This window comes from Oncorhynchus kisutch, linkage group LG16 (assembly GCF_002021735.2).
Source record: "Oncorhynchus kisutch isolate 150728-3 linkage group LG16, Okis_V2, whole genome shotgun sequence".
Classification (NCBI taxonomy): Eukaryota; Metazoa; Chordata; class Actinopteri; order Salmoniformes; family Salmonidae; genus Oncorhynchus; species Oncorhynchus kisutch.
In genome coordinates, this window is record NC_034189.2 from 46,966,162 (window position 1) to 47,027,793 (window position 61,632).

General features: G+C 45.9%; 1 protein-coding gene across 1 annotated transcript; it reads left to right on the forward strand.

Annotated features, from left to right (window-relative positions):
- Nucleotides 1-15,821: 15,821 nt before the first annotated feature.
- LOC109882300 (fibronectin type III domain-containing protein 3B-like) lies at nucleotides 15,822-59,283 on the forward strand. The gene is made up of 7 exons (XM_031792663.1): nucleotides 15,822-15,960; nucleotides 16,905-16,980; nucleotides 41,839-41,915; nucleotides 43,869-44,097; nucleotides 48,255-48,423; nucleotides 49,569-49,711; nucleotides 58,829-59,283. Exons 1-7 carry the CDS (start codon nucleotides 15,847-15,849, stop codon nucleotides 59,125-59,127), a joined length of 1,107 nt encoding a protein of 368 aa, XP_031648523.1. The 5' UTR covers nucleotides 15,822-15,846; the 3' UTR covers nucleotides 59,128-59,283.
- Nucleotides 59,284-61,632: the final 2,349 nt, after the last annotated feature.

Genomic DNA, 61,632 nt, shown 5'->3' on the forward strand with positions numbered 1-61,632 from the left:
CTAATGTTCCCTAAGCCCATTACTATGTTTGATATTGTATAGGCCTAATGTTCCCTAAGCCCATTATTATGTTTGATATTGTATAGGCCTAATGTTCCCTAAGCCCATTACTATGTTTGATATTGTATAGGCCTAATGTTCCCTAAGCCCATTACTATGTTTGATATTGTATAGGCCTAATGTTCCCTAAGCCCATTACTATGTTTGATATTGTATAGGCCTAATGTTCCCTAAGCCCATTACTATGTTTGATATTGTATAGGCCTAATGTTCCCTAAGCCCATTACTATGTTTGATATTGTATAGGCCTAATGTTCCCTAAGCCCATTATTATGTTTGATATTGTATAGGCCTAATGTTCCCTAAGCCCATTACTATGTTTGATATTGTATAGGCCTAATGTTCCCTAAGCCCATTACTATGTTTGATATTGTATAGGCCTAATGTTCCCTAAGCCCATTACTATGTTTGATATTGTATAGGACTGATTTGTTCTTTTGATTGTTGTATATCACATTGTGATTTCGTTATTTTCTCCTGGTTTCCTACGGGATGACTTTAGAGTGGATGCTGAGGGGAGAACGTCTCGGTCGAGGCCAACGCTGGGGACTCCCAGCCTGTGTGGTTGTGACAATTCGATGTAAATACGCTGACCCCAAGCTACATTGGATTCCAGGAAGTAGAGGAGGCTCACGACATAGTATACAAATAAATGTTTTAAAGAAATAACATAAGTTTTTTAAATAAAGACTTTAAACACATAATAAACTATAAAGATATTGTAAAACATATAATTAAGCAATAAGGAACGTGGGGGTGTGTGCTATTTGGCCAATATACCACAGATAAGGGCTGTTCTTATGCGAGATGCAACGCGGAGTGCCTGGATACAGCCCTTAGCTGTGGTGTATTGTCCATATACCACAAACCCCAGAGGTGCCTTATTGCTATAATAAACTGGCTACCAACGTAATTAGAGCAGTAAAAATAAATGTTTTGTCATACCGTGATATACGTTCTGATATACCACGGCTTTCAGCCAATCAGAATTCAGGGCTCTAAACACCCAGTTTATAAAACACCACAATTACTGTCACTCAGCATTAGTTATGCTCTGTTCGTAAGCAAGCTACCATGGACAGTGGTGTAGAGACAGTAACAGGTGGGAGAAGTCCTGTTTCCATCTCCACAATCGACTCATGCAGGCTGTTCTAGATCAACACATACCAATATTGTTACAGCCACTTGTGTGCAGCAGGTAGGATACAGAAATTCCTGAGAAACATTGACCAGCCTGGCCTCCCAAAGCCTGGACCCTGGGACAACTGTACCTGGTGACTGACTGCCGACAACATGTCTTGGTCTTGGGTGTGGATACCTTCTACAAACGAGGACAACAGACCATGGTCATTGTAAAACGTGTGAAAAGCAATGTTCTTTCTGCTGTTCATATTCTTCAAATCATTCTATCCAACTCGGCTTGTCTCTGCCACATCCCCAAACGCCTCCCCAGCCCCTCTCCCCAGTCCCTCTCCCCAGCCCCTCTCTCGCTAGACTGTAGTACATCTTGCTGGATGTCTGGCTGCTCCACAAAGTACTCTGCTTGGCTGTAGAAGCCCTAGCAGTAGCTTCTAGGGAAATGGTTCTGCTTCAGAGTTTCATTTGTGGGGGGCACATGGGCGTTCAGACTGAACCTGAGGGAAACAAATACACACAGATATATGCTTTTATCTAGAGGTGTCTAGTACTCTGTCAGATACCTGTGCGTGTGTGTGTCTGTGTGACGGTTTTGTTCCAGTGAAGCATTGACAGTTATTAAGTCCTCCATTAACAAAACCTACCACTTGCATGGACTGGATTGGTGATACGCAGACCTCGACGAGGCTATGGGGGTCTGGAGACAGGAGGGAATGCAGAGGGAAAGGAGACGGGGTGGGTGGCTGCTCAGATGACGGGGACATCCAAACCTAGTTTAGGAAAGGGGTGGAGAGACGGTTATGTGGTTTTCACAGACACACTTCAGGACAGGCAGGTAGCATGAATGTTAGCCACCTCTCACACTTCTTGACATCAGCCAAGCATAGAGAAGTTCCAGCACCCACCCACACACATTCAGAAGGTTGGAGCAGAGGGCACCTGGGGGAGACAGGGTTTACCTGGATATTGTCTGAGTCGACTGCTGTGTGGGAGGGCTGGTGGAGAGGAGGAGTGGACGGAATACCATCAAATGACAATTACTGTCTACCTAGTGTGGAGTAACGGTACAGTCTACTGTCTACCTAGTGTGGAGTAACAGTACAGTCTACTGTCTACCTAGTGTGGAGTAACAGTACAGTCTACTGTCTACCTAGTGTGGAGTAACGGTACCATCTACTGTCTACCTAGTGTGGAGTAACGGTACAGTCTACTGTCTACCTAGTGTGGAGTAACGGTACAGTCTACTGTCTACCTAGTGTGGAGTAACGGTACAGTCTACTGTCTACCTAGTGTGGAGTAACGGTACCGTCTACTGTCTACCTAGTGTGGAGTAACGGTACAGTCTACTGTCTACCTAGTGTGGAGTAACGGTACAGTCTACTGTCTACCTAGTGTGGAGTAACGGTACAGTCTACTGTCTACCTAGTGTGGAGTAACGGTACAGTCTAATGTCTACCTAGTGTGGAGTAACAGTACAGTCTAATGTCTACCTAGTGTGGAGTAACAGTACAGTCTACTGTCTACCTAGTGTGGAGTAACAGTACAGTCTACTGTCTACCTAGTGTGGAGTAACAGTACAGTCTACTGTCTACCTAGTGTGGAGTAACAGTACAGTCTACTGTCTACCTAGTGTGGAGTAACAGTACAGTCTACTGTCTACCTAGTGTGGAGTAACAGTACAGTCTACTGTCTACCTAGTGTGGAGTAACAGTACAGTCTACTGTCTACCTAGTGTGGAGTAACAGTACAGTCTACTGTCTACCTAGTGTGGAGTAACAGTACAGTCTACTGTCTACCTAGTGTGGAGTAACGGTACAGTCTACTGTCTACCTAGTGTGGAGTAACGTTATGGAAAAGGGAATTTCATCACAAAGCCACATAAAAACCAAACAGTCAGTAGGACAGGATGACATTACAGTTAGAGTACCAAACAAAAAACTTGCGAATGGCAAACAAATAGGGTCCTAAATGACTTGTAGTGACTAACGTTAGCAACAGGTGTTAGCCACCTAACTAGCTAGCTAGCATCCTAACTTACCTCAAATGGCTGGAGCTTTGTCCCCCATGGAAAGACAGTGGGAACAGAACACTGTTTCAAACAGTCCCCATTGTAGTCAGTGGCCACAAAATGATCACTGCACACTGATAACCACAACAGGTGCAGGTGCTGTATCAACACCATACTCTGTTGGACTGTTGGACTGTTGGACGGCCTGTAGCCATGCCTGACACACATCTCTTCTGCTTTCACGAGCAGGAAAGAAGTGAAAATGTGCTGTTTGTCTGATCTGACAGGGGAATTATTGCACCTCATTTTGGCCAGACAGGTTTCCCCGTTCGTCTGTGCCAATACTGCTACCAACAACGGGTTAGTTAGAAACATCTCTGCTACTACTACTAGCTAACATCTCTTTGTTTACTAGCTGTTGTCCTGACTTCCTTTCTCGAGGACCAATAGTGAGACGCTCCTTCGTCCTGCCTCCTGTAATTATCCATTTTACAACCAGGAAGGAGAGTATCAACCAGATGACAGATGATATAGAAAACCTTGCGCCAGCACCAAGTAGGTCGTTGCTGTGTTAGACCTGTTACATCAAAGATACTTTTATTTGGCAAATCAGTGTCGAGTCATCAATCGCTGCTTAAATAACGAGAAATACCCATTGTTTTTATGCATTTTAGGTGATTTCGGGAAATGTAGCATTTTTATGTAAAAATACAGAAATCTAAATACGTAAACATTGGACCTAAAAACAGCCTGGGTTGATGAAAAATGGCCAGGCAAGTGTTATAAAGGGCCCAGAGGTGTTTTGGGGTGAACTTCCCCTTTAACCCTCAGGGTTTAGAGTGAAGAGAGAAGCTGTGGTCGAGTACCGTGTATGTCTAAGCCAGGATAGGGGCTGAGTATGTGTGTGTTGGGGGGGGGGGGCTGGGGTTTGTTGTCTGTATTTGAGGGCGTGAGCTGCCATTGCATAGGTCAAGGTGTCTGTGTCTGCCTGTCTGTGTCTGCCCGTATGTGTCTGCCCGTCTGTGTCTGCCTGTCTGTGTCTGCCCGTCTGTGTCTGCCCGTCTGTGTCTGCCCGTCTGTGTCTGCCTGTCTGTGTCTGCATGTCTGTGTCTGCCTGTCTGTGTCTGCCTGTCTGTGTGTGTGTTTTGCTTCTGACGAGGAGGAAGTAGCAGTGTTTGCTTAAACAAAGCACGCTCAACCATGTGGGATGATTTAGCGGGAACAAGTCCACCCCAACCCCCCCACCCCCGCTCTCTCCTTCTCTCCCTCTCTCTTTCCATTTTTCTCCCTCTTCTTTTCTCTCTCTGTCCCTTCCTCTTTCACTCCCTGATGATAGGAAAGGGGGAGGAAAAGGGAGAGGGGAAGAGAGGACAGAAAAGAGAGAATAATGTTTTGGAGGTGAGTGGGGAAGAGGGAGGGTAAGGAGGAGGGAGGGAGGGATGCAAGGATGGAAGGAGCGAGGGAAGGAGGGTGGGAGATGTGAACAGAGCAATGTTTTTGTTTCCTGTTTGCCATCGAAGAGGGCGGGGCTTGGCAACGCAAGCTAGCTTAGACATCATGCTAACCTTGACCTCTAACCCCAACCCTTAGCCCCTGACCCTAACTGTTTGTCAGACCCCTTATGATCATTGACCCCACATCATTACAAATAAATGTAATTAAATCATGTCAAGGTTCCGTCTGCTGTGTTGTGGTGTGGTGCTGTGTTGTGTATGTGCACTTGGACTAAGTGCATTTCCATATGATGGAGTGTGCATGAGCCTGTGGCCTGTGTGTGTTTTATATTCACCCCTGGTCTCAGTAAGGGTAGGTCTGTCTGAGCTCCTGAGATCCAGGGTGTATAGGGGGCTCACATAGAGCTCTCCCCAGGATCAGTGCCTCAATTTGGGCTACATATGGCTCTGGCTGAGCCTCTGGCTCTGGAGCTGAGGGATTGGAAGAGGAATGAAGAACTAGATGAGGAGGAAAATAAGATGAGGAAGGGGATGAAAAGGAAAAGGCCTGGGTGTGTGGCTGCAAAAAATCAACACAAGGCATTTTGGGAAGGAGAGATCTGATTGGTCGAACCCGTTTACATTAAAACCAGTAGATAGTTATAGCTCTGCTGTCATCCATGTATTCCTGTGGAAAACTCCCGATGGCGCATGAAGCCGGAACTATTTGAATTTGAAGTGTGTCATTATTGATGAATGGGGCTGAATGGCACCAAAAAATCTCTAGGGATCATGGTGAAAGTGGATGTAACTAGCAAAGGATCATAGTCGATGTAGTCGTTTTCATCCTACCTGAGAGAGTCATCCCAGGGCTGCTGGGTGCACGTGCAAAGAGCATGATTGGTTGGTGTCAGCACGTGGGCCTGTGTGAGGACAGATGTAGCAGTCAGCATGGATCACTACCTAATTAAATATCTCCATTGGTAGTGAACTTTAAAATAATTCACAGTGGGGATTGAACTTGGTCATAATAAACACATTTTAGAGGCCAAAGCTGGCGTCGGGGAGAAAAAATAGTTTGACCGTCCAGGCGAACGTAATTTACATAGTCTTTCTAGGGCTGCTAGGTTGCTACGCGGTAGCCGACCAGAAGAGCTCGTGACTTCCTGCTCCAGCCTGGACACTGGGGGCCTGGTCATACCTAGTTTGTTGATACGACAATGTGATAGTAGTTTGTGTTTTTTAATGTATGTTGTGTGTGTTTTAATGTATGTTGTGTGTGTTTGAATGTATGTTGTGTGTGTTTTAATGTATGTTGTGTGTGTTTTAATGTATGTTGTGTGTGTTTGAATGTATGTTGTGTGTGTTTTAATGTATGTTGTGTGTGTTTGAATGTATGTTGTGTGTGTTTGAATGTATGTTGTGTGTGTTTTAATGTATGTTGTGTGTGTTTGAATGTATGTTGTGTGTGTTTGAATGTATGTTGTGTGTGTTTTAATGTATGTTGTGTGTGTTTGCACGCTGTAGTCTCCTGCAATGTTTTGATGCAGGAACGGAGTGGCGCTGTAGCTGCAAATTGTCTCTCTCTTTCTCTCCCTGGGCTGGCCTTAGCGTTAGCAGCTACGTGGCAGTAGCTGTGTGTGGCTGGGCAGGGGGCCAGGAGGCAGTAAACCCACAGCAGAGGTCCTGACGGCCCACACACACACACACACACACACACACACACACACACACACACACACACACACACACACACACACACACACCCAGCCAGCCAGCCAGCTGCAAAAGGAGGTGGGAGGGAGTGCTCACTGGGAGACACACATCTGCTCAGCCTATGGACTAATAATATAATGCTAACACTGCTACTTGATTATGCTAGTGTGTGTGTAATGAAAATGGTTAGACTTAGGCTAATACAGTCTTGTGGCACACAGGGTTCCAAACCCAGTAGGTCACTCTCCTCCCTTCTCCTCTCCTCGTCTCTCCCGAGGTGTGTGTGTGAGGGAGTTGTCCTTGTCTGGCGGTGTGAGTGTTATCTTAGTCCAGGCCGGTGTGTGTGTGTTATATAACTCAGTCTGGCCATGGGAATACACTGCTGTTTCACTTCTCTTCCTCCTCGTTCTAACTCTGTCACAGCCTATCAGAGAGCAGAGGCCTATTTCAGCCAATCAAAATCCTAGTGTCAGAGTTGTCTCTGCTCTGTGTTTGTTTCAGAGAAGGAGTCAAAGTAGAGAGAGGAGTGGAGATAGAAGAGAGAGAGAGACCGTGAGAGGAGAGAAAGAAAGAATAGATAATGGAAGGGAAGTAATTAGGAGAGATGGAAAGAGGAGTGAAGTAATTAGGAGAGATGGAAAGAGGAGTGAAGTAAATAGGAGAGATGGAAAGAGGAGTGAAGTAAATAGGAGAGATGGAAAGAGGAGTGAAGGAAATAGGAGAGATGGAAAGAGGAGTGAAGGAAATAGGAGAGATGGAAAGAGGAGTGAAGGAAATAGGAGCGATGATAGAAAGAAAAGGAGAGAGAGAAGTGCTGATCCTGTCGTTTCCTTGGCCAGGTACTGACACGTCTGAAGTCAGCGCCCTCTGAACCACACACACACACACACCCGTCTACTGAATCATCTACAGAATGACTGGTATTCACAGGGAGTAGGAGAAAGATGGGAGAGAGAGAAAGCGAGCCTGTTTCCTCTCTAGGTTTCTTCCTAGGTTCCTGCCTTCTATGGAGATGTACCTGGATTGGTCTTGGGCTGGGTGGAATACCGTATTTTACTGTATACTGGTATTGATGTCCAGACCATTTTTTTTTTTTACTTTACCCTCTGCAACAGTATTTCAATTTTTTGGTTTGTTACATGTGATACACCACTGCGCCGTGTGTCATGTCTGTTTTTATAGTTTACTCTGCTACTTGAGTCGTTTATCTCCCTAGGCATGGGCGGTATACCGTATATACAGTATAATGTATACCGGGGTATTTGGAAATAGCCACGGGATGGTTTTTCAATACTGTTGAACGTTTGACTTTTAAAAAAAAATACATTTTTGAATATTTGTAGCTACTTTTGAAGTAAATACCTGCAGTCAACTTGTGCAATATGTTAGGAGATAAAGAACATGGAGTTCTTCATTTCACCTGTCACATCATTTTCCATTATGAAGCTTACCGGTCATCCCAGTCACGTGGAGTTTGTTTACAAGCACACAACCACCAGAGACCAGAGCCTTGTGAGTCGCTCACTGTTGTACAGCGCGCGCCAGGTGATCTAGTGACTGTAAGGAATTCACAACTAAATGTAGACATCTTCTAACTGTTAAGTTAACTGTTTAAAAATGTGCCAAATGCTCTGCAGCTGTGCGTTTGGTTTGCTAATTTAGTAGCTAGCTAAGTGGTTAGCTTCTGCTAAAATCAAGCTTTGTTTAGTAACAGCAGAGAATCCCCTGTTGGATGAAGACTTGCTGTCTAATAGTTGTTTTCTGGGTACAGCAAACTATGAGCAGCATTTTTTTACGACAAGAAAAACTTTGAGCTTGGATGTCTGTACTGAAAATAGTTTAGGTCAGAGACTGTACACAATGTTCGCAGTGCTTGTTAGCATTGATTACAAAGGCTCAGTGGGGTTTGAAAATATCTCCCCTTGTGTTCAGTGACGGTATTACTGAATATCCCGGTATTACAATCTGGATAACTCCCAAGCCTATCTCTCATCAAGCCGCATCCCCTGTCACTCAAGGAGCGCGGTTGTTGTTGCTCGACCACGCAGTGTTGCCAGTTTAGTGACTTTGTCGCTATATTTAGCGAGTTTTCAGACCCCTCCAGTGATTTTTATTGGTAAAAGAGACAGATTCAGCTACTTTTCAGGCTGCCTTTGGGAGCTTTGCCACAGATAGTTTCTATGCTTTTGATTACATTTAGCGACTTTGCCCACTAGGTTCTGTCGCACACTAGAGTGGGAAAAGCTGTCCGAGTCACAGCAAGGCAGAGAAGCACACAGGGAGGGGGTGAAAACGCTATGTCGGGAACCCCAGCTGTGCCACAGCAAGGCAAATTGGTGCTGTGACGTCGTCACGCCAACGGCAAAAACGTCATCTAGCGACAAAACAAGGAGCCAATAGCGATTCTCACTGAGAAATAGTCGGCAACACTGTGAACGCGAGTCCACTTGCCGTTCGCTCTTCAGTCTGCATGGTCAATGTAGCAACAAGATGTTGATGACAACAGTGCTTGCTTTCCACTTTGCCTCCTAATTTCTGGCCAGTATCATGCAGCCCTACATGGCAGTGTGGAAATGACCTCAAATGAGTGCTGGAAATCAGAAATTGCTGAAAATGTTTGTGTTTTGGGTTGAAGTTTGATTAAGCAATCAGAATGGAGAAATCACTTAGAATGTGTTGACACCCTAACGTCACTCACTGCTTACTATTCAAAAACAATACTGTCAAATACCGCCATACTGTAAACAATTAGAAAGATATTATGATATGTAGTACTGTCTGTTTATACAACTTCCTACAGTTGTAATGTGTGTGTGCGTGCCTGCGCGCGTGTCCTATTTCCTTCCTCAGGTGTTAAATCAAGGCTCTCTCAGAAAGCCTACCCCCAAGGCCTCAGCTCTCTCAGTGTACATAGGGACCTGTTTAAACGTGTGTGTGTGTGTCTCTGTGTGTCTCTGTGTGTCTCTGTGTGTGTTTGTGTGTGTGTGTGTGTGTGGAGGCATTCCACCCCACCCGTGCTGAGTTCCTCTCTGTGGATGACATATCATTACTGCAATTACAGGGCAGAATAACTACAACTACGAACACGCACGCACATACCCACACACACACAGCCTTTCCCTCTTTCTTGTAGGTATAGAGACAGCATACTCTGTTTTGAGCGAGTATGTGCACACACACACACACACACTGCACATGTGGCAGAGTCCTGTCGCCTATAAAGAGCCTCTCTGTCTCTGAGTGTGTGTTCTCCCCAAAGTTAACATTCTTACCCCGTTCTCTCTCCCCTCCCCCTCCTCATATCTCCTGTACCCACTCTCTCACAAAGGTACTCCTATGTGTGTGTGTGTGTTCTCCTGGTCTGAATATCTTATTTTAGGGCCAGAACAGTTGAATGGGACAGTTTCCCACCATGTGTAGAGTAGTAGTAACCATTACACTGCACAATACACTCTTTCAAGCTGTTTCCCTAAAACCTGCATGATAGTTATCCTCTAGAGGAGGAAAGGAAAGGCTGCAAGACGTCACCCGTTGTTTTTAAGTGATGATTTCCTAGCCACCGTGCTTCTACACCTGCGTTGCTTGCTGTTTGGGGTTGTAGGCTGGGTTTCTGTACAGCACGCTGTGACATCTGCTGATGTAAAAAGGGCTTCATAAATACATTTGATTGATTGATTGATTGATTGTGCGTTTCTCTAGCTATTGATCTGTAGTTGGCTGAAGTGTTGTTGTCATTGATAATGTCTGGAGCCTGGAGTTTTCCCTGAGCAGGTCATATGGTGTGAGGGATGAGAGGAACGTTTCAGTTGCTAGTGTTATGGTCTAGGAAAAACTCCAGGCCCTAGTGATGTCATCTCACCCCGTCGGCTAGCATTTGGCTCCTTGCTCTACTGTAAACACGCGCACACACACACACACACACACACACACACACACACACACACACACACCGGAGGAAACAGCTAGCAGTATGCATACCTGCATGTAGAGCTCATGTCTCCCTTTTTTCAATCCTTCATTCCTTCTTTCACTTCGAGTAGCACTGCAGTTGTTCCTTTCCCCTTCTCTTTCTCCCTCTCGCTCTCTCAATTCAATTCAAGGGGAAACATATGGCATAGGAAACAAGTGAAATAGATAATAAACAAAAGTGAATGAAACAATACAGATGAAACGATATAAAGATTACACTCACAAAAGTTCTCTCTCTCTCTCCCTCTCTGTCATGTGAGGGAGACTTGATGTGGGTCAGACAGTCTGTTAGGTGGATGAGAAGCCTCGGGTCAGGAGTGACAAGCTGACGTGTGTGTGTGTGTGATGACTGTGACATGCTGAGGCCAGGTTCTGAATGACTATGTTCTCTTTATCTGTGGGGAAGTGTGTGGGTGTATGACACCTTGGTGTCTCGTGTTTAATGTTGTATTAGAGAGGTGCTCTTACACAGGACTCTCTGTCTAACAGCAGACACACACACACACACACACACACACTCCAGACAAGTGGATAATTGTATTCCTGTGGAATTTTTCAATCAGACTTTTTATCCCCTCTGGAAATCAATACCGTCCCTTATACAGTACACTAGGAAAGGAATGATGTGCATGTGTGTTTCCGTGTGTGTGGGTTTCCATGTGTATGTGTGTGTGTTTCCGTGTGTGTGAGTGTTTACGTATGTGTGTGTGTGAAACGCTGCATCAGAATAGGGTCATCAGTTCTGTCTAATTCAGCCACATTACTTTTGCAGACAGTGCACCATCTCTCCTTACATCTCGCCTCCTCTCACTCCCTTTGTTTCTCTCTGTTCCTCTTTCTCTCCTGTGGTGTGTGTGTGTGTGTGTGTGTGTGTGTTAGGCCAGGGCGATATATCCAATTAATTTGAATGTATGTTTTTGCATATATTCCAAATAGTTTTTATGTCCGCATGTCTCCTTCGCTCCTTCTGTGCTGTGTGGGCCTTCCCATTTACACCATAGATCTGTATATAATGACCAGATGCTCATGTCTCCCTGACAATGGGAGTCGTTGTTCCAAAGTTGTGAAGGCAGGCGATAAGCTTAGGTCCAAAATATGCCCATAGACACGAATTGGGCTTATTTTGGACAGAGTTTGGCGAAAGTGAAACGTCTCGCTTCGCCTCTTGCTCTTTGTTTACACACACCAAGCCAATCCCCCCCTGCCACTCACAACAACAAAGATGATGAGAGATGACTTTTTCCTCTCTGACAAGTGGTTTCAACTCGCTCATATGGACACGGAAACGCACAGGGAAGTTATTTTACTGTGCTAGAGGAGAAGTTAACTTTCTACCGATACCCTTGTCATATCTCAACTCCTCAAACTGGGTGAAGAGCAGACGCTACTAAACGGGAGTATCAATGAACACTGATTCTGGAAAATGTACGCACAGTTTGTCGCGCGTGGCATTGCAGTACCAGGTTCCGCTAGCAGCGGTTTAGCCAAAGAGAAACACTAGCTGTCTAGTCTGTGTTTTATAAATGTGCAATACGCATTAAACACAATTATATAAGGAATTGGCAACTCGTTCTTATTCTGAGAAGTAAGGTTGGCCACTTGATTTCAACATCTGAACAAAGTGGACTGGCTAGCATGCTGGTCAAACAGTTGGAGATGGACAGAAGGGTGTGTTCACAACGATTCAACTGTTACTTCTTCCTTGTTAGCTAGAAAATACATCCAAGTTGGCTAAACTTGAAATATAAAGATTAGCTGGCTACTAACTAGCACAAGGGCTTGTGCTTGAGAGATTGTTGATGAGACCTGTGTTCCTTTTCTATAATACCTGTTACAAGAAGGTAGTCGTTATTAGTGAACAGGCATTTCCATAGTCAGACTTGAAAGCCAGTGATTATTGCAGCAAAAATAGCAGATGAAACTATTTTGATAATAAGTAATGACATTATTAGTGGGTCTTATGGTTGTGGAAAGCTCCCGATGCGCTGCACCAGCAACGGAACGACACCGGCCTCGGGACGACCACAGGGACAACCACAGGGATGACCACAGGGACGTGGTGCATCGGAACGACACTGGCCTTGTGGACGACCACAGGGACGACCACAGGGACGTGGTGCATCGGAACGACACTGGCCTTGGGGACGACCACAGGAACGACCACAGGGACGTGGTGCATCGGAACGACACTGTCCTCGGGGACGACCACAGGGACGTGAAGCATCGGAACGACACTGGCCTCGGGGACGACCACAGGGACATGGTGCATCGGAATGACACCGGTCTCAGGGACGACCACAGGGACGTGGTGCATCGGAACGACACTGGCCTCGGGGACGACCACAGGGACGTGGTGCATCGGAACGACACTGGCCTCGGGGACGACCACAGGGACGTGGTGCATCGGAACGACACTGGCCTCGGGGACGACCACAGGACAACCACAGGGACATGGTGCATCGGAACGACACTGGCCTCGGGGACGACCACAGGGACATGGTGCATCGGAATGACACCGGCCTCAGGGACGACCTCAGGGACGTGGTGCATCGGAACGACACTGGCCTCGGGGACGACCACAGGGACGTGGTGCATCAGAATGACACCGGCCTCAGGGACGACCACAGGGACGTTGCGACAGCGTCAGACAGGCCATTCCTGCTGTCTCCATTTAGGGTTCGGTTATTCTGTCACGTTGTATAAGGATCGGAGACAGGTGCAGGAATATGTAATAGGGGTTTTATTACTTCACCCAAAATACAACATGCCATGAAAAGGCACGGGGACGAAGCCCAAAACAAACATATATATAAAATACACAGGGATGTAACCCAAACAAAAGAGCGAGTTTAAACCTCTGATAAATACAGGGGAAGAGAACCGCAATAACAGTACACAGGACGAGACCCATAATAACACTACACAGGACGAGACCCATAATAACAACACACAGGACGAGACCCATAATAACACTACACAGGACGAGACCCATAATAACAACACACAGGACGAGACCAGTAATAACAACACACAGGACGAGACCAGTAATAACAACACACAGGACGAGACCAGTAATAACAATACACAGGACGAGACCCATAATAACAACACACAGGACGAGACCAGTAATAACAACACACAGGACGAGACCAGTAATAACAATACACAGGACGAGACCCATAATAACAACACACAGGACGAGACCAGTAATAACAACACACAGGACGAGACCAGTAATAACAATACACAGGACGAGACCAGTAATAACAATACACAGGACGAGACCAGTAATAACAATACACAGGACGAGACCAGTAATAACACTACACAGGACGAAACCCATAATAACAACACACAGGACGAGACCAGTAATAACAATACACAGGACGAGACCAGTAATAACAATACACAGGACGAGACCAGTAATAACAATACACAGGACGAGACCCATAATAACAACACACAGGACGAGACCAGTAATAACAATACACAGGACGAGACCCGTAATAACAATACACAGGACGAGACCCGTAATAACAACACACAGGACGAGACCAGTAATAACAATACACAGGACGAGACCAGTAATAACAATACACAGGACGAGACCCATAATAACAACACACAGGACGAGACCAGTAATAACAATACACAGGACGAGACCCGTAATAACAATACACAGGACGAGACCCGTAATAACGATACACAGGACGAGACCCGTAATAACGATACACAGGACGAGACCAGTAATAACACTACACAGGACGAGACCAGTAATAACAATACACAGGACGAGACCAGTAATAACACTACACAGGACGAGACCAGTAATAACAATACACAGGACGAGACCAGTAATAACAATACACAGGACGAGACCAGTAATAACAATACACAGGACGAGACCAGTAATAACAATACACAGGACGAGACCCGTAATAACGATACACAGGACGAGACCAGTAATAACAATACACAGGACGAGACCAGTAATAACAATACACAGGACGAGACCAGTAATAACAATACACAGGACGAGACCAGTAATAACAATACACAGGACGAGACCAGTAATAACAATACACAGGACGAGACCAGTAATAACAATACACAGGACGAGACCAGTAATAACAATACACAGGACGAGACCCGTAATAACAATACACAGGACGAGACCAGTAATAACAATACACAGGACGAGACCAGTAATAACAATACACAGGACGAGACCAGTAATAACACTACACAGGACGAGACCAGTAATAACACTACACAGGACGAGACCAGTAATAACACTACACAGGACGAGACCAGTAATAACACTACACAGGACGAGACCAGTAATAACACTACACAGGACGAGACCAGTAATAACACTACACAGGACGAGACCAGTAATAACACTACACAGGACGAGACCAGTAATAACACTACACAGGACGAGACCAGTAATAACACTACACAGGACGAGACCAGTAATAACACTACACAGGACGAGACCAGTAATAACACTACACAGGACGAGACCAGTAATAACACTACACAGGACGAGACCAGTAATAACACTACACAGGACGAGACCAGTAATAACACTACACAGGACGAGACCAGTAATAACACTACACAGGACGAGACCAGTAATAACACTACACAGGACGAGACCAGTAATAACACTACACAGGACGAGACCAGTAATAACACTACACAGAGCACGAAAACCGAAACTACAAAACACAAGCCCTGAATTAATTTGATTATTGCTGACTGTTTAAATGCAGTGTATTTCACCATTAATTGTACAGCAAAGCTTATTTAGAGAAAACATTTAAAAAAAATAGATATGTAAATCGTGATTTGCCCATAAATGTGAAAACATTGAGATAGGATTTTTAGGCCAGCCCTAGGGTGTCTGTCTTTGTGTTTGTGTGTGTGTCTGTGTGTGCGTGTGTGTCTGTGTCAACAGCAGCATTGCTCCTATAGTCATTAGTCAACAGCTCTTTAGTAGTGATATCACTCAGCAGCCCCCAGTTACAACACCTACCTCACCTGCCTCCAGAGAGTGGTGTGTGTGGTGGTGGTGGGGGGGGGGGGGGGGGGGGCTGTAGTGTAGTGCTGAAGTGGTTCTGTGTGTGTGTGATCTCATGGGACAGTTTGTGATGTACAGTTTGTTTCAATGAACATTGAGGCCATAGGCCTTTGATCTCTCTCTCTCTGTCTGTACCAGTCTGTATGTCTACTCTATGTCATTTATGTAGTAACGTAGAATTTAACTCTCTCTCTCTGTAGGCCAGACCAGTCTGTATGTCTACTCTATGTCATTTATGTAGTAACGTAGAATTTAACTCTCTCTCTCTGTAGGCCAGACCAGTCTGTATGTCTACTCTGTCATTTATGTAGTAATGTAGTATTGAACTCTCTCTCTCTCTCTCTCTCTCTCTTTCCTCCCTTCAATGTCTCGCTCTCTCTTGCTTGGTCTCTCTCACTCTCTCTAAAGGTAGGCCAGGCCAGTGTGTGTATCCATGAATGTACGTCACTATGATGATGACCGACCAGCTGATGGACTTAGCTCCGCCTCCGCGGCTGAACGGGGAGCTGCCGCTGATGCAACACATGGTTAATGGAGACGCAGCGCAACAGGTTGGTAACACACACACACACACAATGTACAAACGCCAAACGCAGTTCGGCTAGTGTGAAGGAGGTGTCCCGTTCAAGCCCTTCCCTGAGGCAAATCCTTAAGGAGCGTTTTCATTGCAACACCCAATAAAGAAGGTTCCTACTAGAGTTTATAGATGACTGTCAGACAGGCTGGTCAGATGACTATCTGCAGAAGACCCAGACAAAGAGACGGGCTGTGTGTGTGTGTGTTGTCTACCTGTAGAGGAAAAAGCCCTGAGATAACAATTGAAGACATAACACGTGAACATACTGTTTGTTCGTGGATGTAGTGCTGTATCACTACATCGTGTCTCTATGTGATGAGGCTCTCCTCTGTAAACCTGGGCCGCCCGCTAGTACGCGCCATGGTTCCCATAGCAACAGCAGCAGCAGACAATGCAGGAAGTGTGTGTGTCCGTTTGCATGTGAGAGGAAAGGGAGAGAGCAGCTTAACGTCGCTATGGGAAGACGCAGATTGAACAGGAGTGGATATGAACGGGCTGGGAAGAAGACACACCTGTAGCACGTGTAGTGTGTGTTTGCGTGGTTTGTGTGTGTGGTGTGTTTGCAGGGTTTGTGTGTGTGTGTGTGTGTGGTGTGTTTGCGGGGTTTGTGTGTGTGTGGTGTGTATGAATGTGCCATGGCAGGACATGTGTTCCATGTCTACAGCCACAGTCTCAGCAACCTCCACATGGACACCATGACGGTAAGATGCTTCACACTCAAACAGCCCGCAAATATATGCAGTGGTCTTCAGTGTTTGAGGCCTGGGGGCTGTCAGTGAGTGTGTGTGTGTGTGTGTCCTGACTGAGTGTGAGTAACGTCTTTGTTTCCTTCTCATGTATGTCTGTGATCGTTGTGTTGTGTCTGAACCGGTCTGTTATCGTTGTGTTTTGTCTGATCTGTCTCTCTGGTCTCGGCAGGTGATCCTGGTACAGGTGAATCCAGGGGAGACCTTCACCATCAGAGCAGAGGACGGCTCACTGCAATGCATCCAGGGTAGGTCGCACGCTTATGACATCACAACCCTAAGCCCCAGTTACACCTGTCTCGTTTTGATGACCTCATCCCTGTTCTCTGTTGACATCGCAACACTGTGCTTAGCTAGATGTGTGTGTGTGATATTCGATGGCTTGTGTTGTACTTTAAACATACTGGTATATAACAAGCTACTATAGACCAGGGGGATTCCTGTAACTTCAAGGGTGTGTCTCACTCTGATGACATCACAACAGAGTGAGATGTAAACCCCCCTCCCTGAATAGGGCCTTTGTCTTTCTCTCTCTTTCTCTTCTTTCCCCCACCCCCCACCTCTCTCTCTCTGATGAAGGGTCTCTTTCAGACAGTACAGTCTTGGCTCAGACAGCCCCGCTCCCCTACCCCCTCTATGTTATTCTAGCTAATTACCCCAACCCTCATCCTCCACCCAGTGTGTAATTCAATTAGGTCTCAGAGCTTTTGTCAGATGCCAAAGAGACAGACAGACACCCAGACAGACAGGCAGGCAGGGAGAAGATGTGTTTGTACTGCCAGAGTCTCTGAGTGGGTAGGATAGGTTTCCAGCCCAGTGTCGGGTACAGGTTGGGCCAGACAGCGTACGGGTTAAGGCACCTGCAGACCAGGTTCTGTTTGCTCCTAGCAGAACTTGGCTCGGCGAAAGCCAACGTCTGCGGTTGCATACTCCATTAATAACCTTATACTGCAGTGGGCTGAATCAGGGTCACAGAGGGTTTCTTGTTAGTCTTAAACAAATCTATTATAAAACAAGTATTCACCTTCACACACATGGTTGCAGACACCTGCACCATGTCAGATATAGAGTTGAAATGTATTTCATTTTGAGTTTGCATCCCAATATTACACTTCATATACATCACAGAAGACTGAAATATACTACATGACCAAAAGTATGTGGACACCTGCTGGTCAAACATCTCATTCCAAAATCATGGGCATTAATATGGAGTTGGCCCACCCTTTGCTGCTATAACAGCCTCCATTCATCTGGGAAAGCTTTCCACTAGATGTTGGAACATTGCTGCGGGGACTTCCATTCAGCCACAAGAGCATTAGTGGTATCGGGTACCGATGTTGGGCGATTAGGCCTGGCTTGCAGTCGGCATTCCAGTTCATCCCTAAAGTGAGGTCAGGGCTCTGTGTACGCCTGTCAAGTTCTTCCACAACTACCGATCTCGACAAACCATTTCTGTATGGACCTCGCTTTGTGCACAGGGGCATTGTCATACTGAAACAGGAAAAGGCCTTCCCCAAACGGTTTCCATAAAGTTGGAAGCACAGAATAGTCTAGAATGTCATTGTATGTTGTAGTGTTAAATTGTCCCTTCACTGGAACTAAGGGGCACAGCCCGAACCATGAAAAACAGCCCTAGACCATTATTCCTCCTCCACCAAACTTTACAGTTGGCACTATGCTTTACAGTTGGCACTTTACAGTTGACACTACTTTGGGCAGTTAGCATTCTGCTGGCATCTGCCAAACCCAGATTTGTCCGTTTGACTGCCAGGTGGTGAAGCGTGATTCATCGCTCCAGAGAACGCGTTTCCACTGCACCAGAGTCCAATGGCGGCGAGCTTTACACCACTCCAGCCGAGCAACCAAGGACAGATGATTTTTACGCGCTACGCACTTCAGCACTCGGCGGTCCCGTTCTGTGAGCTTGTGTGGCCTACCACTTTGCGGCTGAGCCGTTGTTGCTCCTAGACGTTTCCACTTTACAATAACAGCACTTGACCGGGGCAGCTCTAGCAGGGTAGACATTTGACGAACTGACTTGTTGGAAAAGTGGCATCCTATGACGGTGCCACGTTGAAAGTCACTGAGTTCTTCAGTAAGGCCATTCTACTGCCGATGTTTGTCTATGGAGATTGCATGGGTAGGCTCAATTTTATACACCTGTTAGCAACGGGTGTGGCTGAAATAGCAAAATCCACTCATTTGAAGGGTTGTCCACATATTTTTGTATATATAGTGTATAACATATATATAGAGTATAACAAAACCATTTGACATAGAGACACATTTATATATATTTTTTAAAATATAATTTGGATTAATTGTGAAATGATGAAAAATATTAATAACATTCCAACCATGAGGTCACTAGATGATGATTTGGTCACAAAATACATTTGCTTGAAAAACGTGAAAAAATTTGTCAATACTGTTGTTTGTCCCTCTCGAGACACTGTTGCAACAACATAGCCAGTAACACTTCCTCAAAATAGTCCAAATTAATCTTAAGATAAATCAAGAAATATGCAATACATTTTTGTGTTTTTACAGAGGTCTCAGTCGTGCAATTATTATAAAAATATTTTTTACCCCTTGTTCGTGGTATCCCATTGGTAGTTAGTCGTGTCCCAGCGCTGCAACTCCCGTACGGACTCAGGAGAGGCGAAGGTCGAGAGCCGTGTGAACTCCGAAACACAACCCAACCATGCCGCACTGATTCTTGAGACAATGCCCACTTAACCCGGAAACCAGCCGCACCAATGTGTCGGAGGAAACACCGTACAACTGGCGACTGTGTCAGTGTGCACTGCGCCCGGCCCGCCACCGGGGTTGCTAGTGCGCGATGGGACAAGGACATCCCTGCCTGCCAAACCCTCCCCTAATCCGGACGACGCTGGGCCAATTGTGCGCCTCCCCATGGGTCTCCTGGTCGTGGCCAGCTGCGACAGAGCCTGGACTCAAACCCAGAATTTCTAGTGGCACAGCTAGCACTGCGATGCAGTGCCTTAGACCACTGCGCCACTCGGGAGGCCCCAGTCATGCAATTTTACACCTAAGACATTTGGTGCAATTCAAGTGATCAAAATGTGCATGAAAACTATTCGTCTCACGTTGAATGACAACAAACACTTCATAGAAAAATCCATTCTATAGTTCCCATCTCTACCGTTGACCAATCACAGACGAAGGGGTGTAGACTTCAGCTACTGAACTTTGACTTGCCCCGAGAGAGAAAGAACAGCGGGGGGAAACAAACTACTGCCGAACACAAGAAGGAATAACAACTTTGGACTAGATAGCATGCGACAGGCTTTAGGGTTAGACAGTGTGTCTGTGTGTATAAGGGGTGTTATTTTGCACACTCAGGTTGAGGAAGCAGACAGGAGAGGTCCTTGGAACAGACCCCCCACTACGACCACACACACACACAGACACACGCTCAGGTCACTGGGTTTATTGAGAGTTGGGGTGAAGCAGTGTGTTTGAAGACCTTTTGAGCTGTTCTTTATAGAGTGTGATTACTGAGACCTCAGAGCAGTGCGTGTGTGTGTGTGTATGTGTGTGTGTGTGTGTGTGTGTGTGTGTGTGTGTGTGTGTGTGTGTGTGTTTGTGTGTGCGCATTACAGAGACTGGAGTTTTATATAAAGTAACCTCTGTTTGACTGGAGTACTGTGGTATACACACTGCTCTGACTGCACTCGCTCTGTCTAGGGTTCAATACCGGTGGCCGGTATCCCCGGACTTCCCAACCAAGCTCCTTCCCATATTCCCGATAAAGATAACGAAGGGTCCCGTGGACCAATAATATAAAAATGTTATGCCCCTGGTTTTTGATGCCACTAGTTTTTGATCCACTTAATTATTTTTCCCTTACCTTCTCTCCCTCTCTCCCCTCTCGCTCTCTCCCCTCTCGCTCTCTCCCCTCTCGCTCTCTCCCCTCTCACTCTCTCCCCTCTCACTCTCTCCCCTCTCACTCTCTCCCCTCTCCCTCTCCCTCTCCCTCTCTCTCCCTCTCTCTCTCTCCCCTCTCCCTCTCCCTCTCTCCCCTCTCAGTCTCTCACCTCTCCCTTTCTCCCCTCTCAGTCTCTCCCCTCTCCCTCTCTCCCCTCTCACCCTCTCCCTCTCTCCCCTCTCACCCTCTCCCTCTCTCCCCTCTCCCTCTCTCCCCTCTCACCTCTCCCTCTCTCCCCTCTCCCTCTCTCCCCTCTCACTCTCTTCCCTCTCCCCCCTCTCAGTCTCTCCCCTCTGTCTCTCCCCTCTCACTCTATCCCCTCTCACTCTTTCCCCTCTCACTCTCTCCCCTCTCCCTCTCTCCCCTCTCCCTCTCTCCCCTCTCCCTCTCTCCCTCCCTGAACGTTCCCACACTCACATCAAAGGCAGTGACTATAGAGTGTGTGTGAAAGCACCATGCTCTGGAATGTGTGTGTGTTTGTGTGTGTGTGTGTGTGTGCTTTTGCCACAGCCATCCTAAAGCTGGCAGGATAATAGATTTATGTGTGGGACATCTGTATGGGTAATGTGGGTAATGTAGTTTAAATTATTTCCTGAGTAGAGTGGCTGTTGCAGTGTGGGTAATGCAGTTTAAAATATTTCCTGTGCAGAGCGCCTGTTGCAGTGTGTTTATAGTTTAATGTATTTCCTGAGCTGGCTGTTGTGGCCCCTTCCACTGGCCCCATTGATGTGGTCTCTTTTCCAGTTGTGTGAGTGTGTGCCATCTGCTCAAAGTCAAGAAACTCTTTGATTCTCTCTCACCGACACGTGAGACCTTTCCCATATCTCTTTCTCTTTCTAGCTTTTCTATCTTCTCTCTCTTTCTCTAAGCCAGTTGTATGTAACATATAGTATGTTGTACTGTATTTACCCTGTGTGCAAAACTAGTTGCAGTCAATGAGTCAGGTTGTATTCTGGTTGCAGAAGGACATTTTGTCCACATCTTTTTAGCAACCAGAAAAATACATATTTATCTGATTTAAATGACCAGATATGTTAAAGATGACATCATAGTCATGATGTTGTCATGTTGTATTTACCTGGTTTAGTTGTAATCTGGTTCAATGCCAACGTCTCATCCAGGAAACAAATTTACACCCAGGGAGCATGGTGGGCTTAGTGTTGGGTGGGCTCAGTGTTGGGTGGGCTTAGTGTTGGGTAGGCTCAGTGTTGGGTGGGCTTAGTGTTGGGTGGGCTTAGTGTTGGGTGGGCTTAGTGTTGGGTAGGCTCAGTGTTGGGTAGGCTCAGTGTTGGGTAGGCTTAGTGTTGGGTAGGCTCAGTGTTGGGTGGGCTTAGTGTTGGGTAGGCTCAGTGTTGGGTAGGCTTAGTGTTGGGTAGGCTTAGTGTTGGGTGGGCTTAGTGTTGGGTGGGCTTAGTGTTGGGTAGGCTCAGTGTTGGGTAGGCTCAGTGTTGGGTAGGCTCAGTGTTGGGTGGGCTTAGTGTTGGGTAGGCTCAGTGTTGGGTGGGCTTAGTGTTGGGTAGGCTCAGTGTTGGGTAGGCTTAGTGTTGGGTGGGCTTAGTGTTGGGTGGGCTTAGTGTTGGGTAGGCTCAGTGTTGGGTAGGCTCAGTGTTGGGTAGGCTCAGTGTTGGGTGGGCTTAGTGTTGGGTGGGCTTAGTGTTGGGTGGGCTCAGTGTTGGGTGGGCTCAGTGTTGGGTAGGCTCAGTGTTGGGTAGGCTCAGTGTTGGGTGGGCTCAGTGTTGGGTAGGCTTAGTGTTGGGTAGGCTCAGTGTTGGGTGGGCTCAGTGTTGGGTGGGCTCAGTGCTGGGTGGGCTTAGTGTTGGTTGGGCTCAGTGTTGGTGGGCTTAGTTTTGGGTGGGCTCAGTGTTGGGTGGGCTCAGTGTTGGGTGGGCTCAGTGTTGGGTGGGCTCAGTGTTGGGTGGGCTCAGTGTTGGGTGGGCTCAGTGTTGGGTAGGCTCAGTGTTGGGTGGGCTTAGTGTTGGGTGGGCTCAGTGTTGGGTGGGCTCAGTGTTGGGTAGGCTTAGTGTTGGGTGAGCTTAGTGCTGGGTAGGCTCAGTGTTGGGTGGGCTCAGTGTTGGGTGGGCTCAGTGTTGGGTGGGCTCAGTGTTGGGTAGGCTCAGTGTTGGGTGGGCTCAGTGTTGGGTGGGCTTAGTGTTGGGTGGGCTCAGTGTTGGGTAGGCTCAGTGTTGGGTGGGCTTAGTTTTGGGTGGGCTCAGTGTTGTGTGGGCTTAGTGTTGGGTGGGCTTAGTGTTGGGTGGGCTCAGTGTTGGGTGGGCTTAGTGTTGGGTGGGCTTAGTTTTGGGTAGGCTCAGTGTTGGGTGGGCTTAGTTTTGCGTAGGCTTAGTGTTGGGTGGGCTCAGTGTTGGGTGGGCTCAGTGTTGGGTGGGCTCAGTGTTGGATGGGCTCAGTGTTTGGTAGGCTCAGTGTTGGGTAAGCTCAGTGTTGGGTGGGCTCAGTGTTGGGTGGGCTTAGTTTTGGGTAGGCTCAGTGTTGGATGGGCTCAGTTTTGGGTGGGCTTAGTGTTGGGGGGCTCAGTGTTTGGTAAGCTCAGTGTTGGGTAGGCTCAGTGTTGGGTAGTCTCAGTGTTGGGTGGGCTTAGTTTTGGGTAGGCTTAGTGTTGGTTGGGCTCAGTGTTGGGTGGGCTCAGTGTTGGGTGGGCTCAGTGTTGGGTAGGCTTAGTGTTGGGTGGGCTTAGTATTCGGTTGGGCATAGTGTTGGGTGGGCTCAGTGTTGGGTGGCCTTAGTTTTGGGTGGGCTTAGTGTGCAAGTGTGTGTATGTGTGTGTGTGTGTGTGTGCGTGTGTGTGGGTGTGTGTGCGCGTGTGTGGGTGTGTGTGTGTAGTGCTTTGGGTTCCACTAGGTTTTCCACTTTGGGAAAGCTGTCACCATGAGAATGAAAACCTCTCCAGGTGGTGTGTGGTATTTGGGCCCACAGGGCATGTTGTCTGAGTTAGTGTGGTTCTGTTTACATGATGTTTGGAGACAACTAAATCATGAGAAAACAAAAAGATAATTACTTGACACATTGGAAAGAATGAACAAAAAACAGAACAAACTAGAATGCTATTTGGCCCTACACAGAGAGTACACAGCGGCAGAATACCTGACCACTGTGACTGACCCAAACTTAAGGAAAGCTTTGACTATGTACAGACTCAGTGAGCATAGCCTTGCTATTGAGAAAGGCTGCCGTAGGCAGACCTGTCTCTCAAGAGAAGACAGGCTATGTGCACACTGCCCACAAAATGAGGTGGAAACTGAGCTTCACTTCCTAACCTCCTGTCCAACGTATGACCATATTAGAGACACATATTTCCCTCAGAATGCACAGATCCTCAAAGAATTTGAAAACAAACCCAATTTTGATAAACTCCCATATCTACTGGGTGAAATTCCACAGTGTGCCATCACAGCAGCAAGATGTATGACCTTTTGCCACAAGAAAAGGTCAACCAGTGAAGAACAAACACCATTGTAAATACAACCCATATTTATGCTTATTTTTTTTTCCAGTTTGTGCTTTAACAATTTGTACATCGTTGCAACACGGTATATAGACATAATATGACATTTGTAATGTCTTTATTCTTTTGGAACGTCTGTGAGTAATGTTTACTGTTCATTTTATTGTTTATTTCACTTTTGTGTATTATCTACCTCACTTGCTTTGGCAATGTTAACATATGGTTCCCATGCCAATAAAGACCTTGAATTGAATTGGAGAGAGAGAGAGAGAGGAGAGACCACATTCGGGGTGAACCCACTTCCTCTCTCGCTGACCCCTGCCTGTACAGTTGGTTTGGTCTGCCAGTTCACTGAAGCCTGAAACTCTACGGACCACTTCAGGCAAAATGGGGGGGGGGGGGGGGGGGAAACAAACCTTTGCTCTATCTGTGTGTGTGTTTGCTACTGAGAGAGTGCTTTTCCAGATTTGGAATTCTTGGCTTCCTAGAAGCTCAGGGATCAACCGGAGCAGTCCTCCCTCCTTCCCTCTCTTCTCGCTCTCGTTTTCTTTCTCTCTTCCTCCATCCCTCTATCTGTCTGTCTGACAACTCCATCCCTCTATCTGTCTGTCTGACAACTTCATCCCTCTTTCCTTCTCTTCTCTCTGTCTCTTGCTGTCCCACTCTCTCATCCTATCTGGTCTGCTTTTCCATTCAACGTCAGCTACTTGTTCTTCTTTGTCTTCTCTTTCGTTCCTTCTTTCTGGCTTGTATTTGTATCAGTTCCAGGGGAAAGCCCTTTTCCTTCCACTCAGCTGTGATAGGCTCAGAGATGAAAGAGACAACTGTGATAGGCTCAGAGATGAAAGAGACAACTGTGATAGGCTCAGAGATGAGAGACAACTGTGATAGGCTCAGAGATGAAAGAGGCAGCTGTGATAGGCTCAGAGATGAAAGAGGCAGCTGTGATAGGCTCAGAGATGAAAGGGGCAGCTGTGATAGGCTCAGAGATGAAAGAGGCAGCTGTGATAGGTTCAGAGATGAAAGAGACAACTGTGATAGGCTTAGAGATGAAAGAGACAGGAAGTCTGGGGCGGGCGGGGGCTTAGCCTTGGGGAGCGAGGGGTGAGAGGAGAGACTGGAAAGAAAAGGAGAGGAAGAGAGGGACCAAGAATTGTGTGTGTGATATAGAGATAGATAGAACATGGGTCAATGCAATGTAATGTCTTGCATTTTCTCTCCTTCCCTTTTCCATGTCCCTACTTTTTGTCTGATAAGCCAAAAGCCCCAGGACAGCAAACACACACACACACACACACACACACACACACACACACACACACACACACACACACACACACACAGGAATGTTGAGTGGGGAAAGTCCCTGCTAATTTAGAATTTCCAGTATTCTTTCCACTGACATTCTAAAGAACCCTCCCTCCTTCTCCCCTTCCCTTGGTCTCTCTCTCTTTCTACGTCTGTCTCGCTCTCAGTCTCTCTATCTCTCTCCCTCCCTCTCTCCTCTCTCTGTCTGTCTGTCCTGTCTGTCTGTCTGTCTGTCTGTCTGTCTGTCTGTCTGTCTGTCTGTTGTCTGTCTGTCTTGTCTGTCTGTCTGTCTGTTTCTCTGTTTCTCTGTGATGGACACAAACACCCTGCTGTTCAGACCGTGACTCACACATCAGGAAATTTCCCAGATGAAAAATGTGGAGAGAGTGAGAGGGGAGAGAGAGAGAGAGAGAGAGAGAGAGAGAGGAGAGAGAGAGAGAGAGAGAGAGAGAGGAGAGAGAGAGAGAGAGAGAGAGAGAGAGAGAGAGAGAGAGAGAGAGAGAGAGGAGAGAGAGAGAGAGAAGAGAGAAGAGGAGAGAGAGGAGAGACGAGAGAGAGAGAGAGAGAGAGAGAGAGAGAGAGAGAGAGAGAGAGAGAGAGAGAAGAGAGAGAGAGAGAGAGAGAGAAGAGAGAGAGAGAGAGAGAGAGAGAGAGAGAGAGGAGGAAGGGAGAGAGTGAGTGAGAGGGGAAGGGAGAGGGGGAAGGGAGAGAGAGGTGAGAGGAGGAAGGGAGAGGGGGAAGGAGGGGTGGAGAGGGAGGGAGGGAGAGAGTGAGAGGAGGAAGGGATGGAGAGTGAGAGGAGGAAGGGAGGGAGAGAGGGAGAGAGAGAGAGAGGAGGAAGGGAGACAGTGAGGGGTGAGAGGGAGGGAGGGAGGAGAGAGTGAGAGGAGGAAGGGATGGAGAGAGAGAGAGTGAGAGGAGGAAGGGATGGAGAGGAGAGAGAGTGAGAGGAGGAAGGGAGGGAGGGAGGAAGAGTCTGCTAACATCTATGGAAGAGAGAGAGGGAAAGTTCCTAATGACGTTTATTGAACACCAACTCATTTCTTCACTGAAGGATTTCAGGAGAGACGGGGCTTAAGTTTTAGGGAGAGGGAGAGGGAGAGAGGAGAAAGTGGGACAGAAAGAGAGACGGGGCTTAAGTTTTAGGGAGAGGGAGAGGGAGAGAGGAGAAAGTGGGACAGAAAGAGAGACGGGGCTTAAGTTTTAGGGAGAGGGAGAGGGAGAGTGGAGAAAGTGGGACAATAAGAGAGACGGGGCTTAAGTTTTAGGGAGAGGGAGATGGAGAGAGGAGAAAGTGGGACAGAAAGAGAGACGGGGCTTAAGTTTTAGGGAGAGGGAGAGGGAGAGAGGAGAAAGTGGGACAGAAAGAGAGACAGGGCTTAAGTTTTAGGGAGAGGGAGAGGGAGAGAGGAGAAAGTGGGACAGAAAGAGAGATGGGCCTTAAGTTTTAGGGAGAGGGAGAGAGGAGAAAGTGGGACAGAAAGAGAGACGGGGCTTAAGTTTTAGGGAGAGGGAGAGAGGAGAAAGTGAGACAGAAAGAGAGACGGGGCTTAAGTTTTAGGGAGAGGGAGAGGGAGAGAGGAGAAAGTGGGACAGAAAGAGAGACGGGGCTTAAGTTTTAGGGAGAGGGAGAGAGGAGAAAGTGGGACAGAAAGAGAGACGGGGCTTAAGTTTTAGGGAGAGGGAGAGAGGAGAAAGTGGGACAGAAAGAGAGACGGGGCTTAGGTTTTAGGGAGAGGGAGAGGGAGAGAGGAGAAAGTGGGACAGAAAGAGAGACGGGGCTTAAGTTTTAGGGAGAGGGAGATGGAGAGAGGAGAAAGTGGGACAGAAAGAGAGACTGGGCTTAAGTTTTAGGGAGAGGGAGAGGGAGAGAGGAGAAAGTGGGACAGAAAGAGAGACGGGGCTTAAGTTTTAGGGAGAGGGAGAGAGGAGAAAGTGGGACAGAAAGAGAGACGGAGGGAGGATGGGAGGAGAGCAGGAAATCGTTATGAGACTCCCAGTCTGTTTACACACCAACAGCTGTTGCACCTCTTCACTCTCTTGCTGTGTGTGTGTGTGTGTGTATTCATACATTGGGAATAGTGAGTCATCAGGATCCCGGTTATTAGATCGAGACGGCTTCCCTTCCTCCCTACCCCCCCTCCACCTTTATTCCTCTCCCTCTCCCCAAACTTAAGCCCTGTTCCCCTCCTCTCTCTCTCTCACTCTCACTCTCACTCTCACTCTCTCCTCTCTCTCTCACTCTCACTCTGTCTCTCTCTCACTCTCACTCTGTCTCACTCTCTCCTCTCTCTCTCACTCTCACTCTCACTCTCTCCTCTCTCACTCTCACTCTCTCCTCTCTCTCTCTCTTCTCTCTCTCTCACTCTCACTCTCACTCTCTTCTCTCTCTCACTCTCACTCTCACTCTCTTCTCTCTCTCCCTCCTCTTCTACATCTCCAGTTCATATTCACCACCATATTTCCAGATGTTCAGAGGAAATCAGTTTAGGAAACGTGTGTGTGTGTCACAGGAGGCTGCTGATGGGAGGACGGCTCACAATGGAATGGCATCGAACACGTGGATGCATGGACATGTATTTGATACCATTCCACTCCAGCCATTACCACAGGCCCATCCTCCCCAATTAAGGTGCCACCAACCTCCTGTGGTGTGAGTGTTATGGTATTGGTAATTTAGCCTTGCTCCAGACATGACGTTAGCTTGGTTGGATCACAATCAGCAGCAGAACTAGGCCACCCCAGCAAACACAGCCCTGGGAGAGGAGAAGGCAGTCAGGAAGTCTGGCTAAGCTAATGCTAGGCTATTTCTATGCATGCTTTGCTAATGCTAGGCTAAGGGTAGGCTAATGCTACGTTAACAAGAGGAGAGGAGATGACTGAAGAGATTACTCTGTATCATAATAGATATCATAACAGTAACACAGCCTGGTACAGATGTTTGTGAGGAGTGTTGCTCCTCTAACTGCGCTGGTGGAATCGAGAGAAACAGAGGTTCTGTGTTTGGACCTGAACACACACAACTCTCTCTCTCTCTCTCTTTCAATTCAATTCAAGGGGCTTTATTGGCATGGGAAACATGTGTTAACATTGCCAAGGCAAGTGAGGTAGGTAATATACAAAAGTGAAATAAACAATCAAAATGAACAGTTAACATTACACATACAGAAGTTTCAAAACAATAAAGACATTACAAATGCCATATTATCTGTCTCTGTCTCTGTCTCTGTCTCTGTCTCTGTCTCTGTCTCTCTCTCTCTCTCTCTCTCTCTGTCTCTCTCTCTGTCTGTCTGTCTGTCTCTCTGTGTCTGTCTGTCTGTCTCTCTCTGTCACTTTCTTTAGAGCCGAAGTCTGTAATTATTCAGCTGACTGCTGACTTGCTCTGTAATGTCAATCATAAATTATGATGCTGCGTTTGTAGTGGAAGTACTTTGTATGTACCTCCTGCTTCACTGATCCTCACTGCCCTCATTCATCATGGCTACCAAACTTGTGACTGTGTGTGGCATCAGATTTGGCTCGACCACCCCAGACTGTCTGCTCTCTGCTATTTCAGATGTACTGTCTACCACAGTTCCTGCATCGTCTCTCTCTGTTTCTCTGTTCTCTTTTTATCATTCTCTCTCTCTCATTCTGTCTATCTCTCACTGTAAAACTTCACTCCCATCCTGCACATTGTTCCTGTAATTTACTTCGTTGTTGGGAACTGTTAAAGTGTGTGCTGGACTTAATGTTGTGTGTGTGTTGGGCTTCAGGCAGAGTAAACTGTAGTGGGATTGTCTGTTCTCAGAGCTCTGGAGAGATACCATTACCTCTGTAACACACACACACACACACCCTGATAAACACATACATAATGCCCAGGTAGTGCCACATTTACTGACCCGAACACACACACACACACACACACACACACACACACACACACACACACACACACACACACACACACACACACACACACACACACACACACACACACACACACAAACTAGATATCCCATCAGAGCCCCTAGAAGCAGCTGCCGGATCTGGACGGTTTGTGTGTGTGTGTGTATGTTCATGGGTTTGTGTGTGTGTGTATGTTCATGGGTTTGTGTGTGTGTGTGTGTGTGTATGTTCATGGGTTTGTGTGTGTGTGTGTTAAGGTTGGGGGGGTATACCGTATATACCGTCATTTTTTTACATGATTTTCCAAAACTGTCAAGCCCATTTTTTTTATTTTTATAATCAATTCGAATATTATAACTTTTTAAATACCTGCAGTCAACTTGTGCACTAGATAATAGATCAAGTAGATCACATTTCGCCTGTTATTTTTCATTAGGAAGCTTACCCAAACTAGTTTCCCAAAAGCCAGTCACACGTGTTTGTTTACAAAGAAGCACAATGAGGTGAGTCACTCCTGAGGTGATGAAGTTACACTTGCATGAAATTAATATTTGCCAGATATCTATTAAGTTAACTATCTAATATGTACCAAACATATCTCAGAGTACAGATGGGCTAGTTTACTAGTTTACTTTAACGTTGGCTTGCAAGATCAATTGTCTTGGCAACAGCAGCCAATCCGCTCCTGAATTAAGATTCCTGCTGCAAACTGCGTTTTGAGATACTTGCATTTTTATTTATTTTTTCCTTTATTTAACTAGGCAAGTCAGTTAAGAACAAATTCTTATTTGTTCAGCTCGGGGATTCGATCTAGCAACCTTTACAGTTACTGGCCCAACTCTCTAACCACTAGGCTACCTGCCGCCCCATAACGTCATGTGCTGGGTTTTCTGTCTTTAGTAAATGTTTGCATGCGCTTGTTAGCATTTACCTAGCATCCGCTATGGGAGTTATTTTGTACTTGTTAGCATTTACCTAGCATCCACTATGGGAGTTCCTTTGTACTTGTTAGCATTTACCTAGCATCCGCTATGGGAGTTCCTTTGTACTTGTTAGCATTTACCTAGCATCCGCTATGGGAGTTCCTTTGTACTTGTTAGCATTTACCTCGCATCCGCTATGGGAGTTCCTTTGTACTTGTTAGCATTTACCTAGCATCCGCTATGGGAGTTCCTTTGTACTTGTTAGCATTTTGCGAGCATTCTGGTAACTGACATTTTTGGGGCTTTTTTTATGTTTGTAAAAGAAATATCACCTCTTGTGTGCACTGCCGGTTATATCATATATCCCGGGATGGAAATCTGGGTACCACCCAACCGTAGTGTGTATGTGTGTGTAGGATTTCCATCTGTGCCTGGCTGTATGTAGGTCATCTTACAAACAGACTCCTTTCATAGCACACACAAACACATACATACACATACATACACACAAACAAACACATACACACAAACACATATACATATTCACACACACACTCTCTTTCCCAGGAGGGTCTGTGCTTCCTCTCAATATGGTAACCACATGTGTGATAGTGAGAGAGGGGGGGAGAGCAGCGAAAGGGACTAAGATGGGAGAAACACATAGAGAGAGTGGGAGACAGGGAGGGGGAGAGAGAGAGAGTGAGGGAGAATGGGAGACAGGGAGGGGGAGAGAGAGAGAGTGAGGGAGAATGGGAGACAGGGAGGGGGAGAGAGAGAGAGGGAGGGAGAATGGGAGACAGGGAGGGGGAGAGAGAGAGTGAGGGAGAATGGGAGACAGGGAGGGGGAGAGAGAGAGAGTGAGGGAGAATGGGAGACAGGGAGGGGGAGAGAGAGAGAGAGGGAGGGAGAATGGGAGACAGGGAGGGGGAGAGAGAGAGAGTGAGGGAGAATGGGAGACAGGTAGAGAGAGAGAGTGGGAAACATGGAGGGGGAGAGAGAGAGTGAGGGAGAGTGGGAGACAGGTAGAGAGAGAGAGAGTGGGAGACAGGGAGGCGGAGAGAGAGTGAGAGTGAGGGAGAGTGGGAGACAGGGAGGGGGAGAGAGAGAGAGAGTGAGGGAGAGTGGGAGACAGGGAGGGGGAGAGAGTGGGAGACAGGGAGGGGGAGAGAAAGAGAGTGAGGGAGAGTGGGAGACAGGGAAGGGGAGAGAGTGGGAGACGGAGGGGGAGAGAGAGAGAGTGAGGGAGAGTGGGAGACAGGGAGGGGGAGAGAGAGAGAGAGAGAGTGAAAGTGTTTTCCACATCTGTTCCTAAACGTTTTATTCTCCACTGAGTTATAGTGTTTAAAGGATTACAACATACAAGACCATGTTGTGTCTCAGCCGATGGCACAACACCCACAGAAATAGGGGCTACGCTACGTATCGGAGATATTTTAGTTTAAGCAGGAAGCGTTTTTACTCACCAAAGTAACAACACAGTGTGGTCAAAGACTTTGTGGTTGTAGTTAGGGGGGAACGGTTCACCAAACCCATGGTTCAGTACATTTTTGCGGTTTTGGGGTCACGGTTAGGTTTCGGTACAGTGGGAAAATGAAATGCCATTCACAATGTTCAGCATTCACCATGTTCAGCATTCACCATGTTCAGCATTCACAATGTTCCTGGCATTATGCATTTTCTTATTTTTTCAACTTATTTGACCAGATAAGTTGACTGAGAACACATTCTCATTTATATCAACGACCTGGGGAATAGTTTCAGGGGAGAGGAGGGGGATGAATGAGCTAATCGGAAGCTGGGGGTAATTAGGTGGCCATGATGGTATGAGGGCCAGATTGGGAATTTAGCCAGGACACCGGGGTTACCACTAGTGATGCACCGATATGACATTTCTGGCCGATACCGATATCCAATATTTTCCTTGCCAAAAAAAACGATACCGATAACCGACATTAAACATTTAGTGGCCTTTTAAGCATTCTAGTACAGTTAAATAGTTATCACACATGGACGCATCGGTCTAAGGCACTGCATCTCAGTGCAAGAGGCGTCACTACAGTCCCTGGTTCGAATCCAGGCTGTATCACAACCGGCCTTGATTGGGAGTCACATAGGGCGGCGCACAATTGCCCCAGTGTCGTCCGGGGTTGGCCGGGGTAGGCCGGGGTAGGCCGTCATTGTAAATAAGAATTTGTTCTTAACTGACTTGCCTAGTTAAATAAAGATAACACACACACCACACTGACCAAAAAGTCATTTTGTTGGCATTTATGTATGTCCCCATTACCAGTGTGTGGTAATAATCATAATAATCAAAACCTATTTAATTCACTTACTTGCTGTGCTGTTTCGTTGTTGGTTTGTTCAGTCGTTTAATTCTCATCCAGGATTTCATCATACATGTCAAGCAGTGAAGTTTCAGCTCTGTCTGTCTGTGGCCTCTCTTCCACGGTGCGCACTGTCACTGTCACTGTCACTGTGTCCTTTTCCATCTTGTCCAGCTGTGTATGTAACATTTCACGTCAACTCTGTTTCTGGTCTGCATCGAAGTAGTGGTCCTTGTGCCTAGCATCGAGCGTGGTGGCGACACAGTAAAGAGGCTCAGAGAGAATGCCTGTTAAAGAAGTAGTGGTCCTTGTGCCTAGCAATCGAGCGTGGTGGCGACACAGTAAAGAGGCTCAGAGAATGCCTGTTAAAGAAGTAGTGGTCCTTGTGCCTAGCATCGAGCGTGGTGGCGACACAGTAAAGAGGCTCAGAGAGAATGCCTGTTAAAGAAGTAGTGGTCCTTGTGCCTAGCATCGAGCGTGGTGGTGACACAGTAAAGAGGCTCAGAGAGAATGCCTGTTAAAGAAGTAGTGGTCCTTGTGCCTAGCATCGAGCGTGGTGGCGACACAGTAAAGAGGCTCAGAGAGAATGCCTGTTAAAGAAGTAGTGGTCCTTGTGCCTGGCATCGAGCGTGGTGGTGACACAGTAAAGAGGCTCAGAGAGAATGCCTGTTAAAGAAGTAGTGGTCCTTGTGCCTAGCATCGAGCGTGGTGGCGACACAGTAAAGAGGCTCAGAGAGAATGCCTGTTAAAGAAGTAGTGGTCCTTGTGCCTAGCATCGAGCGTGGTGGTGACACAGTAAAGAGGCTCAGAGAGAATGCCTGTTAAAGAAGTAGTGGTCCTTGTGCCTAGCATCGAGCGTGGTGGCGACACAGTAAAGAGGCTCAGAGAGAATGCCTGTTAAAGAAGTAGTGGTCCTTGTGCCTAGCATCGAGCGTGGTGGTGACACAGTAAAGAGGCTCAGAGAGAATGCCTGTTAAAGAAGTAGTGGTCCTTGTGCCTAGCATCGAGCGTGGTGGCGACACAGTAAAGAGGCTCAGAGAGAATGCCTGTTAAAGAAGTAGTGGTCCTTGTGCCTAGCATCGAGCGTGGTGGTGACACAGTAAAGAGGCTCAGAGAGAATGCCTGTTAAAGAAGTAGTGGTCCTTGTGCCTAGCATCGAGCGTGGTGGCGACACAGTAAAGAGGCTCAGAGAGAATGCCACCTAATCGCTTGTTCACAGCCTCCAGTACTTTAAGTTTTAACCCCCCGGTCTGTGTGGGCAGATTCGTGGAGCAGACGCATCACTGCCATGACAGAGGGTATCACGTCTGCTGCAGACACAGTTGATGAGCTTATTTCTCCAGTCAGTTGTTCGAATGGCGCTAGAAGTGTGTTCATGTTTCCAAGTTTCAAATATGTTCAATGAGAACCAGCACATTCTTGAGCATGCAATACGGCTTTCCCCAGTACGAAATCCACGTCGACCCACTGTGCTGTCAGACTCAGCATGCTCATGGGGCCGACATCGCTGGTCCAAATGTCAGTCGTGAAGCTAATAGCAGTGACGCCCATATCATGTAGCTCATAGATGTGCTTTACAGCAATACTGTGTAACTCTGGTAGGGCAACATCTGAAAAATAGTGCCTACTTGGTAGTGTGTACCGGGGCTCGAGGTGCGGCTGAGTTAGCAGTCATCCACGACAGAGAACAGTTGATTTTCAAGGGCAATGAATTCTATTATCTTGGCGTTTGAGTTGTCTCGCTGACATTGTCTTACTCTTTCAAATGACTGCTCGACTTGAACTAGTTTAGTTGTTGGAAGTGTGCGCTTAGTATTTTTCTGCTTTTGTTCTGAGTAGCTCTATATTTTTCGTGGCGTCATTACGTCATCTACCTACGTTATATAGGTATGCACGTCATCTACCTACGTTATATAGGTATGCACGTCATCTACCTACGTTATATAGGTATGCACGTCATCTACCTATGTTATATAGGTATGCACGTCATCTACCTATGTTATATAGGTATGCACGTCATCTACCTATATTATATAGGTATGCACGTCATCTACTTACGTTATATAGGTACGCACGTCATCTACCTATGTTATATAGGTATGCACGTCATCTACCTATGTTATATAGGTACGCACGTCATCTACCTATGTTATATAGGTATGCACGTCATCTACTTACGTTATATAGGTACGCACGTCATCTACCTATGTTATATAGGTATGCACGTCATCTACTTACGTTATATAGGTACGCACGTCATCTACCTATGTTATATAGGTATGCACGTCATCTACTTACGTTATATAGGTAAGCACGTCATCTACCTACGTTATATAGGTATGCACGTCATCTACTTACGTTATATAGGTACGCACGTCATCTACCTACGTTATATAGGTATGCACGTCATCTACTTACGTTATATAGGTACGCACGTCATCTACTTACGTTATATAGGTACGCACGTCATCTACTTACGTTATATAGGTACGCACGTCATCTACCTACGTTATATAGGTATGCACGTCATCTACCTACGTTATATAGGTATGCACGTCATCTACTTACGTTATATAGGTATGCACGTCATCTACCTACGTTATATAGGTATGCACGTCATCTACTTACGTTATATAGGTATGCACGTCATCTACCTACGTTATATAGGTATGCACGTCAGCTTTGACATCGATTTTGCACATCGGCATTAAACTAGACATCGGGTCGATGCCGATGTTGGCATTTTTAGCTAATATCGGCCGATACCGATATGCTCACTGACATATTGTGCATCCCCAGTTACCACTCCTACTCTTACAATAAGTGCCATGGGATCTATAGTGACCACAGAGAGTCAGGACACACTTTTAACGTCCCATCCAAAAGATGGCATCCTACACAGGGCAATGCCCCCAAGCACTGCCCTGGGGCATTGGGACTGGGGCATTGGGATATCTTTTTTTAGACCAGAGGAAAGAGTGCCTTCTACTGGCCCTCCAACACCATTGTCTGTTGTCACAGGATTGTTTTGTTGGGCCTCAAGTTTCCACTCTCATGCTACTTTTGTTACCATGTGGGAGGTGGGAATATACCAGTTGTGAAGTCATAAATACCAGTTGGTTGCATTCATCTCTTTTGAACTCGTTGAGAAACGCTGTTTGGCTAATGGCCAACAAGCTGTGTAAACCACAAACTAAAAGTACAGATATCATGCTTGTAAACAAATGATAGAGTTCTAAAACCACATGAATAGATTGCTTTTTATAAATAATGTTTTGTTGTTGCATTCAACTGCAAAAAAACGCTGTCAAAGAGGCCATTTCCTTAGTAGGTGACGTCAGAGGTCACCATGTGTGAGAAGTAGGTGCTCAGGATGATAGAGAAGTTTCCCACTAGTAATTACCAGTTTGAGTTGCGTATTCTTCCCAGTCGTATGTGGTAAATTACCACTTCCATCTTGGTTCCGAACGCACCATGACACTTCCTCCTTCAGTGGCAGATGCACACTTGTGACTCTCATAAAGGGGGCGTGTCTGTAGCATGGTTCATGAAATGATGGAATAGTTTGACAACCCTGTTTGTACGCTTTTAAATTACATCCATCTCAACCGTTTATCTTTGCCAGTGATGAAGACATGGTAGTCTCATGGTCTCATGGTATGCTGGGGTATGCAACATTGGTCAACTTTGAGCACCTTTATCTATTAAATGTTTTGACATTCAGATCCGAACAGTCACTTTCTGAACACTTCTACAGTGGCCGAATATGTGTGGAAGGTTTTGTTCAAATCAAAAGGGATGCTGTCAAAAAGTGATTGAATTCTGATGGATTGAACCTGACACAAAGCCACTCCCATCCTTTAACAGGACAAAGCAATCAATCGCCTATCACCTAGCTTAGGCATAGCGTAACACATCATCACACCAACATTAAACGCAATAATGGAACACAGTCAATTACAGTGTGTGTGTGTGTGTGTGTGTGTGTGTGTGTGTGTGTGTGTGTGCGCGCACCTCTGGGGCCCTGCAGCAGCTGTTCTAGACAGCTGTATTATGAGAACCATCTGATGAAATGTTGCATCATCTCCTGTTGTTCTGTATGAGAATGTTAGGGTGTGTGTGAGCGTTTGAGAGTGTCTCCTACAGTTTTGAGTGTATTCCATGTGGTAGGGGGTGAAAGGATGATGCTTAATTATTTTGAAGATGAGATTCTGCTTAGTTAGTCTATGGACACGGAGAGAACTGATCTCCTGTAGTTTGTGTGTGTGTGTGTGTGGGGGGGTCTCTGTGTGTTGCTCCAAGCCAGATCATGTAGTGGTTGCGATGTGGTTGCTAGGGGAAACACTTGGATGTAGAGGTGACAGATTGTATTCTACATCATGTCGTCCTGTCTGGGTGATGGTGCCATATATTTGAGGCAGGAAATGACCTCATCTCTGACATCTGACGGAAGGGAGGGGAGAAGTGGAGCGAGCAGTTAAAGCTAGGACATATCTGACACCAACTGATCGTAATATATTTGAGAATTAACACTACCAACTCAATTATTACTTTGAATTGATCATTTTTGCTTTTGGTTTTAACCATTTAAAAGGATAATGCACTCAACAGAGGTAAAGGTAACTGCCAAAAATAATGGAAACACTTGAGTAAATGAGGGACACAAACTACACTGAACAAAAAATATAAACATATAAACATGTTTCATGAGCTGAAATAAAAGATCCCAGAAATGTTCCATACCCACAAAAAGTTTATTTCTCTCAAATGTTGTACACAAATCTCTTTACATCCCTGTTAGTGAGCAGTTCTCCTTGCCAAGATAATACATCCATCTGACAGGTGTGGCATGTCAAGATGCTGATTAAATAGCATGATCATTACACAGGTGCATCTTGTGCTGGATACAATAAAAGACCACTCTAAAATGTGCAGTTTTGTCACACAACACAATGCCTCAGATATCTGAAGTTTTGAGGGAGCGTGCAATTGGCATGTCCACCAGAGCTGTTGCCAGAGAATTGAATGTTAATGTCTCGAACAATGTTGTTTTCAAGAATTTGGCAGTATGTCCAAGTATGTCCTCACAACTACAGACCACATGTATGGCGTTGTGTTGGCCTGCGGTTTGCTGATGTCAACGTTGTGAACAGAGTGACCCATGGTGGCCGTGGGATTATGGTATGGGCAGGCATAAGCTACGGACAAAGAACACAGTTGCATTTTACTGATGGCTATTTGAATGCACAGATATATGGTGATGAGATCCTGAGGCTTTGTCTTGCCACTCATCCGTGGCCATCACCTCATGTTTTAGCATGATAATGCATGGCCCCATGTCGCAAAGATCTGTACACAATTCCTGGAAGCTGAAAATGTCTCAGTTCTTCCATGGCCTGTATATTCACCAGCCATGTCATTCATTGAGCATGTTTGGGATGCTCTGGATCAACGTGTATGACAGCGTGTTCCAGTTCCAGCCTTTTCCTGTAGTCCACGTTCAGCTCCTTTGTCTTGCTCACATTGTGGGAGATGTTGTTGTCCTGGCACCACACTGCCAGTTCTGACCTCCTCCCTATAGGCCGTCTCATCGTTGTCGGTGATCAGGCCTACCACTGATGTGTTGTCAGCAAACTTAATGATGGTGTTGGAGTCGTGTTTGGCCATGCAGTTGTGGGTGAACAGGGAGTCCACGAGGGGCCCAAGTGTACACCCCTGAGGGGCCCAAGTGTACAAGCCTGAGGGGCCCAAGTGTTGAGGATCAGCGTGGCAGATGTGTTGTTGCCTACCATTACCACCTGTAGGAAGTCCAGGATCCAGAATGCAGAGGGAGGTGTTTAGTCCCAGGGTCCTTAGCTTAGTGAGCTTGGATGGCACTATGGTGTTGAACGCTGAGCTGTAGTCAATGAACAGCATTCTCACATAGGTGTTCCTTTTGTCCAGGTGGGAAAGGGCCGTGTGGAGTGCGATTGAGATTGTGTCATCTGTGGATCTGTTGGGGCGGTATGCGAATTGGAGTGGGTCTAGGGTATGCGGGAGGATGCTGTTGATGTGAGCCATGACCAGCCTTTCAAAGCACTACCGACGTGAGTGCCACGGGGCGGTAATCATTTAGGCAGGTTACCTTCGCTTCCTTGGGCACAGGGACTATGGTGGTCTGCTTGAAGCATGTAGGTATTACAGACTCGGTCAGGGAGAGGTTGAAAATGTCAGTGTAGACACTTGCCAGTTGATCCGCGCATGCTTTGAGTACACGTTCTGGTAATCCATCTGGCCCCGCGGCTTTGTGAATGTTAAATTGCTTAAAGGTCACATCGGCTACCGAGAGTGGTATCACACAGTCATCTAAAACAGTGTGTGCATGCTTCAGTGTTGCTTGTCTCGAAGCGAGCATAAATGTAATTTAGCTCGTCTGGTAGGCGTCACTGGGCAGCTCGTGTGTGTGTTTCCCTTTGTCGTTCGCAATAGTTTTCAAGCCCTGCCACATCCGACGGGCATCAGAGGCGGTGTAGTAGGATTCAATCTTAATCCTGTATTGACGCTTTGCTTGTTTGATGGTTCGTCTGAGGGCATCGCGGGATTTCTTATAATCTTCCGGATTAGTGTCCCACTCCTTGAAAGCGGCAGCTCTAGCCTTTAGCTCGATGCGGAGCTCGATGCGGATGTTGCCTGTAATCCATGGCTTCTGGTTGGGATATGTACATACGGTCACTGTGGGGACGACGTTGTCGATGCACTTATTGATGAAGCCGGTGACTGAGGTGGTATTCTCCTCAATGCCATTGGATGAATCCCGGAACATATTCCAGTCTGTGTTAGTAAAACAGTCCTGTAGTGTAGCATCCGCGTCATCTGACCACTTCCGTATAGAGCATGTCACTGGTACTTCCTACTTTAGTTTTTGCTTCTAAGCAGGAATCAGGAGGATAGAATTATGGTCAGATTTTCCAAATGGAGGACGGGGTAGAGCTTTGCATGCATCTCTCTGTGTGGAGTAAAGGTGGTCTTTCCCTCTGGTTGCACATGTGACATGCTGGTAAAAAATTGGTAAAACTGATTTAAGTTTCCCTGCATTAAAGTCCCCGGCCACTAGGAGCGCCGCTTCTGGATGAGCATTTTCCTATTTGCTTATGGCCTTATAGAGTTGGTTGAGTGCGGTCTTAGTACCAGCATCGGTCTGTGGTGGCAAATAGATGGCTTCGAATAATATAGATAGTGTGGTCTACAGCTTATCATAAGGTACTCTACCTCAGGCGAGCAATACCTCAAGACTTCTTTGATATTAGACATTGCGCACCAGCTGTTATTGACAAAAAGACACACACCCCCAACCCTCCTGTTACCAGATGTAGCTTCTTTGTTCTGCCGGTGCATGGAAAATCCCGCCAGCTCTATATTATCCGTGTCGTCGTTCAGCCACGACTCGGTGAAACATAAGATATTGCAGTTCTCAATGTCCTGTTTGTAGGATAATTGTAATCGTAGGTCATCAATAAAAAATTTCAATGATTGCATGTTAGCAAGTAGAATTGATGGCAGTGGGAGTTTACTCGCTTGTCTACGGATTCTCAAAAGGCAGCCCGACCTCTTTTCCTCCGTCTTTTCTTCATGCAAATGACAGGGATCTGGGCCTGTTCCCGGGAGAGCAGTAAATCCTTCTCGTTAAAGGAAAAAGCTTCTTCCAGTTCGTGGTGAGTAATCGCTGTTCTGATGTCCATGTTACTTTCAATCATAAAAGATGGTACATTATGTACAAAATAAGTTACAAAATAAGTTGCAAACAACCGAATAAAACTAGCTAATTAGCACAATTGGTTAGGAGCATGTAGAACGTCAGCCATCTTTACAATGAACTGTATGTAACTCAGTAAAAACGCTGAAATTGTTGCATGTTGCGTTTATATCTTTGTTCAGGATATGTTGAAAGCAGGTGCTTCCACACAGGTGTGGTTCCTGAGTTAATTCAGCAATTAACATCCCATCATGCTTAGGGTCAAAAATGCTGGCTAGGCCATTATTTTGACCGTCATTATGGCTACCATGGCTGTGGCCCACAGGATGACAATGCCCCCCTCCAAAGGGCACGAGTGGTCACTGAATGGTTTGAGGGATCATGAAAACTATGTCAACCGTGTGCCATGGCCGTCTCAGTCACCAGATCTCAACTCAATTGAACACTTATGGGAGATTCTGGAGTGGCGCCTGAGACAGTGTTTTCCATCACCGTCAATAAAACAACAAATGATGGAATTTCTCGTGGAAGAATAGTGTCACATCCCTGCAATAGAGTTCCAGACACTTGTAGAATCTATGCCAAGGTGCATTGAAGCTGTTCTGCTGTTAAGACACTTTATGTTGGTGTTTCCTTTATTTTGGCAGTTACCTGTATGTGCTTGCTTCTGCCTTTAGCTCGGCTGTTGTAGATTTTGAAGTTCACATGTGGGTTGTTTAATTCATTACAGACCAAAAATAAATAGGAACTTGTTCCCAGAGTTACTCCAAAATGATTGTACACTTAAGAGCCATGTTCTACCCTCTGTGAGTGTGTGTGTGTGTGCTTGTGTCTAGGGGGCCACGGATGGGAACAGTCTGTGCTGTGTGTGTTTAAGTGGTGGAAAGCTGCTGTTTGCTGAGCGATGAGCACAGAGGCAACAGAGACTGTCTAAACACATGTCTGTTTGCCAAGTGGGTGTGCATTTGCGTGTGTGTGCGTGTTTTTGTGTGTGTGTGTGCAAATGTGTGTGAATGCATTTGTGTGTGTGTTGGTGTGTGAGTGTATGTTTGTGTTTTCATATGTTATGCTCAATGAACAGCTTCATATTCCCCAGAAAACAAGAGAGGGAGGAGGGGAGAAGGGAGGTCAGAGAGGGGGCAAAAAGGGGTCTCTCTCTGTGTACTTCTCACCTAATGTGTGTGTGTGTGTGTGTGTGTTTAGTATGATGTACAATGAACCCAGACTTGCCTACAGCAGTCTACAGGATACCAATGACTTTACCAGAGGGAGGGGGGAGGAGAGAGGGGGGAGTAGCGAGATCACAGTGGAAAAGTAAACACAAAAATATGTGGATTTTCCTCCATAAGGTTTTTACCTGCTGTTGTTTGTGTCTGTGACTGAATCCAGGTCTCCTGCATGACACAAGACCGTGTTAGCATGTTGAACTAAAGCCTAGGCGTTACCTTGTCATTAGCGTGTGTGTGTGTGTGTGTGTTACAGTGACTGACAGTGTGTAAATTTTGTGCAGGTCCTGCTGAGGTCCCAATGATGTCCCCCAATGGATCAATCCCCCCCATCCACGTCCCCCCAGGATACATCTCCCAGGTAAGCTGTGTTTGTGTGTGGTAAACTTGCTCTCAACTGAGGCCGTCCAGAGCAGAGAGGAATGTGTTGATTATTGCAGGGTACATTGCTGGGGGGGGTGATAGCAGCGAGGCCATTGACTGTGTGTGTTGGGGGGAGGCCACTGAGCCAACTGAGAGCGGGAAAAAGTGTCACCGTTATAGTACATAAACACCCACATAGAGAGAGGGATGGAAGGAGAGAGAGAGATGGAAGGAGAGAGGGATGGGTAGAGCGAGAGAGATGGAAGGAGAGCGAGAGAGATGGAAGGAGAGAGAGGGATGGGTGGAGAGACATGGGTGGAGAGAGAGAGAGATGGAAGGAGAGAGAGAGATGGAAGGAGAGAGAGGGATGGGTGGAGAGACATGGGTGGAGAGAGATGGAAGGAGAGAGAGAGATGGAAGGAGAGAGAGGGATGGGTGGAGAGAGGGATGGGTGGAGAGAGAGGGATGGAAGGAGAGAGAGGGATGGAAGAGAGAGGGATGGACGGAGAGAGAAGGATGGAAGGAAGGGGTGAGAGAGATGGAAGGAGAGAGAGGGAAGGAGAGAGAGAGATGGAAGGAGAGAGAGAGATGGAAGGAGAGAGAGAGATGGAAGGAGAGAGAGGGATGGAAGGAGAGAGCAGGATGGAAGGAGAGAGAGGGATGGGTGGAGAGAGAGAGATGGAAGGAGAGAGAGAGAGGGAAGGAAGGAAGGAGAGAGAGGGATGGAAGGAGAGAGAGAGAGAGGGATGGAAGGAGAGAGAGAGAGAGGGATGGAAGGAAGGAAGGAAGGAAGGAGAGAGAGGGATGGAAGGAAGGAGAGAGGGATGGAAGGAAGGAGAGAGAGGGATGGAAGGAAGGAGAGAGAGGGATGGAAGGAGAGAGAGGGATGGAAGGAAGGAGAGAGAGGGATGGAAGGAAGGAGAGAGGGATGGAAGGAAGGAGAGAGGGATGGAAGGAAGGAGAGAGGGATGAAGAGAGAGAGGGAGGGATGGAAGGAGAGAGAGAGAGGGATGGAAGGAGAGAGAGAGGGATGGAAGGAGAGAGAGAGGGATGGAAGGAGAGAGAGAGAGGGATGGAAGGAGAGAGAGAGAGGGATGGAAGGAGAGAGAGAGAGAGAGAGAGAGAGAGAGAGAGCGAGAGAGAGAGAGAGAGAGAGAGAGAGAGATGGAAGGAGAGAGAGAGAGATGGAAGGAGAGAGAGAGAGGGATGGAAGGAAGGAGAGAGAGGGGGATCCTCTGCCAACTAGTTTCTGGTGGGACTTTGGCCTTGTTTTCACATAAACATGTCTGTTTTTCACGTTTGGTAAGTTTGTTTTGTATAGAGGATGTGGAGGTCGGAGGGGGGAGTCAGAGAGAGTGGTTGGCTATCTTTTCTCCTCTCTTGCTCTCTCTCTTGCTGCCTGTGTGTGTGTGTGTGGTGTGTGTGTGTGTGGTGTGTGTGTGTGTGTGGTGTTTGTGTGGTGCGTGTGTGTGTGCTTGGAAGCAACTCTCACGGGGGAGTGTGTGTTTGCTTACTAATTGGAATGTGTGTGAATGGAATGGAATGTGTGTGCGAGAGTGTCTGAATTGGTGGAATGTGTGTGTGTGTGTGTGTGTGTGTGTGTGTGTGTGTGTGTGTGTGTGTGTGTGTGTGCATGCAGCCAAAGTCTTAAACTGGAGTTTGATCAAACCCATAGCAATTTAATTTAGTGTATTGGGTTAAAAACTACTGCCCCCAAACCTGCCATGTTTTTGACCATGGGGAGAACTACTGTGTGAATACTCCAGTGTGGGTTGGATTTAATTGAGTCCAGTGTTTGTGGATGTGTTCTATTGTGGAATTCTCCAGTAATGCTAAGAATTCCTCTCCTCCCCTCCCCCTCTCCTCCCCTCCCCCTCTCCTCCCTCCTCTCCCCTTTGCCTCTCCTCCCCTCCCCCTCTCCCCCCACCCCCTCTGCCTCTCCTCCCCCCAGGTGTTAGAAGACAACACAGGAGTGCGTCGGGTGGTCGTCACCCCCCAGTCTCCTGAATGTTATCCCCCCTCGTACTCCCCCGCTCTCTCCCCCACGCACCACCTCCCGCCGTACCTCACCCACCCCCACTTTATCCCCAACTCTCACTCCTTCTACCCCCCTGTGAGTCCTGGAGACCTGCCCCCCCACCAGTACTACCAACACCACCTCCCGCCCATATATGGAGAAGGTAAGATACCCACACCCCAGTCTAAGACATGTCTATGGGCATATGAGATACTGTAGCCTGTACTAGAGATATATACCATTGTGGAAAAAGTACTCAAGTGTCATACTTTAGATACCTTAATAGAAAATGACTCACGTAAAAGGGAACGTCGCCCAGTAAAATACTACCAAAAGTATTTGGTTTTAAATATACTTAAGTAATTGTAATTGATAAAATATACTTAAGTATCAAAAGTAAAAGTATTAATAATTTACAATTCATTATATTAAGCAAACCATACGGACAATTGTCTTGTTTTGTTTTGTTTATGGATAGCCAGGGGCACACTCCAACACTCAGGCATCATTTACAAACAAAGCATTTGTGTTTAGTGAGTCTGCCAGATCAGATGCATAGGGATGACCAGGGATTTTCTCTTTAAGTGCGTGAATTGAAAAATGTTCCTGTCCTGCTAAGCATTTAAAATGTAACGAGGACTTTTGTGCGTCAGAGAAAATGTATGGAGTAGAAAATACATTATTTTCTTTAGGAATGTAGTGGAGTAAAAGTAAAAGTTGTCAAAAGTATATATAGTAAAGTACAGAAACCCCCAAAACTACTTAAGTAGTATTTTAAAGTATTTTTACTTAAGTACTTTACACCACTGGAGATACAGTGCCTTGCGAAAGTATTCGGCCACCTTGAACTTTGCGACCTTTTGCCACATTTCAGGCTTCAAACATAAAGAGATACAACTGTATTTTTTGGTGAAGAATCAACAACAAGTGGGACATAATCATGAAGTGGAACGACATTTATTGGATATTTCAAACTTTTTTAACAAATCAAAAACTGAAAAATTGGGCGTGCAATATTATTCAGCCCCCTTAAGTTAATACTTTGTAGCGCCACCTTTTGCTGCGATTACAGCTGTAAGTCGCTTGGGGTATGTCTCTATCAGTTTTGCACATCGAGATACTGACATTTTTTCCCATTCCTCCTTGCAAAACAGCTCGAGCTCAGTGAGGTTGGATGGAGAGCATTTGTGAACAGCAGTTTTCAGTTCTTTCCACAGATTCTCGATTGGATTCAGGTCTGGACTTTGACTTGGCCATTCTAACACCTGGACATGTTTATTTTTGAACCATTCCATTGTAGATTTTGCTTTATGTTTTGGATCATTGTCTTGTTGGAAGACAAATCTCCGTCCCAGTCTCAGGTCTTTTGCAGACTCCATCAGGTTTTCTTCCAGAATGGTCCTGTATTTGGCTCCATCCATCTTCCCATCAATTTTAACCATCTTCCCTGTCCTGGCTGAAGAAAAGCAGGCCCAAACCATGATGCTGCCACCACCATGTTTGACAGTGGGGATGGTGTGTTCAGGGTGATGCGCTGTGTTGCTTTTACGCCAAACATAACGTTTTGCATTGGTGCCAAAAAGTTCAATTTTGGTTTCATCTGACCAGAGCACCTTCTTCCACATGTTTGGTGTGTCTCCCAGGTGGCTTGTGGCAAACTTTAAACGACACTTTTGATGGATATCTTTAAGAAATGGCTTTCTTCTTGCCACTCTTCCATAAAGGCCAGATTTGTGCAATATACGACTGATTGTTGTCCTATGGACAGAGTCTCCCACCTCAGCTGTAGATCTCTGCAGTTCATCCAGAGTGATCATGGGCCTCTTGGCTGCATCTCTGATCAGTCTTCTCCTTGTATGAGCTGAAAGTTTAGAGGGACGGCCAGGTCTTGGTAGATTTGCAGTGGTCTGATACTCCTTCCATTTCAATATTATTGCTTGCACAGTGCTCCTTGGGATGTTTAAAGCTTGGGAAATCTTTTTGTATCCAAATCCGGCTTTAAACTTCTTCACAACAGTATCTCGGACCTGCCTGGTGTGTTCCTTGTTCTTCATGATGCTCTCTGCGCTTTTAACGGACCTCTGAGACTATCACAGTGCAGGTGCATTTATACGGAGACTTGATTACACACAGGTGGATTGTATTTATCATCATTAGTCATTTAGGTCAACATTGGATCATTCAGAGATCCTCACTGAACTTCTGGAGAGAGTTTGCTGCACTGAAAGTAAAGGGGCTGAATAATTTTGCACGCCCAATTTTTCAGTTTTTGATTTGTTAAAAAAGTTTGAAATATCCAATAAATGTCGTTCCACTTCATGATTGTGTCCCACTTGTTGTTGATTCTTTACAAAAAAATACAGTTTATATCTTTATGTTTGAAGCCTGAAATGTGGCAAAAGGTCGCAAAGTTCAAGGGGGCCGAATACTTTCGCAAGGCACTGTATATACAGTGCCAGTCAAAAGTTTGAACATTCCTACTCATTCATTCATTTTATTTTATTTTTTACTATTTTCTACATTGTAGAATAATGAAAGAACACATATGGAATCATGTAGTAACCAAAAACGTGTTCAACAAATCAAAATATATTTTAGATTTTAGATTCTTCAAAGTAGCCACCCTTTGCCTTGATAACAGCTTTGCACATTTTTGGCATTCTCTCGACCAGCTTCACTTTGAATGCTTTCCCAACAGTCTTGAAGGAGTTCCCACATATACTGAGCACTTGTTGGCTACTTTTCCTTCAATCTTAGGTCCAACTCATCCCAAACCATCTCAATTGGGTTGAGGTCGGGTGATTGTGGAGGCCAGGTCATCTTATGCAGCACTCCATCACTCTCCTTCTTGGTCAAATAGCCCTTACACGGCCTGGAGGTGTGTTGGGTCATTGTCCTGTTGAAAAACAAATGATAGTCCCACTAAGCACAAACCAGATGGGATGGCGTATTGCTGCAGAATGCTGTGGTAGCCATGCTGGTTAAGTGTGCCTTGACTTCTAAATAAATCACTAACAGTGTCACCAGCAAAGCACCCCCACACCATCACACCTCCTCCTCCATGCTTCATAGTGGGAACCACACATGCGGAGATCAGCCATTCACCTACTCTGCGTCTCACAAAGACATGGCGGTTGGAACCAAAAATCTCAAATTTGGACTCATCAGACCAAAGCACAGATTTCCACCCGTCTAATGTCTATTGCTTGTGTTTCTTGGCCCAATCAAGTCTCTTCTTATTATTTGTGTCCTTTAGAAGTGGTTTCTTTGCAGCAATTTGCCCATGAAGGCCTGATTCACGCAGCCTCCTATCAACAGTGGATGTTGAGATGTGTCTGTTACTTGAACTTAGTGAAGCATTTATTTGGGCGGCAATTTCTGAGTCTGGTAACTCTAATGAACTTATCCTCTGCAGCAGAGGTAAATTGGGTCTTCCTTTCCTGTGGCGGTCCTCATGAGAGCCAGTTTCATCATAGCGCTTGATGGTTTTTGCTACTGCACTTGAAGAAACTTGAAAAGTTCTTGAAATTTTCCACATTGCCTGCCCTTCATGTCTTAAAGTAGTGATGGACTGTTGTTTCTCGTTGCGTATTTGAGCTGTTCTTGCCATAATATGGACTTGGTCTTTTACCAATCGGCCTATCTTCTGTATACCACCCCTACCTTGTCACAACACAACTGATTGGCTCAAACGCATTAAGAAGGAAAGAAATTCCACAAATGAACTTTTAACAAGGCACACCTGTTAATTGAAATGCATTCCAGGTGACTACCTCATGCAGCTGGTTGAGAGAATGCCAAGAGTGTGCAAAGCTGTCATCAAGGCAAAGGGTGGCTACTTTGAAGAATCTAACATCTAAAATATATTTTGATTTGTTGAACACTTTTTTGGTTACTACATGATTCCTATGTATCCCCCCCCTGCTTTGCAGTTCTTGACACACTCAAACCGGTGCGCCTGGCACCTACTACATAACCCGTTCGGAGGCGCTTATTTTGTCTTGTCCATTCACCCTCTGAATGGCACACGCACACAATCCGTCTCAATTGTCTCAAGGCTTAAAAATCCTTCTTTAACCTGTCTCCTCCCCTTCATCTACACTGATTGTAACAAATGACATCAGTAAGGGATCACAGCTTTTACCTTGATTCACCTGGTCCGTCTATGTCTGTAGCAGGTTTCCTTAATGTTTTTGTCCACTCAGTGTATATACATACACCTCAATTACATAGCTAACTCCCTCTTTCATCTTTCCGGGCTCTCATTTTCCTCTCCCTCTCTCCCTCCCTCTTCACCCCCTCCATCTCTCCGTCTCCCAGAGATAATCCCAGTGTATGGCATGTCCAGCTACGTTGGCAGAGAGGAGAGCTATAACAAGCCCCAGCCTAAGAAGATGAAGGAGCAGAGACAGCTGGAGCGACAGAACAGACTCAACTCTCCCCCCTCCTCCCTGTACAAGTCTCTGGGCTCCAGCCACAATGGATACAGGTCAGTGAATAGTCCTGGTGTTAGAGACCAGTTCAACTAGACCGAGGATACAGATGCGCCATCTTCATTTGAGCACTCCGTTGTCGCAGAGAGTTTTCCTGCGCTAGCAAGAAATGCTAACTTGCCGTGTGTACGCGGTTTAATAAGGCTTCTAAAGTTTGTCATTTTCACTTCAGGCTTTATTTGCCCTAAAAAAAATTTGTCAACCACTACAAAAATGTCCATTATTTATAATCCACATAATAATTCACATTTCCTGTTGCTGCAGGATTATCTTCCTGCTGTGAGAAACTGTAGGTACAGTAATACGTAAACACTAGATACAATACTAGTTAGAGACTAGTTACAATACTAGTTAGAGACTAGTTACAATACTAGTTAGAGACTAGTTACAATACTAGTTAGAACATAGAGACTAGTTTCTTTCTCTACAAGTGTGAAAGGATTAGCCTTATAATTAGAGAAAAGTTACAGACTAGTTATAGACTAGTTAGTAGTTTAGACTAGTTACTGGTTTTACTAGTGATCAACATGATCTACAAGTCTGAGATATATAGCCATAATGCAGACAGGAGAGACACTATAGACAAGTTACAGACTTTGACCAGACATTGTTTTCCTGTAGAAGTCAGACTTTGACCAGACATTGTTTTCCTATGGGAGGATGAGGTTGACCAGACATTGTTTTCCTATGGGAGGATGAGGTTGACCAGACATTGTTTTCCTATGGGAGGATGAGGTTGACCAGACATTGTTTTCCTATGGGAGGATGAGGTTGACCAGACATTGTTTTCCTATGGGAGGATGAGGTTGACCAGACATTGTTTTCCTATGGGAGGATGAGGTTGACCAGACATTGTTTTCCTATGGGAGGATGAGGTTGACCAGACATCGTTTTCCTATGGGAGGATGAGGTTGACCAGACATTGTTTTCCTATGGGAGGATGAGGTTGACCAGACATTGTTTTCCTATGGGAGGATGAGGTTGACCAGACATTGTTTTCCTATGGGAGGATGAGGTCTAAAACACAAACTATTTGACTCTTTAAGAGCACGTGTTGGGTCTATTGTCATTGTAAAGTCTACTGAGATGCTTTCCATGCAGTTTGTGTCAATAAAGTTTGGTTGTATTTGATTGGTTACAGCGGGAAGAGCCACGTCCCTTCGCTAGGGTCATTGGGGTCAATGGGCGGAGCTAACAGTCCAGGAGGGAAGAAGCCGGAACGACGACAACTACGGAGCAGCCCAAGGAGCAACGAGCCAGACACACACACACAATCACCGCAAGGTAAACACACACACACGCAGGCACACACACACACACACACACACACACAATCACCGCAAGGTAAACACACACACACACGCAGGCACACACACACACACACACACACACACACAGATAAGTGAATATTCATCAGATGTCTCTCTCTCTTTTCTTCTCAATGAAAGAGAGAAAAAGATGAATGGTGTCTTACTGAGGTGGAGAGGAGAGGTGGAGAGAGAGGGAGGGGGGAGAGAAGGGGTTGTCTAGGTAACCACATAGCTGAGTCTTTCCCGAGACCTATCGGTTTCTCCTTCTACAATACTGGCCTTGTCTGGGAGGGGGGGGGGCAGGATAGGAGAGAGGAGAGGTAGTGAGGAGAGGAGTGGAGGTGAGGGGAGTAAGGGGGAGAGAGGGAAGAGGGGTGAGGTACAGTACATATCTGTTGAGTCCTGGTCTCCATGAAGGAACCCTTTGAGCTCCCTTTCAAACACACACATCTCTATCTCGCTGGCCTGTGTGCAGAGGTGGTGACAGACAGGCATGCTGAGAGACACCAGAGTTAATCCCAAAGAAGCAGGCCAAACCACCTCTCAGACCCCCATTTCAGCTTTGGACCAGCCCGGCTGTACAGTCCAGGGGCAGGGGAATGTTCCATTGAGGCCAGGTGTAAGGGGTGTTTGTTGGGCTGGGTGGTGACATCATGGAAAGAGAGAGAGCCTGATGAGCTTTGATCAACTCAGTATCTTCACACACACACATGTACAGTACATGTCAGTGTATGTCTAGGAGTATCTGTGTCTTTCTGATGGTCTAGCAGGGTCTCAGTTCTGGACTGGAGATCAGGCTGACTCGGCTACAACACACACACACACACACACACACACACACACACACACACACACACACACACAGACACGCACACACACCCCGTGACTGGGCTTCCTCTAAAACAATCAGAGCATGAGAGAGTGAGAAAGAGAGAGAGAGGGAGAAAAAAGAGAAGAGTATGATAGAGGGACAGGGGAATTAAAAGTGAGAACAGAGAATATGAGAGCGAATGAAAAGCTTGTAGGTAGATTGAGTGGAGAGAAAGATGGTAGAGAGAGTGAGAGGGGGATGAGAGACAAAGGGAGAGAAAGATGGTAGAGAGAGTGAGAGGGGGATGAGAGACAAAGGGAGAGAAAGATTGTAGAGAGAGTGAGTGGGGGATGAGAGACAAAGGGAGAGAAAGATGGTAGAGAGAGTGAGAGGGGGATGAGAGACAAAGGGAGAGAAAGATGGTAGAGAGAGTGAGAGGGGGATGAGAGACAAAGGGAGAGAAAGATGGAAGAGAGAGTGAGAGGGGGATGAGAAACAAAGGGAGAGAAAGAGAGATATAGAAAGGACTGAGAGAGAGAACATTCCATCTGTCTAATCTACTGCTTGGCCCTCTGCTTTCAACCATGAGTATCACACACACACACACACACACACACACACACACACACACACACACACACACACACACACACACACACACACACACACACACACACACACACACACACACACACACACACACACACACACTGTCTGGAACACCAGACAGGGTTCACACTCACACACAAACACACCCACGCTGTATACTTTGCTCTGTGCCCTCCTGGACGTGTGTGTTTGTGTGTCTATTGGCTAATGTACTATATCCCAGTAATGTGCTTGGCTACCAGTCAGTCAAGACAGTCAGTAAAGCCCACCGCTCTTCCTTAGAACTGAGCCGCTCTAAACACAATCAGATGTGCCTCTGTCCTCCATGATGGATCTACGTCAACGGCGCAGTTTATCTGTAGAGAACAGTGATTTCAGGAAACTGATGTCCCATGGTGGATCAACGCCAGCGTTGCAGTTTCTCAGTAGAGCTTAGATTTCAACTGAAACAGATGTGCCTTTGTCCGCCATGTTGGTTCTACGTCATCATAACGGCAGCACCTTTCTGTGATTCTAGTGGTGCTTTCAAGATGACGTCAGTAGTCTTCAGGTCAGAAAGTTGGAGCCCTAGAAAGATGTCCAAGTTCCCGACTTGGCATTCCGAGTTGGATGACCATTTACTCGGAGTTCACAGTTGTCTTGAATGTACTGAATTCCGAAGTCAGAGATTTCTGAGTTCCGAGTTGTTTTGAACGTGGCATCATTTCTATGTAGAGAGCAGTGATTTTAGGGAAATGACGTGGCCAGTCCATGTTGGTTATACTGTAGAATGGGTACTTTGAGGAGAGGAGGAAAGGAGTGGAAAGAACGTCTCCTGACACGTTTAAAACAAAAGACATGTAAGATGATGTCATCCAGAGAGAGAGAGAGAGAGACAGAGAGAGAGAGCTGTATAAGTGCTCGTTTAGTTCATTAACACATCCGACCCCTGACCTTAGCATGACTCAGGCCTTTTAAAATAAACCACGCTGTTATAGTGACTCTCTGTAAGTGTGTACGCTCTCCCACCCTCCATGATTTTGCCTGTGTTCCTATGGTAATAGCCCCCCCCCCACCCAAATAAGGGCCTGCTTGCCTGCCTGTCTGTGTCAGCTGGTTCAAGGAGTACAAGTCCAGTCTGACTCAGTCTTGTTCTTACAAGTCTCTCTTACACACACATCTGCACAATGTTGGCTAGTGCAGAGCCAGAGATGCATATCATCAGGCCATCATTAACATCTGATTTACAGCTGAAGTCGGAAGTTTACATACACCTTAGCCAAATACATTTAAACTCAGTTTTTCACAATTCCTGACATTTACGTTTCAGGTAGCCTTCCACAAGCTTCCCACAATAAGTTGGTTGAATTTTGGCCCATTCCTCCTGAAAGAGCTGTAACTGAGTCAGGTTTGTAGGCCTCGCACATGCTTTTTCAGTTCTGCCCACACATTTTCTATGGGATTGACGTCAGGGATTTGTGATGGCCACTCCAATACCTTGACTTTATTGTCCTTAAGCCATTTTTCCACAACTTTGGAAGTATGCTTGGGGTCATTGTCCGTTTGGAAGACCCATTTGCGACCAAGCTTTAACTTCCTGACTGATGTCTTGAGATGTTGCTTCAATATATCCACATCATTTTCTTTCCTCATGATGCCATGTATTTTGTGAAGTGCACCAGTCCCTCCTGCAGCAAAGCACCCCCACAACATGATGCTGCCACCCCCGTGCTTCACGGTTGGGATGGTGTTCTTCGGCTTGCAAGCCTCCCCCTTTTTCCTCCAAACATAATGATGGTAATTTTGGCTAAACAGTTCTATTTTTGTTTCATCAGACCAGAGGACATTTCTCCAAAAAGTACGATCTTTGTCCCCATGTGCATTTTCAAACTGTAGTCTGGCTTTTTTATGGCGGTTTTGGAGCAGTGGCTCCTTCCTTGATGAGTGACCTTTCAGTTCATGTTGATATAGGACTTGTTTTACTGTGGATATAGATACTTTTATACCTGTTTCCTCCAGCATCTTCACAAGGTCCTTTACTGTTGTTCTGGGATTGATTTGCACTTTTCGCACCAAAATACGTTAATCTCTAGGAGACAGAACGCATCTCCTTCCTGAGCGGGATGACAAATATATTTTATGAGGTCTTGGCTGATTTCTTTGGATTTTCCCATGATGTCAAGCAAAGAGGCACTGAGTTTGAAGGTAGGACTTGAAATGCATCCACAGGAACACCTCCAACTGACTCAAATGATGTCCATTAGACTATCAGAAGCTTCTAAAGCCATGACATCATTTTCTGGAATTTTCCAAGCTGTTTAAAGGCACAGTCAACTTAGTGTATGTAAACTTCTGACCCACTGGAATTGTGATACAGTGAATTATAAGTGAAATAATCTGTCTGTAAACAATTGTTGGAAAAATGACTTGTGTCATGCACAAAGTAGATGTCCTAAACGACTTGCCAAAACTAGTTTGTTAACAAGAAATGTGTGGAGTGGTTGAAAAACGAGTTTCAATGACTCCAATCTAAGTGTATGTAAATTTACAACTTCAGCTGTAGATTAATTAATGATCTTAAGAACATTGATATTAACACATTTCCTTTTGGTCGGCTGGTCGGCTGGGTTGAAACTGTACTTCTACCATCACAGAGTTCCCAATGCTTCAGCCAACACACACACACACACACTGTTGCCTACCAGGAAGAGCGGCAGAATTCCTGTGTCTTTTGGCACCTCACACACCTCCTCTATGAAGGTATGGCTGGACACACTCATCTTGTCTGTATACCATGGCCTCTGTCCATGAGAACTAAACTGTCACCATGACTACAAACCTTCTCAGACAGGTCTCAACGTGTGTGTATGTGTGTGTGTGTGTGTGTGTGGTAACAATTGGGGTTATGGTTAGGGTTATGGGTTATGGGTTATGGTTAGGGTTATGGGTTATGGGTTATGGGTTATGGTTATGGGTTATGGTTAGGGTTATGGGTTATGGTTATGGTTAGGGTTATGGGTTATGGGTTATGGTTATGGGTTATGGTTAGGGTTATGGGTTATGGTTAGGGTTATGGTTATGGGTTATGGGTTATGGGTTATGGTTAGGGTTAGGGTTATGGGTTATGGTTATGGGTTATGGTTATGGGTTAGGGTTATGGGTTAGGGTTATGGGTTATGGGTTATGGTTAGGGTTATGGGTTAGGGTTATGGGTTATGGTTAGGGTTATGGGTTAGGGTTATGGGTTAGGGTTATGGGTTATGGGTTATGGTTATGGGTTATGGGTTATGGTTAGGGTTATGGGTTAGGGTTATGGGTTATGGTTAGGGTTATGGGTTAGGGTTATGGGTTAGGGTTATGGGTTATGGTTAGGGTTATGGGTTAGGGTTATGGGTTATGGTTAGGGTTATGGGTTATGGTTAGGGTTATGGGTTATGGGTTATGGTTAGGGTTATGGGTTAGGGTTATGGGTTAGGGTTATGGGTTATGGTTATGGGTTAGGGTTATGGTTAGGGTTATGGGTTATGGTTAGGGTTATGGGTTATGGTTAGGGTTATGGGTTAGGGTTATGGGTTATGGGTTATGGGTTATGGGTTAGGGTTATGGGTTATGGGTTATGGTTAGGGTTATGGGTTATGGGTTATGGTTAGGGTTATGGGTTATGGGTTAGAGAAAATAGGATTTTGAATGGAAATACATTGATGTCCCCATAAGGATAGAAAAATGTGTGTGTTAAGGAGGCCAGCTGTTGAGCAGATGGAATGCTCACTATGCATAGATGAAAACGCTGTGGAACTCACCCTGCAGGCTTCTTTTTCTATCGCTCTGTTTCTCATTCTCCTTTTGTTCTCTTTATCTTATATCTCTCTCACCCTCTATCTCTACAGTGCCCCCTTCAAAAAGAAAATCTACTTTTGCATATTTTTGATCGTGAATAATATCAGATCTTCAACCAAAACCTAGTTGGGAACCTGAGTGAACAAATACATACTTATTTAATTTATTTCATAAACAAATCTATGCAAAAATGTATGCTTGACCATTGGTGTAAGGTTCTTACTGTGGAATGCAGTGCCAGGCATAATGTGACCCATGTCATCCAAAAAGTTCTACAGGAGAATTCTACAGGAGAATGTCAGGTCATCCGTCTGTGAGCTGATGACCCGCAGCTGGGTCACGCAGCAAGACAATGATCCAAAACACACAATCAAGTCTACATGAAAATGTCTAAAAAGCTAAACATTTGAAGTTTTGGAATGAACCAGTCAAAGTCCAGACCTAATGATCCCAATCGAGACGTTGTGGCAGGATTGGAAACAAGCAGTTTAATCAGTTCTGCATGTAAGAGTGGGACACAATTCCTCCAGAGCGACGTGAGAGACAACTACAGGAAGGGTTTGGTTGCAGTCATCGCTGCTGATTGCGTGTGAGGGGGAAATTACTTTTTCACACGGAGGAATTGGTCGTTGCATAACTTTCTTAATTAAATAAATGAAATAAGTATCCATTTTTTTTGTAAACTCACTTAATCTAATATTAGGTTTTGGATGAAGATCTGATAATATTCAGCGTCAACAATATGCTAAAATCAGAATGGGGGCAAATAGCTTTTCATGGCGCTGTGCCTCTCTTTCTTTGTCTCTATCTCCCTCTCTCCTCCGTTCCTTCAATTCATTGTTTCTAGTTTCTAAAAGTATATATTTTTACACCATCTTAAATAAGCATGCCCCATTCCGCAATTTCGAACCAGGGACAGATATAGCCCTTGGTTCACTCCAGACCTGACTGCCCTAGACCAGCACAAAAACATCCTGTGGCGTACTGCATTAGCATCGGATAGCCCCCGCGATATGTAACTTTTCAGGGAAGTTAGGAACCAATATACACAGGCAGTTAGGAAAGCAAAGGCTAGATTTTTCAAACAGAAATTTGTATCCTGTAGTACTAACTCAAAAAAGTTCTGGGACACTGTAAAGTCCATGAAGAATAAGAGCACCTCCTCCCAGCTGCCCACTGCACTGAGGCTAGGAGACACTGTCACCACCGATAAATCCACTATAATTGAGAATTTCAATAAGCATTTTTCTACGGCTGGCCATGCTTTCCACCTGGCTACCCCTACCCCGGTCAACAACCCTGCACCCCCCACAACAACCCTGCACCCCCCACAACAACTTGCCCAAACCTCCCCCATTTCTCCTTCACCCAAATCCAGATAGCTGATGTTCTGAAAGAGTTGCAAAATCTGGACCCCTACAAATCAGCTGGGCTCCAGACGAGCTTCAATGCCATACAACTCTCCTTCTGTGGCCTCCAACTGCTCTTAAATGCTAGTAAAGCTAAATGCATGCTCTTCAACCGATCGCTGCCCGCACCCACCTGCCCGCCCGTCCAGCATCACTACTCTGGATGGCTCTGACTTAGAATACGTGGATAACTACAAATACCTAGGTGTCTGGCTAGACTGTAAACTCTCCTTCCAGACTCACATTAAGCATCTCCAATCCAAAACTAAATCTAGAATTGGCTTCCTATTTAGCAACAAAGCCTCCTTCACTCATGCTGCCAAACATACCCTCGTAAAACTGACTATCCTACCGATCCTTGACTTTGGCGATGTGATTTACAAATTAGCCTCCAACACTCTACTCAACAAATTGGATGTAGTCTATCACAGTGCCATCCGTTTTGTCACCAAAGCCCCATATACTACCCACCACTGCAACCTGTATGCTCTCATTGACTGGCCCTCGCTTCATATTTGTCGCCAAACCCACTGGATCCAGGTCATCTAGAAGTCTGCTAGGTAAAGCCCTGCCTTATCTCAGCTCACTGGTCACCCACTCGTAGCACGCGCTCCAGCAGGTATATCTCACTGATCACCCCCAAAGCCTATTCCTCCAATGACTGGAACAAATTGCAAAAATCGCTGAAGCTGGAGAGTCATATCTCTCTCACTAACTTTAAGCATCAGCTGTCAGAGCAGCTCACAGATCATTGCAACTGTACATAGCCCATCTGTAAATGGCCCATCCAAACTACCTCATCCCCATATTGTTATTATTATTTTTTTGCTCCTTTGCACCCCAGTATCTCTACTTGCACATTCATCTTCTGCACATCGATCACTCCAGTGTTTAATTGCTAAATTGTAATTAATTCACCACTACGGCCTATTTATTGCCTTACTTCCCTAATCTTACCTCATTTGCACACGATGTACATGTTTTTTTTTCTATTGTGTTACTGACTGTACATTTGTTTATTCCATGTGTAACTCTGTGTTGTTGTTTGTGTCGCACTGCTTTGCTTTATCTTGGCCAGGTCACAGTTGTAAATGAGAACTTGTTCTCAACTGGCCTACCTGGTTAAATAAAGGTGAAATATATAAAAAATAAAAATACACCCAGACACACTTAGATATATTCACCGTCTGACAAGCCCCTCCCCCTGCATCTGCTGCGCCTGCTGATGATGTCACAGAACTGGAAAACCGTGATTGTGTAATCACCCTACACCCATTTTAGTCATTTAGCAGATGCTTTTATCCAGAGCGGTTTACAGTTAGTGCGTTCATCTTAAGATAGCTAGGTGGGACGACAACAACGTCACGATCGTAAGTACAGTTTCCCTCAACAAAGTATCTATCAGCAAAATCAGTGCTAGTGGGGAAAACCGAAGGGCCTTTATTTTATTCTAGGGGTGGTTGGGCCAAGAGGCCAGAGGTGGAGGAATGGAGGGCTTGGGTTGGGATGTAGGGTTTGAGCAGAGCCTGAAGGTAGATAGGGCCAGTTCCCCTTGCTGCTCAGTAGGCCAGCATCAGGGTCTTGAAGATGACCCCTCACACTCCTCCTCTCTGCTTTCCTCACTTCTCTCTCCATCCTGATAAACATCCCTTATTCTCTTCTCCTCCTCCGCTCCTCTTCTGTGTTCTAATCTCTCTCTCTCTCTCTTTCTCTCTCTCTCTCTCTGAAACACAAACCATTTCTGGGTAATTTAGTAAACTCTGCTCTGATGGAGAAAGCAGCTCTGCTCCTGTCTGAAGTGTCTCTGGTATAGGGATTACACACACACTACACACACACACACTACACACTACACACACACACTACACACTACACACACACACTACACACTACACACTACACACTACACACACTACACACTACACACACACACTACACACTACACACACACACTACACACTACACACACACCACACACTACACACTACACACACACACTACACATTACACACACACACTACACACTACACACACACACTACACACTACACACACTACACACAAAACTTCCATTTGCACGCACAAACACATACACGCACGCACGCACACACACCAGCGCTAACCCCGACCCACTCCTAAATCACCCGTAGACATGCTCTGACACTGGGTGTGTGTGTGTGTGTGTGTGTGTGTGTGTGTGTGTGTGTGTGTGTGTGTGTGTGTGTGTGAGAGAGAGAGAGAGACTGGAACCGGCCCACTGTTTTATGAGCAGCCAACAGAACAGAGGGCAGACCTAGGCAGTAATCCTAGTCTGTACATACTGTACCTACTGTATATGACACAGCTCAGCCTGCCCTCTGGTGGTGCTTAGCTGTAATTTCACCCTCTCACACAAGGGCAAAAACACACTAGTTGGTGGTAATGTTGTGTCTGTCCTCTTTCCTCAGATCACGACTCGGAGGTAAAGAGAGTTCAGGAAGTGCTCTCCGCCATCGACAAACCACAGGTCAGTCACACACATACACGCACGCAGACACACACACACACTCACTCACACACACACTTGCAGACAAAGACATCTGTACCTAAAGGTGTCTTCCTCACAGAGCAAGTATGTCCTTTGGAGCCCAGAACACCTGCAGTCCCCAACCTGACCACACAGGGGCAGTATTGTACCACCTCATCACACAGAACTAGGGCTACAACGCTACCGGTAATTTACCAAAGTTACCGGAATCTTCAGTAATTTTGGTAATTAACAGAAATCTATGGTAATCAATCGAAACTTTGGTCATTTATACTTGAAAAACTTGTTTTATTCTTCATATATAGTATTAATTTGTTACATCTGTGTCCATATTGTCCATGAGAATTAATGAACAAAAAGGATCTAATCAACAATGCCATTATTTTCTACTACCTCTGCAACTCTATTGACTGTGTTCACAACTGTCAGTTTGATGCAAAAACATCGTAAAATAAATTCAATTAAAAAATATATAAAGGTTATTTCATGCTGAAACCCTCATATTAAACACCAATGGAATTCAATAAGTTGATTGTTTATATTGTCACGAACCGGCTCAAAGCCCGTAACAAAAGGGAGACAATGTGGAGATAAGGAGTAACAAAACATATTTATTAAATAAGTAACTAAGTATAATATACAATGGTGTGTGTAATCAGTAGTGTAAGTGAGTGTGTTGCATGAATGTGATAATGCAGGGTGTTGAAAGGTGCCAAAGCAAACAACCAAAAGGCCACCAAGATACACAACAAAATCTGTAAAGTCTCTTCCATGAATGGGGAAGTGGTGTATTTATCCTGGGTCACACCTGGCCCAGGTGTTTCCCATGTAGCTGACGACCCTCCCAACTCCGCCCACCGGCATCCTAATAAGGAAACAAGAACAAAGAGAGAATACGGCAGACAGAGTGGGAGGGTCGTCACAATATTTAGGATCATGTTTCACAGCTTTGTCATTCTATTTTTTTTACATTTAAAAATCATCTTATTTAATTATTTCATATATTTTACTTGTGATAAGGCCACACAGAGGGGCAGAGGTACCCAAAAGGAGCACTAGATGTCTTGTGATAGATTATATCCAATCCAGTAATCCATAAACGTTTCCAGTACTATACCCTCCCTTTGCAACCCTACACAGGACTCTACAAGACCCTACAATGGATCTTCTGAACCGTATTGATAAGGAACACACTAGAAGTATGAGAGAGAGAGAGACTGTCAGCTTGTCTTCTAGAGGCTTCTAGAGGTAGAGGTCATATGAAACAGTCTTCAGTGTGTGTCTCTGGGATGTGGTTTGTCCCCAGGGCAGATTGGGTATTCAGTCGATGTGGTTTGTCCCAAGGGCAGATTGGGTATTCAGTCGATGTGGTTTGTCCCCAGGGCAGATTGGGTATTCAGTCGATGTGGTTTGTCCCCAGGGCAGATTGGGTATTCAGTCGATGTGGTTTGTCCCAAGGGCAGATTGGGTATTCAGTCGATGTGGTTTGTCCCAAGGGCAGATTGGGTATTCCGTCGATGTGGTTTGTCCCAAGGGCAGATTGGGTATTCAGTCGATGTGGTTTGTCCCCAGGGCAGATTGGGTATTCAGTCGATGTGGTTTGTCCCCAGGGCAGATTGGGTATTCAGTCGATGTGGTTTGTCCCCAGGGCAGATTGGGTATTCAGTCGATGTGGTTTGTCCCCAGGGCAGATTGGGTATTCAGTCGATGTGGTTTGTCCCCAGGGCAGATTGGGTATTCAGTCGATGTGGTTTGTCCCCAGGGCAGATTGGGTATTCAGTCGATGTGGTGTCTGGATGAATGACACCCGGTGTTAAATCACTCCGCTGTGTGTCTTTCCCCGTTGCTGGCGGTTTGGGTAAATGTTTCTGTGTGTGTGTGTGTAGAGACCGTGGTTGATGGGGTGATTGTTTCAGTACCAGGGTGTGTGTGTGTGTGTGTGTGTGTGTGTGTGTAGAGACCGTGATTGATGGGGTGATTGTTTCAGTACCAGGGTGTGTGTGTGTGTGTGTGTGTGTGTGGTGTGTGTGTGTGTGTGTGTGTGTAGAGACCGTGGTTGATGGGGTGATTGTTTTCAGTACCAGGGTGTGTGTGTGTGTGTAGAGACCGTGGTTGATGGGGTGATTGTTTCAGTACCAGGGTGTGTGTGTGTGTGTGTGTGTGTGTAGAGACAGTGGTTGATGGGGTGATTGTTTCAGTACCAGGGTGTGTGTGTGTATAGAGACAGTGGTTGATGGGGTGATTGTTTCAGTACCAGGGTGTGTGTGTAGAGACAGTGGTTTTGGGGTGATTGTTTTAGTACCAGGGTGTTGTGTGTGTGTGTAGAGACAGGGGTTGATGGGGTGATTGTTTCAGTACCAGTGTGTGTTGTGTGTATAGAGACATGGTTGATGGGGTGATTGTTTCAGTGCCAGGGTGTTTGTGTGTAGAGACAGTGGTTGATGGGTTATTGTTTCAGTACCAGTGTGTTGTGTGTAGAGACAGTGGTTGATGGGGTGATTGTTTCAGTACCCAGGGGTTGTGGTGTGTGTGTGTGTGGTGTGTGTGTGGTGTGTGTGTGTGTGTGTGTGTGTGTGTGTGTGTAGAGACAGTGGTTGATGGGGTGATTGTTTCAGTACCATGTGTGTGTGTGTGTAGAGACAGTGGTTGATGGTGTGATTGTTTCATGCCAGGGGTTGTGTGGTGTGTGTGTGGTGTTGTGTAGAGACAGTGGTTGATGGGGTG

What these genes read in the sequence shown, in the direction of transcription:
- LOC109882300 (XM_031792663.1), top strand. Translation starts at nt 15,847, where the DNA reads ATGTACGTCACTATGATGATGACCGACCAGCTGATGGACTTAGCTCCG. An exon ending in ATGGAGACGCAGCGCAACAG is followed by an intron (nt 15,961 to 16,904) that starts GTTGGTAACACA and finishes TGGTCTCGGCAG; the next exon opens with GTGATCCTGGTACAGGTGAA. An exon ending in CCCGCCCATATATGGAGAAG is followed by an intron (nt 44,098 to 48,254) that starts GTAAGATACCCA and finishes TCCGTCTCCCAG; the next exon opens with AGATAATCCCAGTGTATGGC.